The 71,335-nt window shown below is 41.7% G+C and overlaps 3 protein-coding genes and 1 pseudogene across 5 annotated transcripts in view; 2 read left to right on the forward strand and 2 right to left on the reverse strand.

Annotated features, from left to right (window-relative positions):
* Window positions 1–6,693, reverse strand: part of LOC104657515 (CUB and zona pellucida-like domain-containing protein 1) — a 14,327-nt gene extending 7,634 nt beyond the window's left edge. Inside the window, exons 1-2 of the mRNA XM_010357340.2 lie at window positions 6,275–6,693; window positions 1,699–1,849 (exon numbers count right to left, since the gene is read on the reverse strand). Coding sequence (XP_010355642.2) covers window positions 1,699–1,849; window positions 6,275–6,356 — 233 coding nt within the window. The 5' untranslated portion in view covers window positions 6,357–6,693. The remainder of the gene's footprint in view (window positions 1–1,698; window positions 1,850–6,274) is intronic.
* Window positions 6,694–9,604: 2,911 nt separating this feature from the next.
* Window positions 9,605–35,021, reverse strand: LOC104657524 (protein FAM24B). 2 transcript variants are annotated; one of them, XM_030940520.1, is made up of 5 exons: window positions 34,863–34,973; window positions 19,282–19,418; window positions 17,249–17,431; window positions 10,938–13,011; window positions 9,605–9,953 (listed from the first exon to the last, which is right to left on the reverse strand). In XM_030940520.1, exons 4-5 carry the CDS (start codon window positions 11,267–11,269, stop codon window positions 9,761–9,763), a joined length of 525 nt encoding a protein of 174 aa, XP_030796380.1. In that variant the 5' UTR covers window positions 11,270–13,011; window positions 17,249–17,431; window positions 19,282–19,418; window positions 34,863–34,973; the 3' UTR covers window positions 9,605–9,760. The 2 variants fall into 2 exon arrangements, 1 of the variants encoding a protein (XP_030796380.1); XR_004059998.1 differs by lacking the exons at window positions 10,938–13,011; window positions 19,282–19,418 and having other exon boundaries at window positions 9,828–9,953; window positions 34,863–35,021.
* An 82-nt stretch (window positions 35,022–35,103) lies between these two features.
* LOC104657546 lies at window positions 35,104–55,783 on the forward strand (annotated as a pseudogene). The gene is made up of 6 exons (XR_004059999.1): window positions 35,104–35,406; window positions 36,064–36,267; window positions 43,225–43,294; window positions 45,660–45,866; window positions 50,708–51,156; window positions 54,218–55,783. The product of XR_004059999.1 is annotated as an uncharacterized protein C10orf88-like (transcript).
* Window positions 55,784–59,755: 3,972 nt separating this feature from the next.
* Window positions 59,756–64,270, forward strand: LOC115900301 (protein FAM24A). The gene is made up of 3 exons (XM_030940143.1): window positions 59,756–59,821; window positions 62,754–62,932; window positions 63,920–64,270. The coding sequence occupies exons 1-3, from the start codon at window positions 59,756–59,758 to the stop codon at window positions 64,110–64,112; spliced, it is 438 nt and encodes a 145-aa protein (XP_030796003.1). The 3' UTR covers window positions 64,113–64,270.
* The last annotated feature ends 7,065 nt before the right edge of the window (window positions 64,271–71,335 follow it).

A 71,335-nucleotide genomic window follows, 5' to 3' on the forward strand; every position in this document is an offset into this window, starting at 1 on the left:
GATGAGGATGGGGCTTGAATCACTTTCCTTCTACCTATTTCTATCTCTCCTGTTCCCCATGTCCATGTAACTCATTGATGAACCTTCTTGTTTAGAATTGTTTCCCACTGACGCTGGATATTCAAGGCTGTTGAAAGGTGAAGCAACTCTTCTTCCACAGCCACCTTTCCCAAACCTTAACACCTCCCTAGTTGCTCCTTCCTTCCCTTATATCACCCCCACTTCCTCATTCTGAAGGACAGTCCCATGCCCTGCATTGGACAGGACAGCCCAGGGTTTTAGTTTGCTGCCCATTCTGACAGGGTCTCCCAAATATCCTCAGAGGACACATGTCCAAACTTATAGGAAATAATACAAGGGTAGAGAAATCTGGGTTCTCTTTCCACTTTAGTTACTTACCTGCTGTATAAATTTAGATGAGTGATTTAACCTTTCTTGGTTTCAGTTTTCTCATCTGTAAAATGGGGATATCACAGCCTACTTCTCATTATTGTGTGAGGTTTATAATATTCTGAATATGAAGTACCTGCCACAGGCCTGGCACACAGGTGTGCAATAGATGTTAAATGTTAATTTCTCACCTCCCTTGCTGTTCTCACACTTTCTCTTCCCCTCTCTCCTTACACAGCAAGAATAGCATATATGTTTCTCAGCAACCATTCCAGGAAATTTGAGGCCTCTTTTGCTTTTTGAAGGATAAGTTAAATTCCAGCTTCAGTGGTACAGGGCTATTATGGTTCTCCAAAGTGTGGTACTTGGAACTGTAGCCATCAGTATCATCTGGGCATTTGTCAGCTATGCAGATTCTCAGATCCCACACACTCCATCTGAATAAGATAATAGAGACTCCGGCAATGGGGCCCAGCATTTGTGTTTTAACAAGCCTTCCACATGCTTCTGATGTATGATCAAGTATAAGAACCACTGGGACAGGCATAAGAGTGGGGGCTCTGTAGCCGGGCTGCTTGGATTCAGTTTCTATCCCATTTTTATTATTTTTTAGTCTTGGACCTGGTAAGTGACTTCTCTGGGCTTTCTCATCTATAGAATGGGGATTAGACTGCATCTGGCTAGAGGGTTGTTGAGAGGATTAACTAGAGACAGATCTCAGGAAACACTAGTGTCTCTGCAGGGCAGAGTCATGTTCTCAGCCTCACACTGGGGTCACCTGGGCAATTATAAAAAGCACTTATAAATGTATAATTATTTCAAAATAAAAACTATAAAATAAAAAATATTGATGCCTGGAGTCTACCCCCAGAGATTATAATCTAATTATGTGGTGTACAGCCTGGGAGTCTGGATGTGTGAAAGCTCCCCCACATATTCAAATGCATAGCAAAATTTGGAACCAAAATTTAGTGTTTTAAGGCCAAGAAACTGGAACTAGACCAGCTAGGTTCTAACCGTGGTCATGCTATTCACTATTTGTGCGACCTCAGACAAGTTCTCAACCTTGCTGTGCTTGTAATACTATTATAGTGCTGACCTTGAAGGACCTCTGTGAGCCAGTGCCGGGCACACAGCCATTATCAGTGACTACCAGCCATCATCCCCATCACCATCATCATCATGATGGTTGTCAGTGTCACTACCAGCTCTAGCAGCAGCTGAATTCTTTCTCCAGAGAGACTCCTACCCAACCCAATGTGGTCAGAGTTTGATATCCCTTATTAGAAAACTAAAGCTTCTACTTACTGGACATAGGAAAAGATAATTCTGATGCTTTTGTTTTCTGGTCTTTCTATTGTCCAGGTGCAGTTCTCACTGGGATTGAGTTGCAGGATCATGGCTTTGTGGGTCTCTGCCATATTGGCACCCCCTAGAGTGACACTGCAGCTTGAATTGCCTGTTAGAGACCACAGATGGCACTGAGGAAAGTCAACAACAGACCCTTTCCCCTCCCTGAGAGATTAGGAATCTACCTCTCACATGTAATATACATACAAGCAGGCAGCTAATTGTGGATGGCACTTAGCTTACTCCAAAGTAAGTCAAAAGCAGTTGATTTCTCCATATTGAACCATTTGAGGAGAAGTATCTGTAACTTCTCTACATATAGTCCATAAAAGAGACTATATTAGGACCTGAAGAAGGATGGTTTGTATTTTTAATAGGTTTCCATATGAACATGTGTCTTTATTTCTCTAGCATAAATACCTAGCAGTGATATCACCAGGTCATATGTTAAGTGTATATTTAACTTCATAAGAAACTGCCAAACCATTGCCAGAGTGGCTGTTCTATTTCATAATCCAACCAACGATGTATGAGAGTTCCAGTTGCACCACATGCTAATCAACACACACTACTGTCAGGTTTTTGTATCGCTTTGTTTAGCCATTCTAACAGATATGTAGCAGCATCCCATCATGGTTTTTTAACTTGCATTTCCCTAATGACTAATGACATTGAACATCATTTCATGTTATTTTCCTTCTATGTATCCTTTTTAGTGAGTATCTCTAAGTCTTCTGCCCTTTTTTAACTTGGCTTTTTGTTTTTATTATTGGGTTTTGAGAGTTTTTTATATATGCTGAATACAAGTCCTTTGTTGCAGCTGCAATTTGAAAATATGTTCTCCCAATCTGTATCTTGTCTTTTCATTCTCTTAACAGTGTCTTTCCCAAAACAAAAGTTTTAAATTTTTTATAAAGTCCAATTTAGTAATAGTTTCTTTTATGGGTTGTGCTTTTGGTGTCTTGTCTAAGAACTCTTTGCTTAACCCCAGGTTACAAATATTTCTCCTGTTTTCTTTTTTAAAATACTATAGTTTTACATTTTACATTTAGAACTATGATCCATTTTAAGCTAATTTATGGATAAGAAATGAGGCTTAGGTTGAGTTTATTTTTTGCCTATGGGTGTCCAATTGTTCCAAGACCATTTGACGAAAAGGCTCTCCTTTCTCCATTAAATTGCCTTTGCACCTTTGTCAAAAATCAATGGACCATATTTGTGTGGATCTATTTCTGAACTCTCTATTCTGTTTCAATTTTCTGTGTCTATCCTTTTGGCAAACCACACCTTCTTGATTACTGTAGTTTATCAGAAGTCTTAAAATTAGGTAACATGAATGTTCCAACTTTACTGTTCTTTTGCAAAATTGTTTTGGTTATTCCAGTTCCTTTGCTTTTTCATGGAAATTTTAGAGTCAGCATGTCTTTATCTATTTAATATTCTTACTGGGATCTTTATTGGAATTGCACTGAATTTATAGATCAACCTGGGGGAAAAAAAGGATAGTTTTTAAAAGACACTTGATTGCTAGAATGTATAAATAATTCTTACAATTAAATAATTAAAAGGCAAATAATCCAATTTAAAAAGGACAAAGAACCAGAATAGACATTTTTCCAAAGAAGATCTATAAATGGCCAATATGCACATGAAGATATACTCAGCCTCATTAGTCATCAGGGAAATACAAATCAAAACCATGAGATATCACTTCATATGCATTAGGATGGCTAGAGTCAAACACGGGAAACAGCAAGCATTGACAAGGACGTGGAGAAACTGGAATGCTTATATACTGCTCATGGGATTGTAAAGTGGTACAGCTGCTATGGAAAACTGTCTGGCAGTTAGTTCCTCAAAAGATTAAACATACAGTTATCATAACCCAGCAATTCTACCACTAGGCATATCCCCAAAAGAAATAAAAACAAATGTCCACACGAAAGCTTGTACACTATATTTATTGCAACGTTAGTCCTAAGAAGCCAAATATTCATCAATTGATGAACAAATAAATAAAATGTGGTCTATCCATACATTGGAATATTATCCAGCATAAAAAGAAATGAGGTACAGTCATCCCTTGGTGTCCACTAATGATTGGTTCCAGGACCCCCTGTGGACACCAAAATCCATGGATGTTGGAGTCCCTTATGTAAAATGACTTAGTGTTTGCATGTGACCTACACACATCCTGTACACTTCAAAACATCTCTAGATTATTTATAATACAATGTAAATGATATGTAAATAGTTGTTGTACTATATTGTTTAGGAAATAATGACAAGGAAAAAAGTCTGTACATGTTCCCTAACCAACCATTTTTTTCAAATGTTTTCAATTCATGGTTGGTTGAATCCATGAATGCTGAACCCACAGGTACTGAGGGCTGATTGTACTGATACATGCTACAATATATATGAACCTTGAAAATATTATGCTAAGTGGAAGACCACATATTACATGATTTCATTTATGTGAAATCTCCAGAATAAGTAAATTTATAGAGACAGAAAGTAGAGTAGTGGTTTCCTTGTGCTGGAGACATCAGGAGAAATGGAGAGTGACTGGTAGTGAATACACAGTTTCTTTATACATATAAATACATACATACATATATATATATGTCCACACAAAAACTTGTACACTAATATTCATCGCAACATTAGTCTATATATAAAATATATAGTTATATATATATAAAACATTGGTCTATATATAGAGACTATAAATATAGACTATATAGAGAGAGACAATAGACTATATATAGAGACACTATATATATATAGAGAGAGAGAGAGACAGACAGACAGACAGAGAATCTCACTCTGTTACTTATACTGGATTGCGATGGCACAATCATAGCTCACTGAAGCCTCAAACTACTGGGCTCAAGTGATCCTCCCACCGCAGCCGCCAGAGTAGCTGGGACTTCAGTCATGTACCACCATGCCCGGCTAAAATTTTTTTCTTTAATTTTGTAGAGTCGAGGTCTCACTACGTTGTTCAGGGTGGTCTCAAACTCTCAGCATCAAGCAATGCTCCCATGTCAGCCCCCCCAAAGTGCTGGGATTGTAGGTTTGAGCCATCGTGCTGAGCCTGAGACCGTTTCTTTTGAGGGTGAAGAATATGTTCTGGAATTAGATAGTGGTGATTGTTGCACAATTCTGTGTATATACTAAAAAACACTAAATTGTATACTTTAAAATGGTGGATTTTATGGTATGTGAATCATATCTTAATAAAGCTGTTATTAAAAAGGAGAAAAAAGAGAAGAAAGAGAAAAGGGAAAAAGGAAAAATAACTGGATCCTAAAGATAAACTGTTAGCAGTGAAATTATCCAGTAAGGGGCTGGGCGTGGTGGCTCCCACCTGTAATCCCAGCACTTTGGGAGGCCAAAGCGGGTGGATCGCTTGAGCTCAGGAGTTCGAGACCAGCCTGGGCAACATAGTGAAAATTCTTTTCTATAAAATTTTTTTAAATTATTTGGTAAATTCTTATATTTTTATGTACATTGTCAGATGGGCACAAATAAAATTATTACTAATTCAAAATCCCACCAAGATTTTGACTAGTGGTCAAAAACCCCACCCACATAGGAAAAAAGGTTTATTTTTATTTATTCTCCCATATACTCCCATAACCCCATCCACCCAGAAACAATCATCACTAAAACCTTGGTGTAAATTCTTCCACACCTTTTCCTCTCCTCTTCTATTTCTAGACGTGTAAAATGCTTGAATGTATATATTTCAAACATAAGAACCATCATATGATACAAACTTCAGATCTTTCTTTTTCTCTTAATGTGGTCTATGGACACATTATAGATCAGAGTCTTTTTTTTTTTTTTTTTTTTTTTTGAGACAGAGTCTTGCTCTGTCACCCAGGCTGGAGTGCAGTGGCATGATCGCGGCTCACTGCAACCTCCATCTCCCGGGTTCAAGCGATTCTCCTGCCTCAGCCTCCTGAGTAGCTGGGACTACAGGTGCGTACCACCACACCTGGCTAATTTTTGTAATTTAGTAGAGACAAGGTTTCACCATGTTGGCCAGGCTGGTCTCGAACTCCTGATCTCGTGATCCACCCTCCTCAGCCTCCCAAAGTGCTGGGATTACAGGCGTGAGCCACCACCCCCAGCCATCATTTTTTTTTTTAAGTTGCAAAAACCGGTGTTCCATTGTATGGATTTACCATAACAAATAATGAAAATTCGTGTTGTAGTTTACAATTATCTAAGTCCACGTATTTATACATATATCTTTGGACACTTTTATGCTTATTTCCAAAACATAAACTCTTAGCAGTAAAATTACCCAGTAAAATTCTATACGCTTTTGATATGTTTATGGACATTGTCAGATGAGCCAAATAAAATTAGAACTAATTTAAAAGCCACCCCCCCGCCCCCGCCAGGAGCATTAGAGTACATTTTTCTCTGAACTGGGGCCACTTCAAAAAATTTTGAAAAAGCCCTTTTTAAGAGAAGAATTTCTCTGTTTTGGTGAATAAATCTGGTTCCATTTTCTTACCTTCAGCCTCTGCCATTGTCAACTCTGCCAAACAGGAGAGAATTAAGAGGGTCAGTGGCATCAGCCTTCTTACAAGCTCCATTTTGGCAAGGGGCTGAGCAGCCTTAAAGACTGGCAGCTTTTATAGCCTCTGTGTTACATCAGCTTTCTGGACACCTCCAGGGAAACGTCAGTTCCAGCCATGCAATGGGGTAGATTTGTGTGAGAATAGAGCAGCTGTGTGACTGGTTTCTTATCAGCAGTCCCCACAGTGAGGGTTCCCTCTCCTCAAATCCTTCCCGGAAGGGTTGACCCCCAGTGGAAGCTCTTTGTGGGGATATCCAGCAGCTGGTTCCCAGCAGGCACTGAGTTATTTTCCATGAAACGGATGGGGAGCTGTGCCTTTCTTCTGTGCCTGCACATCACAAACAGGTGGCCTCATTGACATCACTGAAGTCTTCAGGGCTCTGCTTTGTGAAGGGAGCCTGTGGCAGAACAAAGACCAGTGGGGCAAGGCAGGTGGTGCAGCACCTGGGCAAAATCTGGGTCCAGCTGGGACATTCAGATGCCCTGCCAGTTGGCTAACCCTGTGGGGGAGGGGAAGAGGGTAGGGATGAAGAGAAAAAGAGGACAGATCCAGATTCCCCTACAGGGATTTCTAACCAGTTATGTCTGGAGAGGCTGAAGCAGGTGAATTAGTCTCTCAGGCATGGTGTTTTGCAGCCGAGAGAAAGAAATCCTAGTGTCCACAGTGGGACTGGGAGGAGCAAGTGGTGGTGGGTGGGGGCTGCCCTCTTTTCATTCAATCAGTAAATATTACTTATTGATCTAGGGCCTAACCAATATAGAATTGAATGTGAGAGACGCAGTTCTGCCCTCATGAAACTTGTATTCTAAGTGGAGAGTTAGACAACAAAAATAAATGAAGAATTCAAATGGTGAGAGGAGCTATGGATACAATAAACAGGCTGACTGCATAGATGGTGGTTGCCTTGGGATGGGGAGGAAATCTGACAGTGAGAAGGAGGGCATCTTGAGAGATGAAATCAGAACAAAGGCAGAAAGATAAGAGGGAGGCATTCATGGGTGATCTGAGCTTGGGGGTTGCATCTTAGGCAAAAGAGAGGGCAAGTGCACAGGCCCTGAGGCAGGGACCAGGTGGGTACACCTGTAATAGTACGGAAGAAAGAACAGCCTGGCTAGACATGAGTGGGAGGAATGAGCTGGGAGGGGAGGATGGAGAGGAGCAGGTGAAGGTCAGATGGGGAACGACCCATAGGGCAAATGAGTCTGGGTTTCACTCTAAGTTCAGGTGGATCATATTGAGTGGACAATGCCAGGACTGGCTACTTTCTGAAGAACCTTTGTGCAGCCCTGGGGAGGTCTGACGCCCGTGTAGGCTGAGTCTCCTAGGGTGAAACCCTCTGGCAACTGTCAGCCCCTCTGTGTTGTTCTGATGGTGCTGAAGCCCAGGACACCTCCCTAGGGAGAGCACAGTCCTACACTGTGACCCGGGGGATCCATCCCTCATTGGGCCCTTGTAGGGGAAAGGCAGCATCTGGGATGCTCAGAAGGAGCTTGGACACTCCCCAAGGCCCCTGCCTGGCTCTGCTCCATTCCTGTCTGCCCGGGCTGATCGTGGATGAGGCAGGACTGGGTGTCCTGGGGTGAGTTAGCAGGGCACAGGTGTTTGAGACTGGGGACCCTTCTGGTTACTAATCGCTTGCAGCTTTGTCCATGAATACCCACCCCCCCACCCTGGGCTTTCCCTCTGAACCCCTCTTTGTCACCCATGGCTGGGATCTCCGACATCCCTAATCCATCTCCACAGAGTGCAAGAGTTTCGTGGCCACACTCTTCAGGTGGCCCTGGTAAAGGACCCAGGTTTCCAGGTCCAGTCAGGAGAGAAGCCACCTTGAGGCCTCTGGCAATTTCCTGGGGACCATGGGGTGCTGTGGGGTCACCCTGCATCATCTCACTGCTTTTTCCCTGTCATCTGTGCAAGTCCCCACTTCACATCAAGGACACAGCGGCTCAGATGAGTAAAGGGACTTCTCCTGGTGAAGGCCGAATTGGCATGGGAACTGGGTCCATAGGGCTCTAAAACCCATGTGTGGTGCTCTGTCCTCCTGCTAATGGGGGTACCCTGAAGACCTTTGTCCCACCTGCCTCCCTCACAGCCCCTGCAATACCTGCACCAGGAGTAATCACCCACATGGGGAGGCCCTGGCACAGGCGTCCTGGGTCCAGGCACTGGGCCACCCACTGTGTGGGGTAAGGGGATTTGTATGTGCTCCATCTGTCAGAGCTCGCTGGTGACAAGAGAAAATCAAAGGCAGGGGACAGAGACAGTGCCCAGAAACTTAAGGCGGACAGGTGACCTCTGGCTGGAGGATGCCCTGACTTGGCCTCTTCCCAAGCATGCTGGGGCTGAAGGCTCAGCCTCCAGGAAGTGCTTGGCCTCTACAGACAGCTCTTCCACCCACATCTGACCCATTTCTGTGCCTAGATGTCACAGCTGTTTCCTTCATTTGCGACTTCTGTTTTCCTTTTTACCCCCCTTTAGTAGATTACCACCTGTTACTAGCTAACAATTCTTCATATTCAGTATACATGTGATGGTCACAAGCAAGGGTTTAGTTCATGAGAGGAGTGGACATGCGGTTACGGATGGGGAATCATGCTTAGCAAGGGGTTCCAGGAGGCTCAAGCGCAGGAGTTGGAATAGAAGGCAGCTGGGAGTAGAAGTGGGGAGGGGTGCTTCCTGTCACCTGTTGTGGTCAGGGAGTCTGGGCTTTGGCCTTTGGCTGGTGGTTGGTGTTACAGTTGAAGATATTGATGGCTGGATCAACACACATCACTGTTACCGTGATCCACGAAGGAGCCACATGCTCTGGAGATTTGGGGATTGCAGTAGGAAGAAACTGGCTTTCAAAAGGTCCTTTTGAGGTCACTGAGCTCAGGCCTATCTTACACAGGTCAGACAACTTTAACACAGGGAGGTCCTGCCTGGCTTCTCTCACTGTCTTGGATAAATGGACAGGACAACAGGACAGGTGTCAGGACATGACACTATTTTCTGCGGTGGATGTCAACCATCCAAGCCCTCATGAGAGCTAAATGAGTGATTCCAGCTGGACAAGATCAGCTGGGCTGAAATTGGAAACGCTGTAAGAACAGTGTGCATTTTCCTTCTCGGGTGGGAGATGTGCTGGACACTTTTATTCCAATTCTCTTTCTTCTATTGCAATGCTACAAGCTAATTCCCCCACATTCCAAAGTGAGTAATAAATATATTTAAACAAAGAATATTTATAATTAACAATCAAAAAATATTGGCGGCAAAGAAGATTATTTTTAATAGTATATATTTATTCAAAAGTATATAAAACAACACTGTAAATTATATAATCTCACATAAAAACTCTAGAACTTGATTGAATAACAAAACAATCTACTAAGAAAGAAATATTGCTCATGAAGATTTTTGTGCCCACCTTTCCCAAGTCATAGGCCTTCATTTATGTCACAACAGCAAGGTGGCAGGGCATCAAAAGTGGCACACATTCTACATCCTTCACAGCACTGCAGGGCAGGACAAGACTCCGTGGCAATGGTGTCGGCCTGGCTGTTCTTGGCCCACCACACCTTGTCTGGGTTGTGATTTTTTACAGCCACAGCCTCAGGGTCCTTTGCAGCTCTTGAGAAAAGACACACACAAAGCACAGGCTTAGAATTTTTCTTCTCAGTCCTTTTGTTAGAACTGTTGGGGGTATTGGAAGTTTAGTGCTGAAGCCAGTCAAACATTAACACTAGTCCTACATTAAGGCTCTCTCCCCTGTCCCAAGTTCCTCTCCAATCCTTTCCTCTCCTATGATTGCTATAAATGTAAACTGAGGTTACAAAAGTAAGGGTGAGTGAATTCGCAAGCAAGGTCACCCAGCTGGTCACTGCAGGCCCCTGAGATGCAGGAATAATGGGAAGGTGCTGCATTCAGCTGTGTCCTGGGCTCTGGGATGTGCCACTGTGAACTCCTTAGAATGGGGACACAATTGCATATGACAACCAATCTTTCTGGTACTTAAAGGGTCTTCTCCCCAAAAATGCAATCTTCTCTTATCTGACCTACCCTCCTTTGTCCACTGTCCCCCAGGTTTTTCACACAGGTCAGCTGTCCCTGAGATCTAGAGCCCGTCATTTTCCCCAAGGCTGCCAGAAACAAATGGAGGAATACCCTGAGAGCTCCCAACTCAGGCAAGAAGAGATCAATCCAGCCCGTCCTCCACATGAGTACAAGGCAGAGCTCATTCACGCAGTCTCCCCTACAGAATCTGCAGCCTGCAGTGCCCAGGACAGAGGAAGGCTTGGCCAAGGTGCTGAATTAAACACCTGATGGTAAACTTAGTGAGATCCAGTGACAGCCAAGCAGTGCTGATACTCACAGGCCCAAGCTGAGAACATTCTAACAACCCCAGCCAGAAAGAAAAAACATAACTAGACCCAGCTGTCTTTTTGCCTTTACAAAGCTGCCTGTTCTTCTTGACCTCACCCAGGGGTATGGCCACAGCAGCAAGGAATGACCCTGCTCCAACAGGGAGCCCAGGTATCCCATTGAGGGAGTGTTATCCCCTTTCCTCTATATGACTCACTTTAGTGCATTGTTTATTTTGAACATGTGACTCACTTTAGTGCGTTGTATATTTTGAAGTAAAGACAGAGCACGGCAACTATCAGCAGGAGCAAGGCTGCCAGGATACCACCAGCAATGACAAGCATAATCACTGTACGGAGGTCAAAAGACTTTGATGTACCTAGGCAGAGTAGTACAAGCAAGCACTGAGCCCATGTGGCCTCCCTCCCCACACAACCACCAAGCAATGTCAATGTCAGGGGAGGAAGAAAAAACCCCAAACACAGATCCTTGTGTGTATAAAACACAGATGTCTTCCCAGGGCAGTCTAGGATCCCAAGCTGGCCCAGAGATGGAAAAAAAAAAAAAAAAAAAAAAAAGTACATTTGTCAATGAAAAGGAATGGAAATGCAAAGTCCAGAGAGAAGGTTATCAGAAGGACAAACAGTGGGAAGAATCTTTCCCTTTCACAGGTGTGATGTGCAGCTGGAAACAACAAGTAGGCCTGCAGTGGAGCTGATGGCATCACTCCCCAGCATCTGGGCCTCCTGAGCTAGACTCATTTTCAGAGTCAGAAATGACTCCTCACTGGATGTCAGGCTCAAAGCTCTTCTGTGGAAATGACTGTTTCCAAATGTTACTATCCCAACAATACTGAGAATATGCAAATCCATTCTGTAAATGATGCATGTTTTAGGAAAAGAACTTTACAATTCTTCCTCTGACAACTGACAGTTTTCCTCTTAAATCTTAAATTCTCCCAAGAAATCCAATTTGAGATAAAAAATTAGTTTAACTTTCTGAAACTGGGAAAAAGTGAGCCAGGGGAGAAGAATAAACAATCTGACTGCCAAAGCATACTTACCACGTTTTAACTCTTCATGGCTGGATGAAAGCCAACAGTAAAAAAAAATTACAATCAAAGTAAACTTTAGGGAACAGGACATCTTATCAAGAATTTCTCAAACTTAATTTGAGAAAGAAAATTCTAATGATTAACATCCAAAGTTGAAGACCTCGCTTTTAGAAGCAGTCTTCCAGCAGAGCTAGCAGAACGGATATCCACAATCTAGTTCCAACTTCTGTGCCAATCAGGACACAGGCTGTGTGACATCAACACTCTGGACACCAGCTCTCTTTCATGGAGTTCTGAATTCCATTCCACTTCCAGATATATTTTAGCACGAATGGAAGTAGATATGTCTAAATACTCTCTTAAGCCATGTAATATTCAATCTCCCCTTTTCAGGCTTTGTTTCCCTCAGAGAAAAGTTTTAGTTAAGAGTCTGATTCCCAGAGATGCCATGTTATATTATTTTAAATGTCCACTTTTCAAAAAAGCCTACAAGAAAGTATGGCCCATAAAGGAGTGGGGGAGCAATAAATAAAAACTTTTTCTGGAAGAAGCCCAGACATTGGCCCTACTAGAAAAGACTTTTAAAGTCTTTTAAATATGTTCAAAGGAATCCATGTCCAAAAAACTAAAGGAAAATATGAAAATAATGTCTCATCATAAAAAATATCAATAAAGATAAAAATTATTAAAAAGAACCAAACAGAAATTATGGCATTGGAAACTACAATAACTGAAATGAAAAATTCACTAGAAGGGCTTAGTAGCAGATGTGGATTGACAGAAGAAAGAATCAGTGAACTTGAATATAGTTGAGATTATCCAAACTGCAATACAGAAAGAAAAATAAATGGGTAAAAATGAACACAGGACTTCCAGTTTCTGCACCAGCATGTGAGGGGCTTAGAAGTCATCATTCCCATCTTCACAACAAGTAAAAAGCTGAATAAACTGACTGAATAAAAGCTGAATCAACAACTCTTAAGTCAACCAGAAAACTGGTCACAGGGCAAACAGCCACCCCCAAAACTAAAGAGAAAGGTGAATACAGAGAATCTCAGCTTAGGAGCAGAAGCCATTGCCAGAGCCAGCGACTGGTAAGAACACTTACATGGTAACTGATGTCTTCCTGGATGATGAATAGGGACTAGCATAATATTTTAAAACTCCTGAGGGCCAAATTTTGATTTTGTTTTGTTGGGTTGTGGCTCACTTTCATGAGTCATATCTCCAGGAGTCTCGCAGGAAGTCAGGGACCCCAAATGGAGGGACCAGCTGAATCCATGACAGAAGAACATAAATTGTGAAGATTTCATGGACATTTATTAGTTCCCCAAATTAATACTTTTATAATTTCTTACACCTGTCTTTACTACCATCTCTGAACATAAATTGTGAATATTTCATGGACACTTATCACTTCCCCAATCAACACCTTTGTGATTTCCTATGCCTGTCTTTACTTTAATCTCTTAATCCCATCATCTTCGTAAGCTGAGGAGGATGTATGTCGCCTCAGGACCCTGTGATGATTGCGTTAACTGCACAAATTGTTTGTAGAGCATGTGTGCTTGATCAATATGAAATCTGGACACCTTGGAAAAAGAACAGGATAACAGCAATGTTCAGGGAACAAGAGAGATAACCTTAAAATCTAACTGCCAGTGAGCCGGGCGGAACAGAGCCATATTTCTCTTCTTTCAAAAGCACATAGGAGAAATATCGCTGAATTCTTTTTCTCAGCAAGAAACATCCCTGAGAAAGAGAATGGCCCCTGAGGGTAGGCCTCTGAAATGGCTGCTTTGGGGGTGGCTGTCTTTTACGGTCGAAGGAGAAGGGATGAAATAAGCCGTGGTCTCCTGTAGTGCTCCCAGGCTTATTAGGATGAGGAAATTCCCGCCTAATAAATTTTGGTCAGACTGGTTGTCTGCTCTCAAACCCTGTCTCCTGATAAGATGTTATCAGTGACAATGTGTGCCTGAAACTTCATTAGCAATTTTAATTTCTCCTCATCCGGTGGTCCTGTTATCTCGCCGTGCCTCCATTTGCTTTGTGGTATTTTATTACCTTGTGAAACATGTGATCTCTGTGACCCACACCCTATTTGTACACTCCCTCCCCTTTTGAAAACCGCTAATAAAAACTTGCTGGTTTTACCGCTCGGGGAGCATCACGGAACCTTTCGACATGTGATGTCTCCCCTGGACACCCAGCTTTAAAATTTCTCTCTCTTGTACTCTTTCCCTTTATTTCTCAGACCAGCTGACGCTTAGGGAAATAGAAAAGAATCCATATTGAATATCGGGGTTTCCATATTGAATCCATATTCAATCCATATTGGGGGCTGGGGTTTCCCCCAATACAGGAGCTCACCCGGTTCTTATAATGAAGACTACAGGAAAATCCCTTTATGTTTTAGTCTCCACTGACACTGCAGTGGAGTTGGCCTTATTACCACTGTGAGATAATAAAAGTCATGAAATTTCACCAGGCCTCCTCTGGTGCCACCCAGAAGTTAAGTGGAAAGCTGTCTCATTACCTACTGGGTCAGAGAAGAAATCCAGACTCCCCAAGGGGTCTCCACTGATACCACAGGGGTCAGAGTTGAGTCTCTGCTCTTTATTCATCCTTCTCTGACACCACCCTGGTGGACGGGTGCTTTGGGATACTTCTTTACTGCTTGGTAATAGTAGACTTCTAGGCTGTCTACTCAGTCTTCGCTGGTGGAGTTGGGATAGGGCCATAGTTTTTTCTATGGTGTTTGCCTAGAATGCAGAAGTTATTGTCTAAAAGTTTTCTGTCTTGTTGAATTGCCCATTTCCTGGTCTTTTGGCCAGAAAAACTAGTTTCTTGTTGGGGCTCTTTTGTCTGAACCCATTGGTGTTTCCAAGTTACTCATTTCCTCAGCTCCAAGTTTAGGAATCTGAGACAAAAAACAAAACTTACGGAACTCACTACCATGCTATTACTTTGATCCCAAGGTCCCTAGCTAGCCCTCCTTCTTTTCTCCACCTGTTCAAGTCTTATGTTTGTTTCATATATAATATCCATGGATTTTAGTTGTACTTAGGAAGAATAAGAAAAAGTATCTCTTCCCCTAAGTGGAAGTCCCCCATATGGGAAATTTTTTAATCAGTCCTCTGCTTAAAAGCCACAGCCTCTGCACAAACCCTATGCTTGCTCAATCCTGAAAATGAGTGTCTCCTTAAATTGTGTATCCTGGGCCCTTCGCATGTGTTGTCCAGCCCATATCTCGACATAACATCTTTCCAGCCTCATCTCCCTCTGCGTTACCCCACACCCCATGTATTTTCATGCCTCTGACCTGGTTAGATGGCCCTCCCTGTCCCTCACCTCCTCTATCTGCTGAAATACAATCATGCAAGACTTCAATAAAATGCCACATTCTTATAAAACCTTCAATGATTTCCGTCTCTCTCCCTCTCGTGTTAATTGTCCTCTCCCTATGTATCCATGCCCTTTGTTTGTGCCTATATGGAAATTTGAATTGTTGACTAGGTGTAGTGGTTCATGCCTATAATCCCAGCACTTTGGGAGGGTGGGGCAAGAGGACTGAATTGAGCCCCGGAGTTTGAGATCAGCCTTGGCAATATGGTGAGACCCCATCTCTACAAAAAATTTTAAAAATGAAAATGAAAATAAATTAGCCAGGTGTGGTAGCAGATGTCTGTAGTCCCTACTTGGGTTCAGAGGGATATAACCCTAAATAAGCTTAGTCATCATTAAGGAGCTAGGGCCTGTGGACCTTCACCATGGGGATGACTACTTCATCTCTCGGTTTCCCTCTATTTCTGTGGTTACTTGATTGCTGTTTGATAGTCTGTGGGCTTGTGCATTAAAAGTTTGCTTTTTCAAGGTGTTTGTGAGCTCCATGGGGGCAGGAGCTCTGCAACCCTAGGTATCAGAGAACCTGCAACCTATTAGGTGCTGGCACATATTATGATCATTGACCGAAATCTGAATTTTGTCAATCTGGCACTCATCACTTTCTCCAACTGAACCTCTAAATTTAGACAGTGCAGTGACTCAGACATAGCAGTTAAACTCTGACTAATATTATTTCATTGATTAAAAAGAATGCATACTTTCTACATTGCTTATAAGTCACCAACATTTAACTACTTCCAATGTGTTTTAGTAATATCTTTCTGAGTTGTAATGAAGACAACCAGGAGGCAATAACTAAAACCTCTGTTTGAAGATGAGGAAACTGAAGCTCAGAGAGTGGAAGTGACTCTCTTGAGTCACTTACACAGCAAGTAACTGGCAGCAAAGAAACTAGGACCTGGTTCTATAATCCTTTCCTCCAACTCCTGCTTCCCAAGTCCAATGCTCTTCCACCCCCAGCCTTCCTGAACCTTCTGAAATGATGTGTTGTTCCCCATTCCCAGTCCCCCTAACTCTATTATTCAAAGGCTGTGATTTTGGCTGTCAGCTGAAAGATCTGCAAATAAATCTAGTTGCATTTCATCTAAGGAAGGGGCTGATTTTTGTGTTGATGTTTTCATTCAAAGCAATATCTCACTGATGATTCACATGTGGTGACTACTCAAGAGTACTGAGAGGAATGGGGCCATGTGTTCCAGATGGCAAAAGGTAGGCAGCAACTGTGCTAAGAATCAGTGAGTTCAACTTTGCAAAATGCAATTCCTGATACAGGGGCTGGCCTTTTCTCTATGGAAATTTTCTGTAATTCACATCCACAAGGACTTTCACCCAAGTCAGTTATTTGCAAACTGCCCATCCTGTGACTAACACCTGAGTCAAATGGTTGCAAACACCCTGAAGCATGCTAAATTGCATCTCTGGAGACAGAAGCAACCTGGATCCAAAACTACATAAGCCTGTGAGCTCCCTACTTGACCCAGTTCCCATCTCTGTGCCTCCTCCACAGCTCTTTCTGCTCTGCTCCCAGAAAACTCATCTTTACCTTCAGACTCTTGGTGCAGATGGGGACCTTGCTATGGCACTGGCAACTGCCATGAGAAGAGCTGGGTTTTGTCCCAGAGAGAGGATCTCCTTAACTGAATCCTTTATTCTCAGAGAAATAAAAATTGTGGTGAACAACATGCAATCGGATTTTATGAACTGCCAAGGTTTGAAGACAGTTTCTGTGTCTTTGTAAAATCCAAATGGCACATTTTACTATATGTCCCAGAACCAGATTACACCTCTCTTCCCATCTCCCAAATTCCCATCCAATCATTCCCTCCAAAACTTTATGACTGTAAAATCAGTTTTAAAAGAACCAAAGAGAAAAAATTGCAAACTTAGTGATGGATTACCATGTTCTACCTTATCAGTGCCTGTCTAGGTGATCCATGCAGATCCCCCAGAGGTGCAGGTGTGACAAGGAAGGTCACAGTCTGCCATGCACTGGGCTCTGGGATCTGCCCTCTAACTCGCAGGCTTAACTTCCGCAAAATGTGACAAGACTGAGTCTGTCAAACCAACCTCTCATTTCTTGGGAAGCATTCTTCTCCATACTCACATGATTCAAGAGAAGTAACAGTTCATCTTATTTCACCTACATACATAATGGCTCCTCTGCTCCAGGAAGGGCAAGAAACATTTCAAAAAGAGCTCCAACTTCATCATGTGTCAGACATCCTCTTGTCAGGCATCCTCCAGGGTCTTCCAAGTGCAGCTTCCCATCTCACCATCTCTTAGGCAACTGGAGAGGGGAAAAGAGAACAGCTCAAGAACTCTGTAGCTCAGGAAAGGGGAGATCATCGAGCTTGTCAGTTTTATCAGTCTATAGTGCCTCAGACAGAGGAAGAGCTCAGCTAATATGCTGAGTTAAACACCCAATGGGAAACTCAATTATTTAAAGGGACAACAAGGCAGTGCTGACACACAGAACCACCAGGCTGAGAACATTTTATTTACAAGCTCACAGCCCCAAGCCAGAAGGTAAAAAAGCCAAGAGTGTACACAAACATGCCTTTGCCTTTCAACCTCTCCTGCTGTTCTTGACCTGAACCATACGTGGCTGCCACAGCAAGGAATGCCCCTGTGGAAGCAGAGTGTCCAGGTATCCCATTTGAAGGGATGTCCCTCATTGTTAAGTGACTCACATCTTTGTCATGGCACATTAGAAACAGACACAATCAGCACAGGGGTAGCAACCAGGACGAGACCAAAACCAACTATAATCTCTGTCCCAAGACCAGCAGTCTCAACGTTTATATGGATAGACACCCAACTTGTGGTGGCTTACTTTGTGAAAAGCCAAATATCATCTATGAGGAGCTAAGCAGGCAGTGCCAACTATGTTCCCTGTGTAGCAAACAAGCAACCTCTCCTGCTCTTCTTGACTTGAACCATCTGTGGCTGCTGCAGCAAGGAATGACCCTGCTGAAGCAGAGAGTGTCAGTGTGGGGAGTCAGCAGTGCCTGCCTTCAAGGGGTCAGCCTAGGGGAGGTCCATAAAGCCCTGATTCTGCAGCTCAATCCCAATAAGAACGGCCTTTCACACTGGAAAGACCAGACAGCAAAAGTATCTGAGTATCTTTCCCACTTCCAGTGTGTTGAGGCCTCAGTCTCAGTCTAGCCATGCTGGGGAGTCTCCAGGGGTCTCTCCTTCTTTCCCTGGGCCTAAATCAGGACTGCAGAAGCATCCTTACTGGCCCCAAGGTTCCTTCTCCAGTCCCCTCTCCCCTGGACAGACCCACTGCATGTTGCAAAGAGATGTAGACAGTGATTACAGATCGATCTTCATTTCACCTGGACTGAGAAAAATCACCCTGGGCTACTGCTGCTTCCCTCAGCCACTATATCCCTCCCTCCACTTCCCCCCTCTAAACACCAGTGGTCTCATGATGTCCCCAAGCTGCCAGCCCCCACAGCCAGGCCCAGTCCTGCATTTACATTTCACTGGATGGACACAAACAGAATTTGGTTGCTTGTGACTGTAGGAATGAGGTTCCTATTTCTTGCTGGCTGATGGCCCAAAGCCACTCTTAGCTCCTACAGGCCACCTACTCACAGGCCCTCTCACTCCAAGGCCATTTACTTCTCCTTCCAGGCTGGGAGGAAAGCCTCTCTCTGATGCTCCATCTCTGATGCTCCACCTTCTGTAAAAGGGCTCACCTAATAAGGTCAGATCTACCCAGATAATCTCTATTTTGATTAGCTCAAAGTCAGCTGATTAGTAACCTAGACACAAGAGTGACATTCCATCATATTCCCTGGTCCAGCCTACCCTCTAGGGGATGGGAATATACAAGATATCTGCATGGGGGAGCTGGAACCTTGGGGGTCATCAGAGAACTTTGCCTACCATGAGGCTACTATGCTGCCACTTATAAAAGGGAACCATTTTGGTCCAAAACATGAAGCCAACAAGCTTTGTTGCAATTGAATTTTCACGATTCTTTCTTGCTATTACATACATCAGTCTTCAAAGCAATAAATATTGAATTGCTATCTAATCCATTTACACTTCACAACTGGTCATTTCTCTTACTACATCTAAATAAGTTTATAAAACTCAAATTATCAGTACAACGCTGAGAACCTTTACCTCTGCTCCACAAAGGCAGTTTTGCTGTACTTGTGTATTTATGGTATTTAAGTATCCGTCTCCTTGTATTTCTCTAGTTTTGTCATGCTCTCCAAAGCACTCATCATTCAGACTTGCCTCCAGTCAAGTTTTGAGGCCTTAATAACAAAAAGAATGTTATAAGCTCTTGAGGAAGTACAGACCCTTCAAACTCACATATCTAGGCCTTAAACTGTCAAACAGAAGCTTTAAAAAGGAACAAAAGAAAACATTATCAGTTTATTTTTATGTCCCCCAAATGGGCTGGAAGTGCATGTCAGTGCCTGCTGACCAGCTGACAACTACTCAGGCACTGGCAAGGCTGGCTCTGAATGCTCAGGATGGCTCCACTGTGCCCCTGTGCATCCCTCCCCATGCACGCCTGTGCCCACAGCAGATTACTCCTCCTGCATTCTTGAATGTGCACGTTTGGGTCCTGAAGCAGGAAAGTTCTAGGAACTGGGGGGGAAGATCACAGAGAGTGGTTACCCAGGTAGCCCTTACTGTCTGTGGGGCACACAGAGCCCTTGAATCCTTCTAAACATGGTGTCCCTGGTACCAGCGAGAAGTACCCCTTGGGCTGGTGCTCCCCAGAGACTACAGAGGGAGCGTACTAAGGCTTCAGGGCACCCCAGCCTCCCTGGCAGTTATGCAACAGACTTCTGTGAGCAAAATCTGAACATGGTTCCTCTAGGGATCTGGCAATATATTAAATTTCCTTAGGAAAGATGCTTTTTTCTTCCTGCAGACTTCAGGTTTCCATCAGCAGTTCCTCTTCCAGGACTCAGGAAACTAGGCTCCCACAGAATTGGCCATCCTTGGTCTCTCTGCATCTTTTGTATGAAAGTGGATAGCACACATAAGACAAGGCGGGCCTGACTGATTCTACTGGTAAAGACACAGTAATCCACTTCTTGATTCAGGCAGTTTGGTACTCAGACACCGAGAGAGAGATTAGCCAAAGACGTCCCAATCCCTGTTCCACACTCCAAATAGGATGACACCAAACAAAACAGGTTGGATGACTATGATGTGAGTTGTGGGATAATTTGTTGCTAAGGAGCCAATTACAGACTGAAGCTAAGTGGTTTAATATTCTGAAGCTGTATTCTGATGGAAGCATGGCAGAAAGCTTTATACCTTATCAGAACAGAGGCAGCCATTAGGAACTGACTCATGAAAGCCTCCCAGAGGAGAGAAGATGGTGAGTGAGAGATGGCCTTGTAGCAGCTCCTTACAAGCCTCTCAAATCCTTCTTGATCCTGGAGGATCAAAGGCATTCCACCAAGCTTCACATTAACTAGGGTTCAGACCTCATCTTGCATGGCCAGAAGGGTGGAAAGGTGCAAGGTTGCCAGGGTGCAATGGCAGAGCCATTCCCTTACATACTTTTGTACCAACTGTCATAGGTCAGGAACCTGGAAAACAAACTGACACAGAGGCTTGTGTACAGGAGGCTCTCTGGGGAGTGTATACAAAATCCACCCCTGTGAGGGCTGAGGGAAGCAGGACTGAAGAGTCAATGAACTATGAAGCAGGTGCAATAAAAGGTTCTCACCAATTCTCCAAGACTTTAAGGCTAGGCTGGCCCTTCCAAGATGCCCCATTGAGGCAGTGTGCTCAGAGCTTTATATGCCTATATCGACTAGTCCACTGGATGAGGAGTTGTTCAAGGAGGGTCTGTGAAGTTGTTCAAGACAACTGTCTTGAATTCCTGGAGAGCAGTGGCACCGAGAGCCATCAGCTGCCAACACTCCCGGTAGTTTGTATTTTGTCTGGGCACAGCCCCTTCCACCCAACATTTTGATCTGACTTTTTTTTTTAACTTGTGCACAGTAAAGTTCGCTCTTTGTGATATATAGTAGTATGGGTTTTAGACAAATGCACGGAATCAAGTATTTGTCCACAATCGTACCATAAAGAACAGTTCCATCACCTTAAAAAGTTCCCTTCTGTGGCCCCTACAGTCAACTTCTCCCCTATATGCCACCACTCGGCAACCACGGGTCAATTTTCCATCCTTTTGTTTTGGGTTTGCAGATTGTCATATAAACTAAATCATATTATACTTAGCCTTTTGGACCTGGTGTTGTGCACTTAGGAAAATGCATTTAATATTTGTGTATCAATAGTTTCTTTTTATGGTGAAGTAATATTCTGTTGTTTGAATGGACCACAGTTTATCCATTCATACACTGAAGGACATGTGGATTTATTTCCAGGTTTTGACAATTATAAAAAAGCTGTTATAATACATTCCCATACCAGTTTTTGTGTGAATGTAAGTTTTCAGTTCATTTGGTAAATACTTAAGGGTAGAACTGCTGGGTTGTGTATTCGGTGTATGTCTGACTTTATAAAAAACTGCTAAACTGTTTTACAGAATGGGTGTATCATTCTTCATTCTCACTAGCAATGAAATTGAATTCTAGCAGCTATGTTTACTCTTCAGCATTTGATAATGTCAGAGGATTTTTTGTTTGCTTGCTTGTCATTCTAACACATCTGAAGTGGTATCTGGCTGTTATTATTTGATTTATTTAATTACTAATAATTTTGAGCATCTTGTCATGTGCTTATTTGCCATCCATATGCTTATTGGTAGATACCTTCCTTGATAAAGTATCTTTTTAGCTCTTTTGCTTATTTCTTGAAATTAGGTATTTACTTTATTATTCAGTTTTTAGAGTTTCTTCTTTAATATGATATGGATATAAGTCCTTTATGAAATATGTGATTTGCAAATATTTTCTCCTAGTCTATGCCTTTTCTTTTTGTTCTTTTAAGTGTGTCTTCAATAAAGCAAGTTTTTAATTAGATAAACTCCAATTTATCCTTTTATTCACAGATTATATTTTTGTTGTCATATCTAAAATGTCATTGCCAAACCCACTGTCATACAGATTTTCTATTTTCTTCTATATGTTTTATAGTTTTATATTTTACATTTAGGTCTACAATTCATATTGCTTTAGTTTTTGTAAATGAGGCATATGTTGAGGTTCATCTTTTGGCACGTGGACATCCAATTGGTTTATAAAAACTTTGCCTTTGAAAATTTTAAAAAATCATCTTGTTTTTGTGGATCTATTTCTGGGCTCTCCATTCTGTTCCACTTATCTGTGTCAAACTGCACTGGTCACTGTAGCTTCAAAATAAGTCTTAATATTAATCGTGTGAGTCCTTAAACTTTGTTATTTTTCAGTTTCAGTTTGTTTTGGCTATTCTAATTCCTTTGCCTCTTCGTATACATTTTAGAATCAACTTGTAGCTATCTACAACAACTTTTTTACATTGAATCTGTAGACCAAATTGGGGAGAACTGACATCTTAATAGTGGATTTTCCTATCCACAAACATAGACTATCACTATTTATTTAGATATTCTTTGATTAATTTCCATCAATGTTTTATAATACTCAGAATACAGATCCTACACAAAGTTTATTAGATTTATACCTAAATGCTTCTTTAACTTTTAGTGCTATTGTAAACAGTATTATTTTCAAGTTTCAAATTCTAATTGTTCATTGCTGGTATACAGGAGCAGTGAATTTTTATATATTGACTTCATTGCTGAGCTCACATTCTGAGCCACTGGACATTCTTTGAAAACTAGTCAGCCGTATCATTTTTCTGCTCTAATAGTACCCATTGATCTTAGAGTAAAATCCAAACACCTTATCTGACCTACACAGACCTCATAATCTGACCATTTACCTGCCTCTCTTTCCTGTCACCTCCTCCTCCCATCTTGCTTCCTTTCACCGACATTCAAGCCACACTGGCCCTCCTCCCCTTATTGTGTAGACATGCCCAGTTGCTTCCTGCCTCAAGGTCTTAGCCTTTGTCTGTTTCTTTGCCTAACATGCACCAACCCCTCCCCAAGGCCATGTCACACCTGAGTGCATTCCTCTTTATGTCTTTGCTAAAATTTCCCCTTCTCAAAATGGCATTCCTTGGCCATATTATTGAACCCCCACCTACAAGACACCCTCTATCTCATCACCGTATTTAATTAGATTCTAAACAGCAATGATAATTTAACTTTGGTTTATTTACCGTGTGTCTCCTGTATTTAAAATATAAATGCCATGACAGCAGGGACTGTCTCTCATGTTCATTTCAATATTCACATTCCCTAGAATAAGACTCAGTAAGTATAAGCACTTTAGAAATCTGGAGGAGAAAGAAGAGAAAAAAGAAAAGTAAATACATGAAGTTATTAACAGTGATTGTAAGTGGTTGGGATTGTGAAATTTTATTATTTTTCTTTTCAGTGTATTTCTTATTTTTCTATAATAAACATGTACTGTTCTTCAAATGAGTTATTTTTAACTAAAAATAAGTGAATAAAAGGCCTTTGTTTTTAGGGACTTTTCAGCCAATAATAAGCAAAATGGTTGTTGCATTATATATGGAGATTATAAAGAATAAGTCAGGTTTCATTACAAACTGGGTTTTTTTTTTAACACAAATGCAAATAAGAATTCTTCTCGTACAACAATGTTCCTTCTGCCTTATATTTTCTTTGCTCTTTAAGGACTATACATAGAGACATCATTAACTACTTTTCTCTCCAGGTGTCCAAATGGGAGAAACCAACTGCTGATGGTATTTAGCTAAATGACTGTGTAAGAATCAACTGCGGAAGGTATATACCTCGGTACTAACTCTTCTTAGTACCAAGTGTGGTCTCTATCAGGCAAATCAAGCTGCAGGGCCAGCCTGGGAGGGGACAGCCTAAAGGAAGCCCATGAAGCACTGAACCTGAGCTCAATTTCAATGAGAACCATTACTGAACAGTCGAAAGACCAGAGACAAAGAACCATCTTTCCCACTTCCATTAAGCCAAGGCATTTGGTCTTATCACCAGGACATGTAGCTTTCTGGCCATGTTAAAGAATCTCTATGGAAAGAATTCAGCTGCTCCTACCTACAGGTAACAGTAACATCCACAATCACAAAGTAATAGCTGACAGTACACTGATTGATGATTTCATGCCTGGCACTAGCTCTTAGATATTTCATTCTCTTAAGAGACCCCATGAGGTAGGTAATACTATTATCATCCCCATTTTATTAATGGAGGCAATAACAAATGGGAAAACATGGACATATGGAGGTTGAGAACTTGTCCAAGGCCACACAGTTAGCAGGGAAAAGGGCCAGGAATTGAACTCAGCAAATCTGGTTCCAGAGGCAGGCTATAAACGACAAGACTAGTGGTTAGCAAACGGTATATGCATTCGAATCAGCTACAGAGCTTTCAAAAGCCTTTTTAGAACAGTTTTCTATTTATTTTTAAATTGAGTAGATAGGACAGAATTCCCATATGGCCCTCTCCCCTGCTCACATACACTGTTATTTTCTTCTATTCAGTCTGTCCTGTTTAGTTCTGTGTTTAATTCCTTAGCGAATACTTCATTTGCACTGATTCACTGAAGTAATAACCTCAAAACTTCATTACCATCCATAGGCATAGCCTTGGATGTTGTTGCCAGGGCTCTTAACCAACATCTCCTGACTGTTTTTCCGTTTCCTGGTTTCATTTTCAGGCTGGCCCCCTCCACATACTGGGCCAGTGTCAACTACAAGCCCACATCCTTAGAATCTATGATCTAAAAAGGAGAGAGATAATGTCCTTTTCCAGGGTCCACAAATCCTACAAAAGGAGTTTGTTCTTCCCTGGATCACCTGCCCTTCAATTGTACCAGTCCTTGTGGAAAAAGGGACACGGCCCATGATCTGGTTCAGGTCAGGGTCACATACACTGTCACTGATAACTCCTGCCACAATCACAGTGGATAAGTGGTGAAGCTCATCCCCAAGGGAAAGGGATTCCGAGCCAACTGAAACAACACATGTTCACTGTAGAAAGCAAGAGTGAAAAACATGAAGTTGTTGAAAAAGTTTAGCATTACAGTAATTTTATTCTGATCATTTAATGCAAGAAAGCCAAATAGGAATTCAAATTTTCAACTTTACTTTTGGTATTGATGAATAATGAAGAACCTTAGCTTCTTCATATTTCCACAGTTCATTGGAGTTAAAACAATCAGGTATTACATATTTCACTTGCTTTTTTCAAAGTTCTCCTAAAAAGCTGTGAGAATTCTACACCAGCATGGGTCACTGTTGCATAATATCACTGAGGTCTGTTGTGTGTACTACTTTTCACCAGCAAAGGAAAAACGAAGGATTTTTTGAGTAACTTTTGTATACATATTAGGTACTACACTTTTACTAATAAAAGTAACTTTGACAAGAAAAAACATCTTGTATTACTGTGGTGCATGTTACAATTAATGAGACAATATTAATATATTAACTAAGTTCGGTAATTTGTATTCAGTTTTCTCACTCTGTGTGTTGTACAGTTCTATAGGTTTTGATAAATGCATGTATCCACCATTATAGTATCACATACAGATTAATTTTGCCCCCAAAATCCCATGCTTCACTTATTCAACATTACCCTTCTCCCTTCCCCCTGCCAGACCCTGCCAACCATTCTTTTAATTGTTCCTGTAGTTTTGCCTTATCCAGAATGTCACATAGTTGGAACCATATAGTATGTAGCCTTTTAAGGCTAACTTGTTACAACTGGCAATGGTCACTTAAGGTTTCTCCATGTCATTTTGCTACTTGACAGCTCATTTATTTTTATCATGGAATAATATTCTATTATATGAAAATACCAGTTCTTTATTTACCTACTGAAGGACATCTTAGTTGCTTCCAGCTTTTGCCAGTTATGAATAAAGCTACTATACAAATTCATGTGCAGGTTTTTGTGTACCCACAGATTTTCAGCTCAGCAGAATAAATAACTAGGAGTCCAACTGCTGAGTCATATGTACCATTTAAAATTCCAACCAGCAGTGAATGAGAATTCCTGGTGCTATGCATACCCAGCAGCATCATTTGGTATTGTCAGGTTTTGTTTTTTTATTTTAGCCATTCTAATACATACTTGTTAAGTATGATGTTAGCTGTAGGTTGTTTGTACACGTTCTTTATTAACTTGAAGAAGTTCCCATCTATTCCTAGTTTCCTGAGTAATTTTTTATGATGAATGGGTGCTGAATTTTGTCAAATCCTCTTTTCTGCATCTATTGATATGATTTTTATTATTTTATTCTTTATGTGATAGGTTGCACTAATTGTTTTTCAATATTGAACAAGAAACATACAAGAATACCTTACACACCTGGAGTAACTCCCACTTGGTGTTGATATATAATACTTTTTCTACTTGTTGGATTCTATTTGATATTTTGTTGAGGATTTTTGCATCTGTATTCATGAGAGGTATTGCTCTGTATGTTTCCATTCTCCTAATGATTTTATTTTGCTTTGGTGTTAGGGTAATGCTGGCCTCATATAATGAATTAGGAAGTGTTTTCTGTGCTTCTATTTTCTGGATAAAACTGCAGAAAATTTGTATTATTTCTGCCACAAATGTTTGGGAAAATTCACAAGTGAACTCATGTGGTCCTGGTGCTTTATTTTTTGGAAGGGTAATTATTAATTTTTTTTTTTTTTACTAGATATAGGCCTATTTAGATTATATATTTCTCCTTTCTAAGTTTGGGTACATTGCGTCTTTTAAGAAATTGATCCATTTCATCTGTCATCAAATTCAGAGACAGCTGTTTGTATATTATTCCTTTTTTACCCTTTTTTTTTTTTTTTTTTGAGATGGAGTCTCACTCGTCGCCCAGGCTGAAGTGCAGTAGTGCAATCTCGGCTCACTGCAACCTCTGCCTCCCGGGTTCAAGCGATTCTCCTGCCTCAGCCTCCTGAGTAGCTGGGACTACAGGCGCGTGCCACCACACCTGACTAGTTTTTTATTTTTAGTAGAGATGGGGTTTCACCATATTGGCCACGCTGGTCTCTTAACTCCTGACCTCAGGGGATCTGCCCAGCTCAGCCTCCCAAAGTGCTGGTATTACAGGCATGAGCCACCACGCCCGACCTCCCTTTTTATCCTTTTAATGCCTGTGGAATCAGTACTAATGGTCCCGCTTTCATTTCTAATATTAATAATTTGTGTCTTCTTTCTTTGTTAGCCTTCCCAGAGGCTTATCAACTTTATCTATCTTTTCAAAGAACCAGTTTTTTATTTCATTGATTTTTTCGGTCAATTTCGTTGATTTTTGCTGATTTTTACTATGTCTTCTCTTCTGCTTGCTTTACGTATACAAGCATACCTTGTTTTACTGTGCTTCACTGTACTGTGCCTCATAGATACTGCACGTTTTGCGAACTGAAGATTTCTGGCAATTCTGTATTAAGGTCTATCGGCACCATTTTTCAAACAGCATGTTCTTACTTGTGTCTCTGCTGTAACATTTTGGTAATTCTTATAATATTTCAAACTTTTGCTTTATTATTATATATGTTATGGTTATCTGTGATCAGCAATCTTTGATGTTACTATTGCCCTTGTTTTGGTCCACCATAAATCATGACCCTATAACATGGCAGACTTAATCAACAAATTGTGTTCTGAGTATTCCACTGACTGCCATTCCCTCATCTCTCTCCCACTTCTCAGGCCTCCCTATTCCCTGAGACACAAAAATATCAAAATGATAACAATTAATAACCCTACAATAGTCTCTAAGTGTTCAAATGAAAGGAAGAGTCACGTACGTCATACTTTAAATCCAAAGCTAGAAATGATTAAGCTTAGTAAGTAAGGCATGTTGAAAACCCAGATAGGCTGAAAACTAGGCCTCTTGCATGAAACAGTTACCAAGTTGGAATGCAAAGGAAAAGTTCTCAAAGGAAATTAAAAGTGCTACTCCAGTGAACACACAGATAAGAATGCAAAATAGCTTTATTGCTGATATGAATAAAGTTTTAGTGGTCTGGATAGAAGATCAAACCAGCCACAACATTCCCTTAAGCCAAAACCTAATCCACAACAATGCCCTAACTCTCTTCAATTCTGTGAAAGCTAAGAAAGGTAAGGAAACTGCATAAGAACAGATTGAAGCTAATAGAGGTCAGTTCATGAGGTTTAAAAAAATAAACCATCTCTATAACATAAAAGTGCAGGGTGAAACAGGAAGTGTTGATGTAGAAGGTACAGCAAGTTATCCAGAAGCTCTAGCTAGGATAATTCTTGAAGGTGGCCACATTTAACAATGGATTTTCAGTATAGATGAACACAGACTTCTATAGGACAAAGATGCCCTTTAGGACTTGCATAGCTAGAGAGGTCAATGCCTGGCTTCAAAACTGATTCTGACTCAAAAGGCAGGCTGACTTTGTCACTGATATATAGCTGATGACTTCAAGTTTAAGCCAACACTCATTTACCATTCTGAAAATCCTAGGACTCTTAAGAATTATGCTAAATCTGCTCTGTCTTTGCTTTATACATGGAACAACTAAACCAGGATGACAACACATTGGTTTACTGAATATTTTAAGCTCCCTGCTTTGACCTCCTGCTCAGAAAAAAAGTTTCTTTCAATACATTAGTGCTAACTAATGCCCAAGAGTTTGGATGGCAATGTACAAGGAGATTAATGTTTTCATGTCTACCAATACAACATCCATTCCACAGCCCATGGATCAAGGAGTAATTTCAACTTTCAAGTCTTATTGTAGAAGAAATACATTTCATAAGGCTTTAGTTGCCACAGATAGCAACTTCTCACGGTTTCTCTTAGGTATGCCTATATATGGCTCTTCTTTCTCTCGTTTCTTAAGGTGAAAGCTCACATAATTGATTTTAGATCATTCTTTTCCAACATGTACTCAGTACTCTCCGTTTCCCTCTAAGCACTGCTCTTGTTGAATTCTACAAATTCTGATGAGTTGTATTTTCACTTTCATTTAGTTCGAAATACTTTTAAATTTCTCTTGAAACTTCTTTGAGCCAAGTGTTATTTTAGAAGCATGTCTGTTAATCTCCAAATATTTTAGGATTTTTCAAGTATTTTTGTTATGAATTTCTAATTAAATACCATTGTGATCTGGGAACATACTTTGCATAATTTCTATTCTTTTAAATTTGTTAAGGGGTGTTTTATAGCCTGGAATGTGCTCTATCTTGGTAAATGCTCCAGGAGTGTTTCAGAAAAATGTGTATTCTGCTATTGCTGAAGTGTCCTATTAATATCAATTAGATCCAGTGGACACATGGTACTATTTAGTTCAACTATATTCTTACTGATTTGCTGCATGCTGAAACTGTCAACTACTGATTCAGGGTTGTTGAAGTCTCCAACATTAATAGTGAATTTGCCTATTTCTCTTTGCAGTTCTATCAATTTTTGCTTCACATAGTTGATGCTCTGTTGTTAGGTACCTATACATTAAGGAATTAATTTTGCCTTCATTTATTCCTTCTCTGATGCTCTTCCTTTATGTAGATCCAAGTTCATGACCTTGGATCATTTTCCTTCCCTCTGAAGAACTTATTTTAATATTTCTTGCAACACAGGTTTATCATTGACAAATTCCCTCAGCTTTTGTTTGAGAAAATCTTTAAAGTATCCTTCATTTCTGAAAGATAATTCTTGTGGATACACTCTAGTTTGGTGGGGTTTCTCTTTCAACATTGTAAATATTTCACTCCAGTCCCTTCTTGCTTGGTTTCTAATCAGAAATGTAATTCTTATTCTTGTTCCTCCATAGCATGTATTTTTTCCTCTGGCTTCTTTCAGTGACTTTCTCTTTGACTTTGGTTTTCCACATCTTGAATATAATATGCCTAGGTACAGACTAAGCTTGAAAAACCTACGGCCCGCGGGCTGTATATAGCCCTGGACAGCTTTGAATGCAACTCAACACAAATTTGTAAACTTTCTTAAAACAGCATGAGGGTTTTTTTTGCAATTTTTAAGCTCATCAGCCATTGTTAGCATTAGTGCCTTTTATGTGTGGCCCAAGACAATTCTTCTCCTTCCAGAGTGGCCCAGGAACACCCCTGGTATAGACCTTTCGGTATTTATCTTGCTTGGTGTTCTCTGAGCTTCCTGCTCTAAGAGCAGGTTTGGTGTCATTAATTTTGGATAATTCCCAACCATTACTGTCTCACATATTTCTTCTACTCTATTCTCTTTCTTCTCCTTCTGGTATTACCATTATACATGTTATTACAAGTTTTGTAGCTGTCCAACAGTTCTTGGAGAGTCTACTTTTTCATTCTCTATTTTCTTTGCTTTTCAGTTGAAGAAGTTTTTATTACCAGTTCTTCAAGCTCATTTATTCTTTGGCCTGTCCAGTCTCCTGATAAACCCATCAAAGGCATTCATTTGTCACACTGTTTTTTGACTTGTATCATTTCCTTTTAAATCTTCCTTAGCGTTTCCATATCTCTGCTTACATTACATTACCCTTTTACTCTTGCATGCTATCTGCTTTTCCATTAGAGCCCTTAATATATCAATCATAGCTACCTTAAATTCCCTACTTGAGAATTACAAAATCCGCATCATATGTAAAAATGGTTCTGATATCTCCTTTGTCTCTTGTTCTTTCTTGCCTTTTAGCATGCTTTGTAAATTTTTGTTGAAAGCTAGCCATAATATATCTGGAAGAATGTATAGAAACTGAGGTAATCAGGCTACTTGATTCATGTCAATCTGGCTAGAAGTTAGGCTGTGTTTAATGTTTGCTGTACTTATCGGTGTCAGAGGCTTCAATCTACTATTCTTGCTTTGAGTTTTCACATTGTCATTGTCTTTGGGTTTCCCCCGAAACTCCTTTTAAATAAAATGTAGTCTGATAATTATGGGTCACAGTTGGCACTAGGGAAAGGCAGTCTCCTGATTTAACAAAACCCTGAAACTGGCGATCAACAGCTTGCCGATAAGATCTCAGGAGTTGGGCAAGTGGGTTCAAACATGTGCACTAAGAGGCAAAATGGCAGAGTTTAACTGGTATATGACCTTCTAAGAACATTTAATGGGTAAGAGAAGAATGCTTCAAGTAAGCATGCATACAACTCCAGTAAACACACTACGCATATGGCCCTGCCCTAGTGCTGGCACTGCCACTGAGCATGCGGACCGCTCACCCTGAGGGAAGAATCAGGCAAGAAGTAATGCAACCCCGGAAGCCTGTCAACATACAAGACCCAAAGTCAAATGTCCAACCACGCACTTGATCTCTCAAGGCACTTGCTTGGCCCTCTTCCAAGTGTACTTTTACTTGCTTTTGTTCCATTTATAAAGCTTATAAATAAATTTTTCCTCCTGCCCTAAAACTTGCCTTGGTCTCTCACTCTGCCTTATGACCCTTGATTGAATTCTTTCTTCTGACAAGAATTAAGGTTGCTGCAGCCCCCTGCAGATTCACCACCACTAAGAACGGGAAAGCTAGAGGGGGCTGGAGTCTTCTAATTGCCCTTTCCCTAGAACAGATGAGGCTCTGGTAAAGTAGTTTCCTTTGAGAGAAGGCTTTTGTTAGGGAAAATGCTGAGGGCAGTTTTCAAAATGGTTACTTTGCCCCCTCCTTCTGCATGAAGCAAGAGGGAGTTTTAATCCAATCCTTGTCCTAAGAATCTGCTGCAGCTCTGAAAGGTAAAACTCCCAAAAGTGTAAGGGCACTATATGAGTGGTCTCCCAGGAGTTTCTAACTCTCAAGCTAATTCACACTCAGTCTCCAGCAAGTCATCAATGACCATTTTAAGTGTTCCTACTATTTACTGCCTCATGAGGATTTCTGTTCCTAGCATGCTGATCTCAGTTGCGATTTTCTGCATTTGCCTATCCAGTTTTGGGGTGGCCATTTGCTTTGTGACCTCCATTATCTGATGGATATTTTAAAGGCTGTTAATGTTCCATTTGTTCAGCTTTTTTCTTGTGAGGACAGTTGTGATTGACTTCTAAGCTGTTTACATGTCACAGATGAAACCAGAAGTGTTAAAAAATAAGAAATAGCACACAAAAACAAAACCTTTCTGGAATATTCAATATTTTGAGGGTAAAAGGTCCTGGGACTAAAGTGTTTGATTGCCACTATATAAAGGAACTCTGTTAGCAACAGTAGATACATATATGATTCTACTCTAAATTCTACAACAAGTTATATGTAATAAATTTCTCTTTAAAACAGTCAAGCAAAAAAAATACATTGTGATATTGGTGGAAAGATTTCAAAGATATGCCTTATTCTTTATTTCAAGTGAAAAAATAAAAATAAAGCAAAAAATACCATTTGTCATTCATGACAAGAGTAATTTATTACATTAAAATTGAGGTCACCTAGGCACCAGCACAACACCCTGGCTTTGTAACCATTTGAAGGGTTCTTTCTGCCTGCAACACAAAGACCATGGCATTGTAGTAAAGGAAGAGATTAATAGACATGAGGCCAGCCACACCATGAGGGAGACAGATTTAGTACTCAAATCATTCTCGTCCAAAATTTATAGGTTAGGGATTTTTCAGAGGCAGTTTGGGGGAAGTGGTGGAGGTGGCTAGGCTTGCTGCTGATTAGTTGGGGCAGAGATGAAATCATAAGGGGTGAAGCTGTCCTCTTGCACATTGAATCACTTCCGGGTGGGGCTGTAGGAATGGTGGGTGTCAGACATGCAAAAAAACCTGAAAAGATATCTCAAAAGGTCAATCTACAATAGAGGTGTTATCTGCAGGAATAATTGGGGAAGTTGCATATCTTATAACCTTCTGAATAATGACTGATAATAGCTCATGTCTGCACCTTAGCAGGACCCAGGCTCCTATCCTCCTGCCAGCCTGATGCAAAAGCAGTTGAGTTTGGGGGAAGGCCTATTATAATTTAAACTACAGCCTAAATGTCCCAAAAGCCCAAGAATAATCAAGGCAAGATTGGGGGTGGGTTAGCTCAGATCTCTTTCACTGTCATAATTTTCTCACTAACTTTTGCAAAGTTTTTTCAGCTTTGAAAATAAGATTGAATTTGCCAGTTTCACCACTTCCTACTCCTCTTATACTGTGATAGAGTTCCCAAACAACCTCTATTTGCTCTCTCTATCAATTCCATACAACAAACCTATACTCGATCTCTACTAGGCACAAAACAATTCCTAATTTCAACAACTGTACAGATGGTTGGGAAAACAAACGTGAGAATTATTTGGTAAAGCTCCATAACACAAGAGAATTATAGTATCTAAAAACTCTAAGTGTAGCAAAGAGAAATTACTGACAAATTCTCAAACAGTGTGGAGGGCTGTGCTTGGCACTAAATGATGAACAGGATTTTTCTTGCTATCCAAAAGGAGGGGCATTCTAGGTAGAGGGAAAAGCATGTACAAAAGCAGGGGGGTCTAGGAAGCAAGCATAAGTCAAGGATAAAGGGCTTTGTATGCCTGTTAAGAAGTAATGGTGGCCAGGTGCGGTGGCTCATGTTTGTAATCCCAGCATTTTGGGGGGCTGAGGCGGGTAGACCACTTGAAGCCAGGAGTTTGAGACCAGCCTGGTCAACATGGCAAAACCCTGTCTCTCCTAAAAATACAAAAATCATCTGGGCCTGGTGGTGCACGCCTGTAGTCCCAGATACTCGGGAGGCTGAGGCAGGAGAATCGCTTGAACCCAAGAGGTGTAGGTTGCAGGAGCCGAGATCACACCACTGCACTCCAGCCTGGGTGACAGAGTGAAACTCCATCTCAAAAAAACAGTAATGGTGATGGCGATTCAGTCAGAAAGCATCAAGCACCAGGACAATTGATAAAAGAGTAGAGGGCAGTGCAGAAAATGAAATGCTGGTGAGGAGATAATGGCTATCGACCAGTAAAGAAACTCCTGGAATTGTTCCGATGAAAGCTAGTATTTCAAAACAGAGGAAGAGATGGAGAAAGACAGGAAAGTTTTTCTTTAAAAACCAAAAGTAAAACAAGACTGGGTGATATATTGAACATACGAGATTGAAAGAAAGGGGAGACGACAAGATGCTCTAGGTTTTCCGCCTTATTCAAGGAAGTCAAAATCCAGCTTATAGTATTGATCTTGCTCATGAAGTTTCAGATAGGTAATTCTAAAAAGCCTATTTTCCTTTAGACTGTCCAGTTATGATAACATGTATCAAAGCTAACTTATGACTACAATGGGCAGGGCATAAAGAACAGAAAGTCTGGTGTACACAACTTAGAATGTATCTAGAGTACAAAAGGAAAAAAGAGGCAAGATCTACTTCCAATCCCATGGGGCATCTGGAAAACTCCCTCAGGTGACCGCTCCATCCAAACACCTGGGATCTTTCTCAACCTTCTGATTTCTGTTACGAGGGCATCCAGCACAGTCCTGGCAGTGCCGTAGGATCAGGGAGCATCAGCTGAGACAGCAACTGGCAAAGGCCCGTGTGGCCCAACGCCCACCACTAACGCCGTTCAATATCTACCTCAACTCCCCTCTAACGCGAGAATGTGTGTGAGGGAGGCAGGGAGAGTTCGGAGTAAAATTAACCTGAATCGACAGCGCGTCTGCCGCGCTAGCTGCCACAAATGCTGCAGACCCGACGGAGTGGAGGCAGAAAAGGCCCTGGCGTCCACTCGGGAGAGAATGAGGTCAGGAGTCCGTCCGGCACATCGCGTAGAGCGAAGAGACCACACCTACCTGACCACAGATGCTCCATCCGCCCAGCAACCGTGGTCCATGTTGCCTGCTATTTGTCCAGCGCCAGCGTCGAAAAACCACCCTTGCGCCCGCTCGCTGTGCACCGCGCCTGCGCATAGTCTCCAGAGGCTGAGCGCGGGGCTGCCAGTGCGCATGCTCGGCTCTTTCGCGCTTCCTGGGCACCTTTTGAACTCCGTTGAGTCCAGTTGGTTTATGCGCATGCGTGTCTCTGGTGTCTTTTCTCACCAAAGCCGGAAGCGGCTGGCGTTTGAAATGGTATGAGCTGGGAGTCGCTCTGCCTGCCCGTTTCTACGCTACACTGGCCGACACTCAAGCACTGGCAGAGAGGTTCTGGGGGTGGCCTGGCAGGAGGCGGCGCAATGGACACGCGGTCCGAGGACGGGGGCCTCAACCTCCAACCCACGCTTGCCTCTTCCTGGGATGCCATCTGCAGGCGGGGCCCTGACTCACAGCCTCCTCACCGGGCCGGTCTCGGCGCCCGCGACTTCGACTGGGAGGAGCTGCTGGCGCCACCTGCTCCAGGGTGCGCCGGGCCGCCGGGGACCCGGTCGCTGCGCTCTGCGACTGCCGCACTCCTCGGGGAGCCTTGAGGGTCTGAGCCCGGAATCCAGGAGAGCAGTTGGTGTCAGGTCTCTGCGGAGAAGCGGGGCTGCGAGGTAGGGGCGAGGACGGGGTGGGCGGAGGCGGGGTAGGTCTGGCCAGGAAGTACCCGAGGCCCCGGGGCATGAGCGGGGGAAGGTGACCAAGACTCGGAATTTCATAAACGTCCCCGTCAGGTGTGACAGGTCGTCAGGGCTGCTGTCTAAGTCAGTCCGCCCATCTACCCTGAAACAAGCCACCTCGTCTTCACCACCCCAGGCTGTGTAAAAAGCCCAGCTATCAACGACCGCCGTCGACTTAATTTCGAGAAAAGATACACTTTGTCTTTTATTGTGTTCTGCTCCTACTGCTATGCACACATTAGGGGTCCAGTAATTTATCCGAGAATCAATTGCAGGGGACTGAGTAGAAGGTTGATGATTGAGGAAAAAATAGAGGGGGAAGCCCTGATGTGTGATGTCTCCATTTCCTTATGAATTCTGTGTTGAGCATTTGTTAGAGTAAACCCCATGGCCTAACGAGTGGGTTATGAGCCATGTTCAAAAACTATACTGTGTGATGTTTTCACCTGTTTTCCTAGCCAGGATCTGGTGATTTAGAAGAGAAGCTTGAACAACCAAGATGAAAACCCCTGCTTCCTTTACCTGAGGTGTGGCCCCGATGGAGGTGAAGAAATCGCTTCTATTGGCATTTTAAGTTCAGCAAGAAATATGGAAGTGTACTTAGGAGAGGAGTACTGTGGAACCAGTAGGGGCAAGAATGTTTGTACTGTCCTGGATGACAGGTGTGTGGCTTGTACACGGGAAAAAAGTGTTCTTCTGAATTGGTGTTTTTATTCTCTTCACCTTTTGCAATATTGATTGATTCTCTGACATTGATGCTTACATTAGAAAAGAGAAGATAAAAAGCTACTATGGGCATAGAAAGTTAGACCATTAAAGCATATTCTAGGCAATCTAGTTCAGCTTCCTCATTTTTAGGAATGCGGAAATTTAGAGCTAATAAAGGGCAGGTGAGCCCGGAGAGGGTCATACTAGTTAAAAGTGTCCAGGCAAGAGTGCAGCCCTTATTTCTGCCTCTTGACTCTCTCCATAAACTCACGATGGTCGGTTTTCCAGAAATTAATTTGACAGTCAGTCTGGAACTTGGATCACGTATTTTGTAAGGAACCTACAAGCCCAAGGTTGTGCCACACCAGCCTATTTAGTCCATATTCAATGTGTTATAGTTTGATCTTTTCTCTAGTCCCTTATAGGAATCATCTACACTAATATCGCCTTAATATAAATCAAAACGTCAATTATTTTATATATTATGCATATTAGAAATAATAAATACATGACACAGTGTTATTAATGAGGTCACTAGAGAAGGGATCTCAACTGTTTGTCCCCTAGCAGGCAAACTGAATCTCAGGATTTAAGTAATGACCTGGAAACAATTTATTTTTATTTATTTATTTTTTTTTTATATATATATATATTTTTTATTATACTTTAAGTTCTAGGGTACATGTGCATAACGTGCAGGTTTGTTACATATGTATACTTATGCCATGTTGGTGTGTTGCACCCATCAACTCCTCAGCACCCATCAATTCATCATTTATATCATGTATAACTCCCCAATGCAATCCCTCCCTCCTCCCCCCTCCCCCCTCCCCATGATAGGCCCCAGTGCGTGATGTTCCCCTTCCCGAGTCCAAGTGATCTCATTGTTCAGTTCCCACCTATGAGTGAGAACATGCGGTGTTTGGTTTTCTGTTCTTGTGATAGTTTGCTAAGAATGATGGTTTCCAGCTGCATCCATGTCCCTACAAAGGACTCAAACTCATCCTTTTTTATGGCTGCATAGTATTCCATGGTGTATATGTGCCACATTTTCTTAATCCAGTCTGTCACAGATGGACATTTGGGTTGATTCCAAGTCTTTGCTATTGTGAATAGTGCCGCAATAAACATACGTGTGCATGTGTCTTTGTAGTAGAATAATTTATAAACCTTTGGGTATATACCCAGTAGTGGGATGGCTGGGTCATATGGTACATCTAGTTCTAGATCCTTGAGGAATTGCCATACTGTTTTCCATAATGGTTGAACTAGTTTACAATCCCACCAACAGTGTAAAAGTGTTCCTATTTCTCCACATCCTCTCCAACACCTGTTGTTTCCTGACTTCTTAATGATTGCCATTCTAACTGGTGTGAGATGGTATCTCATTGTGGTTTTGATTTGCATTTCTCTGATGGCGAGTGACGATGAGCATTTTTTCATGTGTCTGTTGGCTGTATGAATATCTTCTTTTGAGAAATGTCTGTTCATATCCTTTCCCCACTTTTTGATGGGGTTGTTTGTTTTTTTCTCGTATATTTGTTTGAGTTCTTTGTAGATTCTGGATATTAGCCCTTTGTCAGATGAGTAGGTTGCAAAAATTTTCTCCCATTCTGTAGGTTGCCTGTTCACTCTGATGGTAGTTTCTTTTGCTGTGCAAAAGCTCTTTAGTTTAATTAGATCCCATTTGTCAATTTTTGCTTTTGCTGCCGTTGCTTTTGGTGTTTTAGACATGAAGTCCTTGCCCATGCCTATGTCCTGAATGGTACTACCTAGATTTTCTTCTAGGGTTTTTATGGTATTAGGTCTAACATTTAAGTCTCTAATCCATCTTGAATTAATCTTCGTATAAGGGGTAAGGAAAGGATCCAGTTTCAGCTTTCTACTTATGGCTAGCCAATTTTCCCAGCACCATTTATTAAATAGGGAATCCTTTCCCCATTTCTTGTTTCTCTCAGGTTTGTCAAAGATCAGATGGCTGTAGATGTGCGGTATTATTTCTGAGGACTCTGTTCTGTTCCATTGGTCTATAGCTCTGTTTTGGTACCAGTACCATGCTGTTTTGGTTACTGTAGCCTTGTAGTATAGTTTGAAGTCAGGTAGCGTGACGCCTCCAGCTTTGTCCTTTTGACTTAGGATTGTCTTGGCAATGCGGGCTCTTTTTTGGTTCCATATGAACTTTAAAGCAGTTTTTTCCAATTCTGTGAAGAAACTCATTGGTAGCTTGATGGGGATGGCATTGAATCTATAAATAACCTTGGGCAGTATGGCCATTTTCACGATATTGATTCTTCCTATCCATGAGCATGGTATGTTCTTCCATTTGTTTGTGTCCTCTTTGATTTCACTAAGCAGTGGTTTGTAGTTCTCCTTGAAGAGGTCCTTTACATCCCTTGTAAGCTGGATTCCTAGGTATTTTATTCTCTTTGAAGCAATTGTGAATGGAAGTTCATTCCTGATTTGGCTCTCTGCTTCTCTGTTACTGGTGTATAAGAATGCTTGTGATTTTTGCACATTAATTTTGTATCCTGAGACTTTGCTGAAGTTGCTTATCAGCTTAAGGAGATTTTGGGCTGAGACGATGGGGTTTTCTAAATATACAATCATGTCATCTGCAAACAGGGACAATTTGACTTCTTCTTTTCCTAACTGGATACCCTTGATTTCTTTCTCTTGCCTGATTGCCCTAGCCAGAACTTCCAACACTATGTTGAATAGGAGTGGTGAGAGAGGGCATCCCTGTCTTGTGCCAGTTTTCAAAGGGAATTTTTCCAGTTTTTGCCCATTCAGTATGATATTAGCTGTGGGTTTGTCATAAATGGCTCTTATTATTTTGAGATACGTTCCATCAATACCGAATTTATTGAGCGTTTTTAGCATGAAGGGCTGTTGAATTTTGTCAAAAGCCTTTTCTGCATCTATTGAGACAATCATGTGGTTCTTGTCTTTGGTTCTGTTTATATGCTGGATTACGTTTATTGATTTGCGAATGTTGAACCAGCCTTGCATCCCAGGGATGAAGCCCACTTGATCATGGTGGATAAGCTTTTTGATGTGCTGCTGAATCCGGTTTGCCAGTATTTTATTGAGAATTTTTGCATCAATGTTCATCAGGGATATTGGTCTAAAATTCTCTTTTTTTGTTGTGTCTCTGCCAGGCTTTGGTATCAGGATGATGTTGGCCTCATAAAATGAGTTAGGGAGGATTCCCTCTTTTTCTATTGATTGGAATAGTTTCAGAAGGAATGGTACCAGCTCCTCCTTGTACCTCTGGTAGAATTCAGCTGTGAATCCATCTGGTCCTGGACTTTTTTTGGTTGGTAGGCTATTAATTGTTGCCTCAATTTCAGAGCCTGCTATTGGTCTATTCAGGGATTCAACTTCTTCCTGGTTTAGCCTTGGGAGAGTGTAAGTGTCCAGGAAATTATCCATTTCTTCTAGATTTTCTAGTTGATTTGCGTAGAGGCGTTTATAGTATTCTCTGATGGTAGTTTGTATTTCTGTGGGGTCAGTGGTGATATCCCCTTTATCATTTTTTATTGCATCTATTTGATTCCTCTCTCTTTTCTTCTTTATTAGCCTTGCTAGCGGTCTGTCAATTTTGTTGATCTTTTCAAAAAACCAACTCCTGGATTCATTGATTTTTTGGAGGGTTTTTTGTGTCTCTATCTCCTTCAGTTCGGCTCTGATCTTAGTTATTTCTTGCCTTCTGCTAGCTTTTGAATGTGTTTGCTCTTGCCTCTCTAGTTCTTTTAATTGTGATGTTAGAGTGTCAATTTTAGATCTTTCCTGCTTTCTCTTGTGGGCATTTAGTGCTATAAATTTCCCTCTACACACTGCTTTAAATGTGTCCCAGAGATTCTGGTATGTTGTATCTTTGTTCTCATTGGTTTCAAAGAACATCTTTATTTCCGCTTTCATTTCGTTATGTACCCAGTAGTCATTCAGGAGCAGGTTGTTCAGTTTCCATGTAGTTGAGCGGTTTTGATTGAGTTTCTTAGTCCTGAGTTCTAGTTTGATTGCACTGTGGTCTGAGAGACAGTTTGTTATAATTTCTCTTCTTTTACATTTGCTGAGGAGTGCTTTACTTCCAATTATGTGGTCAATTTTGGAATAAGTGCGATGTGGTGCTGAGAAGAATGTATATTCTGTTGATTTGGGGTGGAGGGTTCTATAGATGTCTATTAGGTCCGCTTGGTGCAGAGATGAGTTCAATTCCTGGATATCCTTGTTAACTTTCTGTCTCGTTGATCTGTCTAATGTTGACAGCGGAGTGTTGAAGTCTCCCATTATTATTGTATGGGAGTCTAAGTCTCTTTGTAAGTCCCTAAGGACTTGCTTTATGAATCTGGGTGCTCCTGTATTGGGTGCATATATATTTAGGAGCGTTAGCTCTTCCTGTTGAATTGATCCCTTTACCATTATGTAATGGCCTTCTTTGTCTCTTTTGATCTTTGATGGTTTAAAGTCTGTTTTATCAGAGACTAGGATTGCAACCCCTGCTTTTTTGTGTTCTCCATTTGCTTGGTAGATCTTCCTCCATCCCTTTATTTTGAGCCTATGTATGTCTCTGCATGTGAGATGGGTCTCCTGAATACAGCAGACTGATGGGTCTTGACTCTTTATCCAGTTTGCCAGTCTGTGTCTTTTAATTGGAGCATTTAGTCCATTAACATTTAAGGTTAATATTGTTATGTGTGAACTTGATCCTGCCATTAGATATTAACTGGTTATTTTGCTCGTTAGTTGATGCAGTTTCTTCCTAGCCTCGATGGTCTTTACATTTTGGCATGTTTTTGCGATGGCTGGTACCGGTTGTTCCTTTCCATGTTTAGGGCTTCCTTCAGGATCTCTTGTAAGGCAGGCCTGGTGGTGACAAAATCTCTAAGCATTTGCTTATCTGTAAAGGATTTTATTTCTCCTTCACTTATGAAACTTAGTTTGGCTGGATATGAAATTCTGGGTTGAAAATTCTTTTCTTTAAGAATGTTGAATATTGGCCCCCACTCTCTTCTGGCTTGTAGAGTTTCTGCCGAGAGATCTGCTGTTAGTCTGATGGGCTTCCCTTTGTGGGTAACCCGACCTTTCTCTCTGGCTGCCCTTAAGATTTTTTCCTTCATTTCAACTTTGGTGAATCTGGCAATTATGTGTCTTGGAGTTGCTCTTCTGGAGGAGTATCTTTGTGGCGTTCTCTGTATTTCCTGAATTTGAATGTTGGCCTGCCCTACTAGGTTGGGGAAGTTCTCCTGGATGATTTCCTGAAGAGTGTTTTCCAACTTGGTTCCATTTTCCCCCTCACTTTCAGGCACCCCAATCAGGCGTAGATTTGGTCTTTTTACGTAATCCCATACTTCTTGCAGGCTTTGCTCATTTCTTTTTCTTCTTTTTTCTTTTGGTTTCTCTTCTCGCTTCATTTCATTCATTTGATCTTCAATCGCTGATACTCTTTCTTCCAGTTGATCGAGTCGGTTACTGAAGCTTGTGCATTTGTCACGTATTTCTCGTGTCATGGTTTTCATCTCTGTCATTTCGTTTATGATCTTCTCTGCATTAATTAGTCTAGCTGTCAATTCTTCCACTCTTTTTTCAAGATTTTTAGTTTCTTTGCGCTGGGTACGTAATTCCTCCTTTAGCTCTGATAAGTTTGATGGACTGAAGCCTTCTTCTCTCCTCTCGTCCAAGTCATTCTCTGACCAGCTTTGATCCGTTGCTGGCGATGGGCTGCGCTCCTTTGCAGGGGGAGATGCGCTCTTATTTTTTGAATTTCCAGCTTTTCTGCCCTGCTTCTTCCCCATCTTTGTGGTTTTATCTGTCTCTGGTCTTTGATGGTGGTGACGTACTGATGCGGTTTTGGTATAGGTGTCCTTCCTGTTTGATAGTTTTCCTTCTGACAGTCAGAAGGACTGTCTGTTGGTCTGTTGGAGATTGCTTGAGGTCCACTCCAGACCCTGTTTGCCTGGGTATCAGCAGCAGAGGTTGCCGAAGATAGAATATTGCTGAACAGCGATTGTACCTGTCTGATTCTTCCTTTGGAAGTTTCCTCTCAGGGGTGTACTCCACCCTGTGAGGTGTGGGGTGTCAGACTGCCCCTAGTGGGGGATTTCTCCCAGCTAGGCTACTCAGGGGTCAGGGACACACCTGAGCAGGCAGTCTGTCCGTTCTCAGATCTCAACCTCCGCGTTGGGAGATCCACGGCTCTCCCCAAAGCTGTCAGACAGAGTCGTTCGCGTCTGCACCGGCTCCTGCTACTTCCCCTGTTGGTCTTCAGCTGTGCGCTGTCCCCAGAGGTGGAGACTACAGAGACAGGCAGGCTTCCTTGAGCTGCTGTGAGCTCCACCCAGTTCGAGCTTCCCAGCGGCTTTGTTTACCTACTTAAGCCTCAGCAATGGCGGGCGCCCCTCCCCCAGCCTCGCTGCTGCCTTGCGGATAGATCGCGGCAGACTGCTGTGTTAGCAGTGAGGGAGGCTTCGTGGGCGTGGGACCCTCCCGGCCAGGTGTGGGATATATTCTGGTGTGCCTGTATGCTTACAGCGCAGTATTGGGGTGGGAGTTACCCGATTTTCCAGGTGTTGTGTGTCTCAGTTCCCCTGGCTAGGAAAACGGATCCCCTTCCCCCTTGCGCTTCCAGGTGAGGCGATGCCTCGCCCTGCTTCAGCTCTCGCTGGTCAGGCTGCAGCAGCTGACCAGCACCGATTGTCCGGCACTCCCTAGTGAGATGACCCCAGTACCTCAGTTGAAAATGCAGAAATCACCGGTCTTCTGTGTCGCTCGCGCTGGGAGTTGGAGACTGGAGCTGTTCCTATTCGGCCATCTTGCTCCGCCCCCTCGAAACAATTTATTTTTTACTGCAGCTGTTTAAAATGATAATTTATACAAGTGAAAAAATAATTTTTATTCTATTTTATTTTTAGTAAGCACGAAATTATTTTCTACAAAAATTACTTAATAGTGGCGTCCTCCACTCATGCCTGTAAAATAAAGGTAGGTCATCATTAAATTTTAACTAATTTGACAATTGTAAATGTTTATATATAATATACTTATGTACTGTTGGTTTGTTCATACAGTGAGTCCAACTTGGTCCCTGTTTATCTTTATATGAAACTATGGTGCCAAGAAAACCACGTTTTGGCTCCATGATATTTAAAAAGACAAGAATTAGAGAAGTTGCAGAGAAAAGCACCTAAAAGCTATTTGGACTGGTACCTTGAATATGAAAAATATTGTTGAGGTGAACTTTAGTAATGTCATCAGAGTCTAAGATTTACTGAGCTACAAATAGCCCAAAGTAGTAATGCAATTCTGTTACTCACTGGCTGAGTGGCCTTGGGAAAATCTCTACATTTCCTTGGACCTACCTCATGGGTAAATTAGAGGACTAAAGAAAATAAAGCATTGTATTCTCTTTGTCTCCACATTACTTTATAGAGGGTTGTGAGACTCACTTTAAGGAAAAAGTTGGCCGGGCATGGTGGCTCACGCCTGTAATCCTAGCACTTTGGGAGGCCAAGGCAGGGTGATCCCTCGAGCCCAGGAGTTTGAGACCACCCTGTCTCAAAAAAGAAAAAATGAATAAAAAGAATAAGGAAAAAGTTAATGATTTTTATAGCAGGCAGGTAACAAACTTACAGATCAGATTGTTCCAAGACATTGGTTGAGGTAGTATATATTAATAGCTTCCAAAGTCATTTAAATAAAGTGATTTATTCAACAAATATTTGAGTGCCTACTGATACCAGATACAGACAGTAGCAGGCATTTAGGAAGCAGCAGTAATAAAATAAATGGAGCGACTACCCTTGTGTTGCTCATATTCAAATGGAATGAGACAGGTAATGAGCACACTCTGAATAAAAGTGTGTTTTATTTGGTGGTGAGAAAGGCTATAAGGATTAAGAAGCACAAAGGGGATAATAGGGAGGATGAGAGGCGAATGTTTAAATTTAACAGTGTTTCCTTAATTGTGAAGGACGGTCACGTCTTTGGTGCCATGGGTCGGGATTGACCTGTGTCTTTGGGTTACATATAGTTCTGTGTGTCTCTCTGAAGATGAATATTTTTTGTAACTATTCTATGGAAGTATGTGTGAGTACAAAGGGTCATTTCATTTAGGAAAATCCCAAGCCGGCTAAAGCTTATTCTGAGGCAGCAGAATATGAAAGTTAAAAAAATAGTTACTGGCTGGGCACGGTGGCTCAAGCCTGTAATCCCAGCACTTTGGGAGGCTGAGACGGGTGGATCACAAGGTCAGGAGATCAAGACCATCCTGGCCTATACGGTGAAACCCCGTCTCTACTAAAAAATACAAAAAACTAGCCGGGCGAGGTGGCTGGCGCCTGTAGTCCCAGCTACTTGGGAGGCTGAGGCAGGAGAATGGCGTAAACCAGAGAGGCGGAGGTTGCAGCGAGCTGAGATCTGGCCACTGCACTCCAGCCTGGGCGACAGAGACTCCGTCTCAAAAGAAAAAAAAGAAAAAAGTTACTGATGCATATTTTCACATACTTACTCAGTGGTAGGTACTGGAAATTTTAGCACATAATCACAGCCACCATGTGAAATCATTGATATTATCCTCTCTCATATTAATTCTGATTCGTGTTTCGGCATTTGCCCAGGATCATACAGGCTATACAGAGCAAACTCGTAATTGAACTCTGGTTTATCTCATTCTAAATCGTGTTTCCTTTCCACTTTGATACTGTTTTCGGTGCCACACATGGAATGTGTTTTGGTTCATAAACATGGATGAAGAGAGGCAGCATAAAGCATTGGAGAGGGCACTGTTGTAACAGCCAGAAGAACTAGGTTCTAAGCCAGACTTTCACTAATTGGGTAATCCTTTGACAAAGTAGAAAGTTACCTCTAACTTCATGTTTTTAAATTGTGTAAACCAGTGGGTTACGTGAGACCATCTTGACTCTGCTTATAATTCTAAATGGCTCATTTATATTTAGTAATTCAGTAAACACTTTGAATAGGCTTCTAAACACCCTTATTTTGTGTTCAAGAATATTACAGTAAGCTGCTGTGCGTTAAAGTCTCAGATTGACATAGTTTATTTTGAGTTGCTTAAATAAATGCAACTTTAATTTTACCTTCTTTCATGTATTGAGTAATTTTTTTTAGTTTGAAAATGATGTTCTCTTATATAAATTGTTCTTCTGAGTTTCATAATAAATTGAAACCTCTGACCATTACTGTATTAGGGAAAACTTGAAAATATATTTAAAGTTTATATTTGTTTTCCTGAATACTTGACTCTTGCTGATAATACAAAGAAGTGACCTTAAATGGTGAATATTGTTTAATATTATTATTTATTTTTCTGAAGTTTGTATTGTAATAGTTGCTCTCATTTGGTGAAAGGCAGTGTGTGTTCATCAGTAAAGCTGTGATACACATGAGAGGAGTTTCAGCAAATTCTTCAACAAGCTCTCTGGCTCTAAAATCAAGAGTAGACCTAGACAGGATCCAAACCATAATGGAGTCCATGGGGTCAAAGTTATTTCCTGGAGCTCAGCAATTGATGAATATGGTTAGTTCTCATCAGTGGGTAAGTAGAAATAGATGACTTTCCAGATACCATTAAAAATTTGAAAGTAATGGCTTTTTATAAGTACATGTAGTGATGTAAATTTTTTCTTTGAAATTTTGTAATTGATTTAACTTATCCTTATTTACTTGTGTAAAAAATAACATTTCATAGACTTACCCTCCTACAAAATACTTTGACTACCAATCTTCACACTTTTTCATGAATTCACACATTCATTCAGCAAGTATTTATTAAGCACCTTAGTGAACAAGGCACTAGTTTGAGTACATTTCAGGATGCAAAGATGATCAGTTTATAATTTGTCTTGAAGGATTTACATTCTAGAACATATAAATGGGGAAGGATGAAGAAGATTAGGAAAGGCTTACTAAAGGAAGTGGTATTTTTATCTAGGCCTTTAAAGGACAGGATTAGGCAAGTAAATTTGGAAGAAGGCCAATTCAGACAAAAAAATGGGTGAATAAAATCTTCAGTGCCAGAAGAATTGGATGTAGCTGAGAAATGAGTAGTAGTTCATTTCTCTGAAAAAGAAGGGTAATAGGGGAAGTTTAAAGTAGATTTCAGCTAGGTCATAGAGCTTTGAATGCTACTTCATTTATTTTTTGGGATGGAATCTCGCTCTGTTGCTCAGGCTGGAGTGCAGTGGCACGACCGCGGCTCACTGAAACCTCTGCCTCCCAAGTTCAAGCGATTCTCCCACCTCAGCCTCCCTAGTAGCTGGGATGACAAGTGCCTGCCACCACACCTGGCTAATTTTTTTTTTTTTTTTTTTTTGTATTTTTATTAGAGACGGGGTTTCACCATGTTGGCCAGGCTGGTCTCAAACTCCTAACCTCAAGTGATCCACCTGCATTGGCCTCCCAAAGTGCTGGGATTACAGCCATAAGCCACCACACCCTGTCTGAATGCTACTTTAAATTTGTAAGTATTTCCACTGTCATGTGTAAGGTGAACCAAAAGAAAGTGAGTCTACAGGGAGAAGACCAGCTACACGTTAGTCCCCTCATCCAGATGAGCGAGAATGAGGGTCTAAGATTGAACATAGTAACATGATGCTGGATGGTGAAATGCTAAAACAATGGAACTGTTGGGACTTTACAACTAACTTAATATTGGTGTTGTGGGAGAAAAATAGAATCAGATGTGAAATTGAGGCTTTAAGGATGGCAACACCAATAATCTAAATTCAACCCAAGGAAGGAGGATGCCTGGGGGGAAGAAAAGTTTAGTTTTGAGAATATTGAGTTTTAGCTGTGAATAAAACATTCCCTGGAAGGATGTTGCAAACATCTGGAAACAGAGGATTAGGAGAAATGGAATGAACCTTCAGTGGCTGGAAGGGAAGTTTAGTGGTGTTCCCATAGTAGCTGACAGAGTGTGGTGAAGGGAGGAACTGAAGCAAGGAAGAGAGACCATTGGAGAGTAGCTGCATTTGTGCAGATACAGGGAGAGGAGAAAAGGAACCAGAAATGTAGAAGGCAGCAGTGTTATAGAGTAGCAAGAGAAAGAATTTGATGTCAGGTAAAATTACCTCAAGCTCTTGTCCTGTCTCCTCTTAATTCTGCATCCTTTGGGCAAGTTGATTCATTTTTTTTTAACATGAATTCTTCATGTACAAAATCTAAATCTAAGTGGTAACACTATCAATCACAGGATTGATGTAAAAATTTAAATAATGCAAGGAAAGAACTTGTAGATGTGTGGCCTACAGATATTAATATAGTACCACTACCACCATATGGGCTGAGTTAAGAGAACCAGGAGAGCTGAAGATTATGGAAATGACGGAAGAGTTTCAGAAAAGATGGAAATGTGTACTTTTCTTCCTCCCATACCGTGATCTTACCTGGATACCTCAGGAGGTTCCTAACTGGTCCTCCAGCTCTGCTAAAATCCATTCTCCACAGTACACTCAGAACGGCCTCAAAGTTCTCATCCTGTGTACGACTTTCTCACTGCTTCCCATCACACTTAGAATTCATCTTGATTCCTGACCCTGATCTCTAAGATGTAAGCCCTGCTTTCCTCCTCAACCTCATCTCCTGCCATGTTTCCTTGGGCAGCTTGCTCCATACATTCTGATGTGTGTATTCTATAAATATCCAAATGTGTTTCTGCCTCAGGACCTTTACACTTATAACTGTTTTCTTTCCCTAGATCTTGGCATAACTGACTTTGTCCTATCAGATTTTGGCTTAAATGTTACAGCCTTAATGAGATCTTCCCTAATCACCCGGTTTTAAGTAGCCTTTCCCTCCAAATCTGTATCACGTTTTCTTCAGAGCCCTCTTGACTGTTTTTACTGTTGTTTATGTTTTGGTCTGTTTCTCTCATTAAAATGTAAGCTTTACGCAGTAGATACCTGGTCTTTCTTATTTATGGCATGGAATATATGTACAATAAATGTGCCCTTTGAATTATCAATTAAGGACTCCTTGGAGATCTTCAGGGGGTCAGTTTGAATAGTGATGAGGTGGAAATCAGATTTTCAGAGATTTGATAGTAAATGGGTTTTTGGAATGTGGAGGTACCCAGGGTAACATGGGTTTATTTCAAGAAAGAGATAAGGAACTTCAAGAATCCATTGAAATGTTTATAAAATGCAAATTCCTGGCCTTCACCAATCCCCTGAATCCTAGGGAGTGGGATCCAGGAATCAGTATTTTAAGCAAGCATCTCCAGATGAGTTTTATGCATAGTGTATTATGAACATAAACTCTTATCTGTCTAGAGTTTTCTATGCATGTAGAAGCATATTCCTTCCAGTCAGTACTTTGTGTTGTAACCAATTCCCACCCCCTAGCCCCCGCAAGACACACTCCAAATCATTACATTTGGAGACATTTGGGGAACACCCTGGAGAAGAAAGAATGTTAAATCTTCCTTTAAACATGCTAATAAAAGACTTACTTCCTGGTAAGAAAGTTCTTATTTATGGAGTTAACAAACCAGACATCTATATATTGTCTCCCTAGAAAATGTCATGTAAGCTTTGTAACTCTCTGAGCATAAAATGGGGATGTTTCATGACTAAAACAACTCCTGTGTAATGGTGTAAACACACACATTGTCTAGGCAGGGTCTGTCCTGGAGAAAGAAAGCGCCTGGGGACCTGTGTTGGAAGTCTCAGCCCCTCAGCTTTACTTCTGAATTGAGATTACTTGCTTTCTTGAAAGTTGTACTAAAGTTTGGTACTCTGAGTCATGTGAGTCTGAAATGGTCATCTGTGTGATATCTTGATAAAGGTTATCTCTTATTTTCTGGTGTTTGAAGTTTAGATTGCTGGCTTTGTTTTTGCTTCACAATTTAGAATATTAAGTAGGAATTCCATATCAAAGTGTGTAGTATACTGTTGTCATTTAATGTTACCTGAATGAAAGAATGGTGTACCCCATTTTCTCAAAGAAAATATATTCCATTATTCATGATTTATACTGTTTACTTTTTCCCCTTCCAAGTAAAAATAACTTTATTGATTTTCTTTTTTTCAAAATGATGTGTGAAATTTTTATAATAAAAAAGTAAAACTCATTTCATAAATCCTGTAAGATATTCAGAGATAAAACACTTGGTTTTTCAGAAATGTCACATATATGAAATTATGTGTATGCACATATATGAAATGATGTATACACACATATATAGTTCTTTACATATTCATATATATATTCACACAATTCTACATAAATATTTTTCATGTTCCTTTATGCTGCTCTATAGTTATTTTCCTCTAACATATGAGATAGGCCACATTCTAAGGAAGAAATATATTCCTGTGTCATTTTTAATAACTGTATACTATGTCACTTTATGAATATTTTGTACTTATTTAATCACTGCTAGATTAGTGAGTAGGCTCCTCAAATTTTTTGGTATTATGATTAGCACTGCTAAGCAGAAACTTCTAAGAAAATTGTTAGTTCTTATGACTCAGTTGAGAGTACTACATTTTATTACTGCAAATTAAAGAGGCCTTTGTAGTGGAAACATTGAAATATGCCAATGCCATTTTACTAAGCATTCTATATGTATTTTATATATTTTTAGAGAAAACTGTTTGGACGAACGGAGGCAAGATGGCGCAGTTCCGGGTTCTTCACCGTCAACTTTCCCGCGTCCGGGAAAGACACGGGTCGACTGCCCAGGCGCAACCCGACCTCCGACGGAGAAGAACCGGAACCCCGCCTAGCCACGCCTACCGACCCGCCCCCCGACCCGCCTATGTCCCACCTGCTGCCCTCCCACTTCCGGGCCCAGGACATAAAAGCCGCTCCCCGCGGGCGCGCGGTGCAAACTTCCTCGGCCCGTCCTCCTGCGCGGGACCCAGGAACCTCGCCGGAGAGCGCCGGAGCGAACTTCCTCGGCCCCTCCTCGTGCGCGGGACCCGGGAACCTCGCCCGAGAACGCCGGAGCGACTTCGTCGGCCTCCACCGCCGGAGACCTGTGAACCTCACTCCCTCTTTCACATTGGCTTGTAAATAAAGATTTTTTGCCTTGCCTACTTGCCTTTTCTCTGGCATTTGCTCTGGGGGTCGCATTAAAGCAAATCAAAAAGTACAGTTAAATGATTAAAAGCCCCAACTGTGGGGTTTAGTGGCCTGAGTTCATGTTGCAGTTCTGCCATTTATGACTGTGTTACTTTGGCCAGGCCACCTTTAGCCTTGGTCTCCTCAATTTAATATAAAGTGATAGTAATATTACCCTACTTCATAAGGATGTTTTGTGGATTAGATGAAATAGTGCACAGTGCCTGAGTCATACTCCAAAAGTTAGCTGTTACTCTAAAAGGTAGCTGTCAAGATTACTAATATTAACATTTACTTGTTTACCTTGTTTAGAATTGTATTCCCATTGGAGAGCAGCTTCAGTTTGGTGTTGGGCAATTCTGGATACAAGCATATGGACTACAATCCTCATCTACCTTAGGAGCCTTAGACGAGTCATCCACACGGTTCCCTTTGGGAACTGGATTGACATCTGGAAACGTGACTGAAAACTTACAAGCTTACATTGATAAAAGTACACAGGCATCTAGTGAAGAGAATTCTGCAAAGCTTGATGAGTATAAAATTGTGCCACAAAACCATTCCCTTCTTGAAAATGATCTTAAAAATGCAATGTCCTGTTTCTTACCAAAGAAAGCAAATGACAACTCAAATATACTTAACTCTGAGTTGCTGCCGTGTCTCCAGAATTTATATAATCAAGTTAGCTATCTCCATGTGGGACATAAGGATAAGTGGCAGGAAAACATCATCAAGCCTGATGAAGCCATTCTTGGTGTTGGGTAAGTATTGTTTTAACACGGATGTAATTTTGATTTGGTAGATAGGAGAATTAGATGAAGAGAAAGAGAAGCAGATTTGTCTCAATGAGTACTGCCTAAAACCTGTTTCAATAGAAAATTCTAGCAGCTTTTTTTTTTACAACTTACAATTAATATACTTGTAGGGAATAACTATTCTACAGAGAATAGATTGTTTTGAAAGAAGTGCCTGTAACTGGAGGTGGTGTCCATTTTGTCAGGCATTTTGTGAGTTACAAGCTTAGCTAATGGTTGAAGTTGAAAGTGATTCATATGAATGGAGAGCAACTGTGGGAACCATAATATGTGTATTTTTTTCCTGATTGTACCAAATGAGCCATCACAACAGATTTTCTTTGTAAATCACATTTGACGTAGGCTAATTTTGAAGTCATCAAAAAATGTATTAACGTTGGAATTACTTATAGCATATAGGCCCTCATATGCTGGTCTCATAATTCCAAGTTTGTGACAGTCTTGATTTGATTAAGGAATGGCTGAGTATTTAGTATGTTCCCATTCTTTACATAGATATAGCGTGCTGAAATACTGCACTAGGCTAGAATTCAGGACTCCAGAGACCTGGCTTAACTATTTTGCCTTACTGATTAAATCTTTTAATGTTTTTTTTCAATGTGTAAAGTTATATATTTGTATTGGTTGAGATTTGTTTAAGATTTTCAACAGTGTTAAAATTTTAGGAATTTAATTTATTTAAATGAAGGTGGGTCTTAAGATATAGAAAGATAACATTAGTGTTCAATAATTGGCAGTCTACATCAATGATAATTACTTGTTATATGAAATGGCATAGTCTTCAATTGTTGATAGTCTGTATCAATGATAACTGGTTATGTGTAATGGCAAAAAATCGAAAGACTATATAGTATACAGGGATTCAAAAACTGCTTGGGACACTTCTGGGTCCAGCTGAGATAGAACATTGCCATTCCTCTCAGATCCTCATTTTACAAATAAAAATCCTTGGACGTAACACAACAAAGAAACATACAAGGACTGTGAAAGGTAGAAAGAAGTCAGACTGCTTAGGGACTGTGGGATTTGAGGAGCAATGCAATGTTGAGGTTTTTTGCCTCCCATATATCTTGTATGGGGTGCCAGAGAAGTCTGCAACCTGGGACAACCAATGGGAACAAAAATAAGAGCTTCAAGAAAAGCCTATTCCTTCTAACCAAAGGACCAGGAAAAGGGAGTCCTAACAAAACAAAACCTTTCAATAGTACTTGTCCTACTCCAGTCAAACACCAATGAAAATACTGCCCTCCTGCCTGCCCTGTTGAATGAGGCAGTTGTACTCTGGTTTCTCTACTGCGGTGGTATCAGCAAGCTAAATGGTGAGCTGTTCTTCCATCTTTTAGTCAGAGGAAGTGGGCAGCATTCCAATTCTGTTACTGGGTGTTATCAACAGAACTGAGTAGAAGCTGAACTTCCAGCCCCTGCTCAGCTGAAACAAGCAGTACTTCAGTTCTAGCAGGGTGATATCACATGCTTATTGGTCATGAATCTGTCTTCTTTTGTGAAGTAGCTGTTCAAATCTGTTGCCCAGATGTTTATCTTCTTGTTATTAAGTTGTAGATTTTTTTTTAACACTTTAGATTTTGGATATTTTCTCCCAGTCATTGGTTTGCCTTTCTGTTTTCTTAATAAAATCATTCTAAGAGCAGAAGTTTTACATTTTTGTCAGTTCCTAGTTTTAATATTGTACCATAGCTATGTAAAGATGTAACCATTGAGATCATTGGTGAAGGGTACAGGATAACTCTCCATAGTATCTTTGCAACTTTTTGTGAATCTATAACTTTGTATTTCAGTTTTTTTAATTTAATAATTTTTAACCTGCTTGGCAATTTCTAGAGTGGTAGTTCTCAAATGTTTTCATCTCAGGATCTATAATCTCAAAAATGAAGAACTCAAAGAATATCTGTTTATATAGACTATATTAAAATTTGTATTTATTTTTAAATAGTAATTACTTGCATATAAATAGAAACAATAGTTTTTATTAAAAACAATCTTGTTTTCAAAAAATCAGTGAAAAGAATGACATTGTTTTAGATTTACACAAATCTGTATTAACTTGCTCATGTCTGCTTCTGCATTATAGTACTTATAGTCTAATATAGCATAAAAGCACAATATAACTACTCAAAACAAACTGAATTGATCTCTTAAAAAGCAAATATTTATACCCTAAACCTAGTACCTTAGGAAATTCTAGAAAACACAAAAATATACTATCACACATTCGATTAATCGCTATATCAATAACAGATTGTTTAGCCTCTGGAAAATATCACTGTGCATTCATGAGAGAATGAGGCTGAAAAAGGCATGTATTACCTCCGTGTTACTAAAGGTTCCTCCTGGAACCTTTAAAAGGATCCTATAGTGTTCTATGAACCATACTCTAAGAATCACTGCCCTAGAGTGCAACATGAGTTTTAGAAACTGGTGTGCTTTTTTTTTTAATCTTTAATTTGCCCATTCTAGTTAAATTCTTCCTCAGTTTCATAGTTAAATTCTTCTAGTTAAATTCTTCCTCAGTTTCATATTAGGTTAGCAAAGAACTTTCTAGTACTTAGACTTTCTAGAACTTTCTAGTACTTTAGTAAGGTTTGTATGAAAGAAAGAAGACAAAACTATTTAAATTGTAGGGTTGTTTGGGGAAGTACTTGGAAAATATACATGTTGACCTTAAAATAAATTCAGCAAGATCAGTTTTGATTTGGAGCTCCATATCAGAAAGACCCTTTCTAAGGACTTGGTCTTTAAGGAATCATCTTCACTTTTATATTCCCATTTCAATTGTATATTTAGTAAATGTTTAAAGAAATAAGTATGTGTTCATGACTGCGGTCATCTGTTGTGGATGTATATTAGAACCTGAAAATACCCTGCAAGAAGACAGCACAGTTTATAGAGACAAATTTCAGCAATATATGTTGGCTGCTTGTTGTATAGTTCAGTTGTTTTGTTAAAATATTAAAGAAAATTGATATATTTTTAAAATATGTATTTCCAGAATGGAAGAGCAGCCTGTTTGCTCCTATTTGGAAAATATTCTTTCTAAAAATATGGAACTGATAGAAAAGAAACTTATAGACTACATTGATGAGCGAATATATAAACTCCAGGAGCACATTGATGATAAGATTGCTTTGTGAATGGATGTGCTGCAAAATCCTAACTCCCTGCCCACTGGGCTACCTCTAAGACATTATGACTCTGGAGAAAGACTTTCAAATGGAGAAAGATAAGCTCTCAACATAAACAGTGTACTGCAGATGTTTATTACCTATTTATTACAAACCCAAAACCCAAAAATATTTATAAAAAGCAAGGATTTAATGTGCTTTTAAGGATCATCATCTTTCTTACTGAAGTGACCTCAGTGTTCATTATTACTACACTTGTACTGTATACTAAGGGTTAACACGATAACAGTCTTAAATTATTTTTGCTAGTAATATTTTTCATGAATAAGTGTATATATACTTCTGTGTTGTATGTTCTAAATGTTTAAGGATTTCTAATATAATTCATTAGTATATGTAATATATGTTTGATTGAAGTACTATTTTAATTTATATGAAGACCTTATTTTATAGTTTCAGGGATATAAAAGGAATGCTTAGAGTATTTGATTGTTTTTTCTAATTGACTGTTCTTGGAGAACCGGGTAGTTAACCTGAAACCTTTATTTTAGATCACTAACTTAAATTTTATACTGTTTATTTCAGGTAAAAAACTAGATGTGATATTTGGCATGTGTAAAATCAGTTCACATTGGGGCCATTAATTTTACATTCTGTCACATTGTAACAGTAGATAAGAAAGCGAATATCAGAACTGGTCTATTCCTTGTTAGGATTATTATTTTGGATTTAGTGTATGATGTAAAACGGGAGAATTTATCTCATTTTATCTCAGTAAACCCAGAAAGTGTAAGGAAGTCTGTTTTGTTTGTTGTTGGGTTTTTTTAAACATTTTTTGAGCTGATATAGATTCTTCTTTCCAAACCCTTTCCTGATACATTTAAAGTGTGAAATGCTGAGGTTCCCCACTGAAGGATTAAGGTATATAAATCAAGGAGATTGCAGTTATCTCTGGCAGACTTAATTTTCAGAGATTGTAACTGTTGTGTGTGTGTGTTGAAGAGTGATATATTTGCATCCTAAAAATAAATGCATCTTCCCTGGAAACTACATCTGAAATAAATAGAAATATTGTCTTTTTACTAATATTTGTTAAGTTTTTTGGTTTTTTAGATTCAGGGGGTACATATGCAGGTTTGTTATGTGGGTGTGTTACATGATACTGAGACTGGCTTCTAGTGATCCCATCACCCAAGTAGTGAACATAGGACCTGATAGGTAGTTTTTCAACCCTCCCCCCCTCCCATCCTCCCCCTTTTGGAATCCTGAGTGTTTATTCACATTTTTGTGAAGATGTTTGTTTTTGTGTAAAAGGATGTCTTACACTCCTTTAATATTTTGGTGAATTTACATGAGAACTAACTTATATAAGTTTGTTCATTTATGACTCGGACCTCAGAGACATGAGAACGTGTATGTTATTTTTATCAGACTCATCCTAATTTTTTTTTTTTTTTTTTTTTTTGAGACTGAGTCTCGCTCTGTTGTCCAGGCTGGAATGCAGTAGCGCAATCTTGGCTCACTGCAGCCTCCGCCTCCTGGGTTCAAGCAATTCTCCTGCCTCAGCCTCCCGAGTAGCTGGGACTACAGGCACATGCCACCACACCTGCCTAATTTTTTGTATTTTTAGTACAGATGTGGTTTTCACTGTGTTAGGATAGCATCCTAATTCTTTTTTATAACATACGTAGCCATGAGGAAGCATTTCCTTCAGCATTTGGGAGAAATGTGTCTTAGTTAAAGGCTGAATGAACTCTTTAGTGTCTGATAGTCGCAGTCTGTTTTTTGATTCACAAAATGCTCCAGTATAGTTATAACTAGAACACATAAGCTATATTTTATAAAATAATTAAATAGTCCTGTTTGTAGTACTAAAAATAATTCCAGTGAGTTTTAATTCCTGATCTTCAATTTCTTCATTTTTACAGGTTAATGAAGACCTAAATTATATTTTATTTATATTAGAAATTCATAGGTATTGATTTTCTTGTGTTATTATATAAGTGCTATATGTATTTATATGTGTATAATTGCTTTGCCAAAATTGTTAGTCCTAAGAAAATTCTGCCTGAATTTGCTCAACTAGGCAAAGTAAAGCACAGCACTTACAAAATCTCTATTCAGTCTTTTTCTCTTATAACTTTTCTCTATTTGTATGTGCTACACCCAGTAAGCCAAGTCTGGATGCTGGGAAGTTAGGGCTGACAAATGCACCTTCAAAAGTGTCAAGGTAACCACTGCAGTTTGAAATAGCTGAAAAGGATGTGTGGGTGATCAATACATTAAATCAAGATACAGTGTATGATTTTAATTTCTGCATTGCCTTCCCCTTGAGTGTGATTCCATCTTCCTCTTCCCTGTAAGTGGCATACTGAGGCTTTCACCACTAGATTTTCAGTCTACCTGATATAGGGCAGAGATTGAGTTTGCATGCTGCTGCCCTAGAACTCATCTTAAAGTATGACTGATAAGATCTGTCCCAGCTGTTGAGACTATAATTTGAGGCTCTTGTAAGGACACCCTATTCAACAAATGATGCTGGGATCATTGGCAAGCCACATGTAGAAGAATGAAACTGGATTCTTATCTCTCTATACAAAAATCAAGTGATCAACTCAAGATGGATCAAAAACTTAAGTCTAAGATTTGAAACCATAAAAACTCTAGAAGATAATATCGGAAAAACCCTTCTAGACATTAGCTTAGGCCAAGACTTCAACACCAAGAACCCAAAAGCAAATGTAACAAAAACAAAAATAAATAGATGGGACTTAATTAAACTAAAAAGGTGCTGCACAGCAAAAGAAATTATCAGGAGAGTAAACACACAACCCACAGAGTGGGAAAAAGTATTTGCAAACTATGCATCCATGAAAGCACTAATATCCAGAATCTACAAGGAACTGAAACAAAAGAAAAAAAAAAAAAACATAATCCCATCAAAAAGTGGGCTAAGGACATGAATAGACAGTTCTCAAAAAAAGATATACAAATGGCCAACAAACATGAAAAAATGCTCAAAATCACTACTTATCAGGAAAATGCAAATCAAAATCACAATGTGGTAACACTTTACTCCTACAAGAATGACCATAAAGAAAAATTGAAAAATAATCGATGTTGGCATGGATATGGTGAAAAGGGGAATACTTCTACCCTGTTGGTGGGCTGGAAAACAGTATAGAGATTCCTTAAATAATGGAAAGCAGATCCACCATTTGATCCAGCAATTCTACTACTGAGTATCTATCCAGAGGAAAAGAAGTCATATGAAAAAGACACTTGCACATGCGTGTTTACGGTACGCAATTCACAATTGCAAAAATATGGAACCAGCCCAAATGCCCTTCAGTCAACTAGTGGATAAAGAAAATGTGGTTTATTCATACTACTCACCCATAAAAAGGAACAAAATAATGGCATTGGCAGCAACCTGGATGGAGTTGGAGACCGTAATTCTTAGTGAAGTAACCCAGGAATGGAAAACCAAACATCTTATATCCTCACTTATAAGCGGGAGCTAAGCCATGAGGGCACCAAGGCATAAGAATGATACAGTGGAGTTTGGGGACTCAGGGAGAAGGGTGGGAGGGGTGTGAGGGATAAAAGACTACACACTGAGTACAGTGTACACTGCTTGGGTGATGGCTGCACCAAAATTTCAGAAATCACCACTAAAGAACTTACCCAACCAACGAAACACCACCTGTTCCCCAAAAACCTATTGAAAAAAGAAAAACTTTGTTAATAAAAAGATAAACTATGTGATGAAAGACTTTTGAGAAATTAGAAAATAATAAACGTTAAAGGAAAAAAAAACAGATTGGAGCTCTCCTCATGAACCCACTTGCGGAAGTCATTGGTCATAATGGAATGTAGGCGCTGTGAATGCAAAACCCTGTACATGTAGCCTGTGACCAACTGCCTGACAGCCTTAAATTTCAGAGATGAGGCCAGAGATTCCCAGCACGTACTCCGCAAACAGTCTGCTTTGTCAGAATCACCTGGGGGACTTGTTAAACATGAAGGTTCCACAGCCCTAACGCAGATCTAAGGAATCAGAGCAGAATGAGATGTGGTCCCTGAAGAGCCATTGCAGGAGATTCCAGGGTTATTATTAAACAGACTGAACACGGAGTCCCTGTTTTGGGCTCTGTGATGGTTAATATTGAGTGTCAACTTTATTGGACTAAAGTACGCAAAATATTGTTCCTGGACATGTCTTTGAGGGTGTTGCCAAAAGAGATTAATATTTGAGTCAGTGGACTGGGAGAAGCAGACCCACCCTCAATCTGAATGTGCACCATGTAATCAGCTGCCATAGCGTCCAGAATAAAAGCAGGCAGAGGAACTTGGAAGGACTAGACTGGCTGAGTCTTCCAGCCTACGTCTTTTTCCCGTGTGGGATGCTTTCTGTCCTTCAACATCAGACTCCAAGTTCTTCAGCTTTTGGACGCTTGGACCTTCGATACAGACTGAAATCTGAAGTCTGCACTACTGGCTTCCCTACATTTGAGGTTTTGGGACTCAGACTGGCTTTCTGGCTCCTCACCTAGCAGACCGCCTATTATGGGACTTCACATTGTGATTGTGTGAGTCAATTCTCCTAATGAACTCCCCTTTATGTATTCATCTATCCTATTCTGTCCCTTTAGAGAACCCTGACCAGTACAGGTGCTCTAACACACTCAACCTGTGCCTCCGCCTCCGCTGGGGAGATGCTTAGAAAGGCAAGTTCATGGACTCCCCCCACCAAACCAATGAATCAGATCTCTATGGTTAGGCCCCGAATCTGTGATTTAACAAGCTCTCTAGATGATTCTATGCACACATAAGTTAGAGAAACCCTGCTTCAATAAATGGATAAGTCTCAGAAGAGACAGACTCAAGATTCCAAAAACTCCAAGTAGGTGACTGTGCAACCTGTGTGTGCAGGAGATGCTCCTGAAAGTTGCTGTTTAAATGAGAACTGTGGGATCTAGAAGAGAAGTCGGAAAGCTCTTTGATTTGTTGAGGAGTCAGAAATCTTGAAACATGATGAAACCAAGTGATGATTCCAATTGAACAGTCATTTGACTGCAGACTTTTTCTAGCAGAGACCCATTGGTAAAGATTCCCTCAAAATCTTGTCCTCACTTTCACACCTTCTGCCTGGATCCAGCCTGTGGGCAGAACACACCTGTGACTGGAGAAGAGCCACAGCAGAAGAGTTAATTACTCACACTGGCGTCACAGTTTTCCAAACTGTGACACATCTGTCCTTGTAGAAACCTCTGAGACTAACAGCTGCCACCACCATCATTGTCAAACCTCACACCATTCATTATCCCTTCACTTTAGAAAAGAAGCAGCAGGCTCCGGGAGGTGAACTGCTTTATTAGTCTTGGTATCAATAGATGGTGAGGATGGACTTGAAATCCAGGACCCCTTTCCTTCTCCCTATTTCCATCTATCCTGTTCCCCATGCCCATGTAGAACCTTCTTATTTAGAATTGATTCTCTTTCACATTTGAAATCAATGGAAAGGTGAAGCAACTCTTCTGCCATAGCAGCCTCTCAAGGTAAAGCAAATGCTAGCATCTTCCCAGTTGTCCCATCCTTTTCCCATGTCCCTACTTCCTCATACTGAAAGACAGTCCCGTGCCTGAATTGAGCAAGGAAGCCTAGGATTTTAGTTTTCTGCCTATTCTGACATAATCTCTTCAAATCCCCTCAGAAGATATATGCTCAAGATGGGTTCCAGGAAAAAACACTAGGAAAAGAAACGCGAATTCTCCTTCCACCTTAGTCAGTTACTTGCTATGTAACTTTGGAGGAGTTATTTGACCTTACTTGACCTCAGTTTTCTCTTCTGTAACCACTGGTCTATGTTTAAAAGCACAGGCTCCCCAGCCAGATTGCACGAATTTCTTCCTAAAATCCCAATAAACATCTTCCAAGGGTGTTCCGTAACAGGCAGAAAAAAAAAAAAAAAAAAAAAATCTAAGCTTATACTAGAGCTCTAAGCCCTGCATGTTTGTATCCTTGGCCATTTTTTTCCAAGTCCTCTCCTGCCATCTCCCCTTTCATGCATCTCCAGTCAAATGGCCTTTTTCTTGTTCCTTGAACACACCAAACTTATTTCATGTTCAGGGCATCAGTTCATTGTCTCTTCTCATTCGGGCGTGACTTTTCTGGTTATTGGTGTTATGGGCGATTTTTCATTGAATCGTGGACATTTTGACTGTTATGCTAGGAGACTCTAGGTCCTATTTAAATATTTTATTTTATTACGTAGTCACTGCCTAGGTTTAGCATGCAGGTCCTGGCTTACTTTTGTGGGATTAGATGCCAATGACAATTTAATTTTCAGAGGTTTTGTGGTGCTATTTTGGTCTACTTCATTTATCTGGTGCTACTGGGGCTTCTAGGTCCCCAAAAGTGCTGCCTGAGGGACAGAAGGAGGGCCCCCAAGCTGGAGTCCAGGGGGGTCTCTAGCACATGGGAACAGAGTGCTTTCTGGGCTAGGTCACTGAATGTGGTCAGATCCCCCTTTAGGGTCTGAGGAGGGGAGTCTCAGGACTAGCAAGGAAGATGAGCACTGCCCCTGCAGACCTATTGCCAGTGGGATTCGCAATCCACCCAACTTGCTACTGCTGCTGGGAAAGCCTGGGGTTGTCAGCAGGACTCACATTAAATCCGGGAGTGGAATAAGCTAGCTTGAGCATTGGAAAACACCAGGTGTGCCCACCTCCCCTGTTCTACTGCTGTGGAGCTTACCCAGGCCTGGGGTCCCTAGTAGTTTGCTTTCTTCTTTCCAATTTCATAGTTCTCCTTTGTTTGATTCGTGTTATTTCCAGGGATAATAAGTATGCTTAGCGGGGAGAAACATGTCCACACAGTCTTCCTTGAACCTGGTGTCTCTTCATTTAATTTTACTACGCTGGCTGGATATGAGTACCTTAAAATCATACAAACCTGACTAGAACAGATGCCCTGTTCGACTTTCATTTTTGTACTTCTTTTAACTATAAAGCATTAAAATCGTTCCATGTCAATGGAAGTGTGCTTGAATCCTAGTAAATGACTCTATATTATTTCACTGTGCAATGAAAATCTAAAGTCTAACCAGTCCTCTATCACTGAACTTTTAAATGTAAGATTATTTTACCCTTCCCATATTTCTTTTTTTTTTTTTTTTATTTGCTAAATTAAGATCTCAAACTTGCTTTTGATTAGCAGTCAAACTCCAAAAATTAATGGAAGGGAAATAAGACCTGAAAAGTTAAAAGACTTAGAATTAAGTGATTCAAAATAGTATTTATATTTCACAAGAGCGAAACTATACCTATGGAATAGAATTCAGAACTCCATGAAAGAGAGCTGGTGTCCAGAGAGCTGATGTCACACAGCCTGTGGCATGAAGGTTGGAGTAGGCCCATTCTACCAGCTCCGGCTGAACCTGAGCTTCCAAAAGTGAGCTGAGCTGTTCAACCTTGGATCTTAATTACTCCTAGCAGGGATAATTAGATCCCTCTTTCTCAGATTACAGGTTGGAGAAGTTCCAAATATCCCATGCCCTAAAGTTTTGGGGTTTTTTTCCTTAATTTTATTGTTACAATTCGCCTCTATCTAGCTCTGGATGGTTGAACTGTAGTAAGTATGCTTAGCTCTCAGAATGGTTATTCTTCTCTCCTGGCTCACTGTTCCCCAATTCCAGAGTGTTAGATTAAGCAAATTACTTATTCCAAACAAACTGCGTTTCCTGGGAGAATTGAGTATTTACTAAATAGGCAGAGGCAGGCCTATGGTCTACTAGGAAGACAGAATGAAGGACAGGGGCTCCTGGATAAGCTGGCTCCTGGTCTCTGCAGACCACCTCCCATCTCTGAGCCCTGGCAGGGGTTTGGCTGGAAGTGTCAGGAATCTCCTTAAAGCCTGAGATAACCCAGTTGTCGGTGGGAAAATTGAAAACTGTTTTTCCCAAAATACTTATCACTTACAAAATAGATTTTCATATTCTCACTATTGTTGGACAATACTTTTGAACTAATTGTCTTAGCTTCATAAAATAATTTTAAACCTAATGTACAGTGAGGGGTGACTTCTGACCCTTGGAGTGAACGTATTTCAGGGCCCAGGTGATGAGGAGTGAAGCCATTAGCTCCAGGGCAGGCCTGTGGTCATTTCCAGCTGCACATCATGCCTGTGAGAGGGAAAGATTCTTCCCACTGTCTGTCATTATGATTTCCTTCCCTCTGGAGTTTGCATTTAAGTCCATTTTTATCCATAAATAAACCCTTTTGTCTACCCCTGGGCCAGCTTAGGATCCTAGGTGTCTCTGGAAAGATTTGCTTGCAGTTTACATGCATAAAGATCTGTGTTTGGGGTTCACTCTTCCTCTACTAACGGAAGGTTGCTTAGTGGCTGTGTGGGGAGGGAGGCCATGTTCTGCTTCCCTGCACTTTCTCCCTAGGCGTGACAAAGATGTTTGATCTCAGGACGAAGATCATGATCGGCATTGGAAGCAGCTTACTGGTTGCCACGATGGTGCTCCTAATTGTTGTGCTCTGTCTTTATGTCAAAGTAGCCAAGGCACTAAAGTGAGTCTTGTGAGGAAAAGTGAATCACACCTCCTCAAATGGGATACCTGGACTCCCTATTTGAGCAAGGTCATTCCTTGCTGCTGTGGCCATACCCCTGAGTGAGTGAGGTCAAGAAGAACAAGCAGTTTTGAAAAGGCAGAAATGGCAGCTGAGTGTAAAATATTTTTCCCTTCTGCCTAGGGTTTGTAGAATGTTCTCAGTTTAAGGCTGTGAGAGTCAGTGGTGCTTGGCTGTCACTGGACCTCAATGAGTTTACCGTCAGGTGTTTAATTCAGCACCTTGGCCAAACTTCCCTTTGTTCAGCACCGTGGCCAGTGCCTCCCTCTGTTCAGCACCTTGGCCAGTGCCACCCTGGGCACTGTGGGCTGAAGACTGCAGGGGAGGCTGCATGAGTGAGCCTCTGCCTTGTGCTCATGCGGAGGACGGGCTGGATTGATCTCCTCTTGCCTGAGTTGGGAGCTCTCAGAGTGTTCCTTCATTTCTGGTGGCTTTGAGGACAAAGAGGTGAACCTTTAGGACTCTGGGACAGCTGACGTATGTGAATATCCTGAGAAAAGAGAATGTAGGTTGAACAAAAGACAATTACAGTTTGGGGAGAAGACCCTTCAAGTACCAGAGAGGTTGGTTGTCAGACACAGTCCATTCTAAGGAGTTCACAGTGACACATCCCGGAGCCTGGGGCACAGCTGAATGCAGCACCTTCCCATCGTTCCTGCATCTCGGGGGCCTGCAGTGACCAGCTGGGTGACCTTGCTTGCAATTCACTTACCCTTACTTTTGTAACCTGAGTTTACATTTATAGCAATCGTAGGAGAGGAAGGGATTTAAGAGGAATTTGATACAGGGGAGAGAGCCTTAATGTAGGGTTGGTGTTCGTGTTTGATTGGCTTCAGCACTAAACTTCCCAGATACCCCCAACAGTTCTAACAAAAGGACTGAGAAGAAAAATTCTAAGCCTGTGATTTGTGTGTGTCTTTTCTTAAGAGCTGCAAAGGACCCTGATGCTGTGGCTGTAAAACATCACAACCCAGACAAGGTGTGTTGGGCCAAGAACAGCCAGGCCAAAGCCACCACCATGGAGTCATGTCCGTCTCTCCAATGCTGTGAAGGATGTAGAATGTATGGCAGTTTTGATGCCCTGCCACCTTGCTGTTGTGACATAAATGAGGGCCTCTGACTTGGGAAAGGTGGGCACAAAAATCTTCATGAGCAATATTTCTTTCTTAGTAGAACGTTTTATTATTCAAGTTCTAGAGTGTTTACATGCTATTATATAATGTACAGTGTTATTTTCTGTACTTTTGCATAAATATGCAATATTGGAAATAATCCTCTGCCTCCAGTATGTTTGTTAGTTATAAACATCGCTTATTTAAATATGTATATTACCCACTTTGGGATTTGGGGTCACTAGCTGGTAATATTACATTGCGGTAAAAGAAAGTTAGAAAATGAAAGTGTCCAGCACATCTCCCACCTTACAAGGAAAATGCACATTGATATTAGGACATTCCAATGTCAGTCCCAACTGATCTCCCCCAGCTGGAGTAGCTCTTTTGGCTCTCCTGAGAGCTTTGATCGCTGGCACCCCGCTCCTCCACCACAGATAATGGTCCATTCATCCAAGACAGTGAGAGGAGCCAGGCAGGGCCTCCCTTGCATTAAAGTCATCTGATTTGTGTAAAAGAAGGCCTGAGCTCAGTGGCCTCAAAGGGCACATTTGAAAACCAGATTCCTCCTGCTGCCACCCCCAGATCGTCAGAGCAGGTGCCTCCTTTGTGGATCACGGTAACACTGATGTGCGTTGATCCAGCCATCAGCATCTTCAACTATAATAGGGACTCCCACCAAAGCCCAGACTTTCTGGACCACAGTGAGAAAGCAAAGAAACTTTATCTGAGGATAACAGGTAAATATGATGAGGAATATGAGCCCCCTTTAATTATCAGGCCCAGAGAGGAATTGAAATGAAACAGCAGTCATGTCTCACTGCCCCCTTGAGCTAAATAATAATTACATCCTGAAGCCACTTGCTATATGGGCTCTGGACTGATGCCAGGAAGCCATAAAAAGCCATACACTGGACACCAAAACTCACACCCCATAATCCAACCCTTTAGAACCAATCACTAACCAATGTCATCTCTGTAAACCAGTGAGAATTCCTGTTAAACAACCCTGTATTAGCCATTCCTAATCACTTTTGCCTTTTTTTTTCTTTTTTTCTTTCTTTTCTTTCTTTTTTTTTTTTTTTTTTTTTTTTTTTTGAGATGGAGTCTTGCTCTGTCCCCCAGGCTGGAGTGCAGTGGCATGACCTTGGCTCACTGCAACCTCCACCTCCTGGGTTCAAGCTATTCTCCTGTTTCAGCCTCCTGAGTAGCTGGGGTTATAGGCATGCGCCACCATGCCTGGCTAATTTCTGTATTTTCACTAGAGACAGGGTTTCACCATGTTGGCCAGCCTGTCTCAGACTCCTCACCTCAAATGATCCACCCACCTCGGCCTCCCAAAGTACTGGGATTACAGGTGTGAACCACCGTGCCTGGCCCCCTTTGCCTTTAAGAACCTGCTAGTAACAGGCCAAGCAGAGCACTTCCCAAAGCACTCTTGAAGTGCGTCCCGGCCACGGTCCTCAACCTTGGACCAAATAACCTCTCTATGTTAATTTTGCTTCAGTTTCTTTCCTTATGTCAAGGACAGCAACACGTAGCAGGAAGCCCCCCTTCACTTCTTCTGCTCCCAGCTGCCTTCTGTTCCGGATCCTTCCCCTGAGCCTCCTGGAACTGCTTTCAAGCACGAGAAAGGCATAACCACCATGTACACTCCTCTCATGAACTAAACCCTTGCTTGTGAACATCACATGTAGAAAATATAAAGAATTATTCTAGCCTGGGTAACATAGTGAGGCCCTATCTCTACCAAAAATAAAAATAAAAAAATTAGCCTTGGTGTGGTGTCCCACACCTATAGTCCCAGCTCCGCAGGCATTGAGGTCGATCATCTGAGCCCTGGGGTGGAGGCTTCAGTGAGCCGTGGTCACACCACTGCACTCCAGTCTGAGTAACAGAGTAAGACTCTGTCTCCAAAAAAAATAAAAAATAAAAACTAAGAATTATTAACTAGTAACAGTTGGTTACCTACTACAGGAGTAAACAGGAAAACAGGAATAGCAAATGAAAGAAACAGCTGTGACTTCCAGGTGATGGAGTGAACAAGGGTGGAACTAAGCATCTGGGGGGCTGCCTGCTGGCTGAACTCCAGGGATCTGGGCAGAGTGTGTGGGAGTCTTGGGAATCTTCAGGACCTTAGTGCTGGGGATACAGGCCAGAGGCGGGCAGGCCCAGCAGCTCTGGAGGAGCCACCCTTGGAGCTGAGCAACTCCCTGGAGGCTGCCCTGAGACCCTCGTCCTGGAAGTGATCTCTCACCCTTAAGTTTCTGGGCACTGTTTCCATCCTTTGACACTGATTTACTCTTGTCACCAGCTAGCTCTGAGCCAACAGAGCACCCATGAGTCCCCTCTTACCCCACCCAGTGGGCAGCCCAGTGCCTGGACCCAGAAGGCATGTACCGGGGCCTCCCTACATGGGCAACTCTGCCTGGTGCAGGTATTCCAGGGACCGTGAGGGAGGCAGGTGAGACAAAGGGTCTTCAGGATGCCCCCATGAGCAGGAGGGCAGAAGACCACACATGGGCTTTGGAGCCCTATGGACTTGGTTCCCATCCCAATTCGACCTTCACCAGGGGAAGTCCCTTGACCCATCTGAGCCTCTGTGTTCTTGATGTGAAGTGGGGACTAGCACAGGTGACAAGGAAGAGGCAGTGAGATGAGGCCAGGTGACCCTACAGCACTCCATGATCCACAGAAAGTTGTCAAGGGCCTGAAGGTGGCCTCCCTCCTCACTGGACCCAGAAGCCTGGATCATTTACCAGGCACCCCACCCCCTGACAGATTGTGGCCACGAACCTCTCCCACTCAGTGGGGATGGATCAGGGATGTTTGAGATCCTGGCCACGGGAGGGGGAAGAGGGTTCAGAGGGAGAGCCCAGGGCAGAGGTGGGTATTCATGGACACAGCTGCAACTGAGCAGCGCTTAGTAATCAGAAGGTTCCCCTCTCAAATGCCTGCGCCCTGCTCACTCACCCCAGGACACCCAGTCCCACCTCATCCACAGCCAGCCCGGGCAGACAGGAATGGAGCAGAGCTGGGCAGGGGCCTTGGGGAGTGTCCAAGCTCCTCCTGAGCAACACATCCCAGCATCTCAGGTGCTGCCCTTCCCCTGCAGCATCAGGTGTGGGCCCAATTAGGAATGGATCCTCTGGGTCACAGCATAGGCCTGTGTTCTCCCTAGGAAGGCATCCTGGGCTGCAGCACCGTCAGAACAATACAGAGGAGTTGGCAGTAGCCAGAGGGTTTCACCCCAGGAGACGCAGCCTACATCAGCATCAGCCCTCCACAGAGCTGCACAGAGTTTCTTCAAAAAGTTACCAGTCCTGGCATTGTCCACTCAAAATATTCCACCTGAACTTAGAGTGAAATTCAGACTCCTCATTTGCCCTACAGATCCTTTCCCCATCTGACCTTCACCTGCTCCTCTCCATCCTCCCCTCCCAGCTCACTCCTCCCACTCACGTTCAGCCAGGTTGTTCTTTCATCTCTACTATTGTAGGTGTGCCCATCCGGTCCCTGCCTCAGGGCCTTTGCACTTGCCCTCTCTTTTGCGTAAAATGCAACCTCCAAGCTCAGATCACACATGAATGCCTCCTTCTTATCTTTCTGTCTTTGCTCAGATTTCATCTCTCAAGACGCCTTCCCTCCCGCCCTATTTCCTCCCCACCCCAAGGCAGCCACTCCCTATTAATAAAACAGGTCACCCTGTTTTATTGCAGTCAGAGCTCCTCTCACTATTTGAAGTCTTCATTTATTTTTGTTTAATTCTCCACTTACAATGCAAGTTCCATGAGGGCAGGACTGTGTCTCTCATGTTCAATTCTGTATTGCTCAGGACCTAGAACATTACATAATATATGCTAAATAAATGAATAAATGAATGAAAATGAAAAGGGGACAGCCCCCACCCTCCCTAGTACACACACATTTGCCCTTCCTAGTCTCATCATGAACACCAGGATTTCCTTCTCTTGGCCACAAAACACAGTGCCCAAGGGACTAAGCTAACTGCTCCAGCCTCTCCAGACATAACCTATTAGAAATCCTTGCAGGGGAACCTGGATCTGCTCTCCCTTTTCCTCACAATGCTCTGCCCCTCTCTCCACCCCTCAGCTCTCTGGCAGGGCATCTGAGTGACTGTAAGGTAAACACACCTGATATCAATAATTTAAGCATTCTCTGAGAATGACTCAGTGTGTGGCAGATGGAACCGAATGTGTGTTCAGAGGTGGTGAATCCAGGAGTGGTCAGCCCTGAGATTCATTTCCTGTCTGTCAGGAACATCTGAGCCCCCATCCCATCCCATGGAATTGCAGGCCAACCAGGAGACCAAGGCCCTGAGTTTTGGGTTAAGTAAAAGTTGCCAAGTGGAGACTGTTAGGGGGAGGGTGCTAAGTGAAAATGCCATATAAACTGCATGCTCTTTGTCAGCAGCTGCGATTTTCCTTCCCAGCCCATCTCCACTGGGCCTTACAATTATTCTGTCCAGCCCATGCTGAACTCTGTCCCCTGTATGTATCCCCTAATAAAATCCCATGTCTCATTTTCTGGCTCTGAGTCTCTTCTTTGGCCTCTTGAACCTGGTGTCATCTCCATTGGAGTTGATAGGCATTTGGCAGTACAGTGACCCAGCTGGACCCAGAGTTTGCCCAGGTGCCATGCCCCCACCTTGCCCTACTGATCCTCTGGCCTCCCACAGGCTTCCCTTCCCAGGCCAGAGCTCCTAAGGCCTCAGATGTCACTGAGGCCTCAAATGTCAAAGGCCTCAAATGTCAGTTCATGATTTGCAGGAACAGTGCAAAGGTCCAGCTTCCTGTCATTTCCACAGCAAATTTCTCAATGCCTCCTGGGTGGCAGCTGCTAGAGATCCCCACAAAGATCTTCCACTGGGGGTAACCCTTCCAGAAAGGATTTGGGGAGAGAGAACCCTTGCTGTGGGGACTGCTGATAAGAAACCAGTGACACAGCTGATCTATTCTCACACAAATCTAACCCTTATATGGATGGAACTGACATTTCCCTGGAGGTGTCCAGACAACTGATGAAACACAGAGCCTATAAAAGCTGTCGGTCCTTAAGGCTGCCCAGCCCCTGGTGAAGAAGGAGCTTGTAAGGAGGCTTATGCCTCTGGCCCTTTTCATTGTCTCCTGTTTGGCAGAGTTGTTGAAAAACATTTTTTTTTTTTTTTTTTTAGTCAAAATACTGCCATTCAAAAGGTCCCTACCAGATATTTTAGAACTTCTTGATCCTCTGCTGGCCCCTGTGTGGAAAAAAAATTACTCTTAAATATTATTAGTAGGAGATTAAGTTAGTATCAGATTCATTCATGGTGATACTGCAATACATATAAAATATAAAACGCACATGGAATTTAACCAGGTAATTTTACTTCTAAACACTTAGCTTTAGAAAACAACTACAATAGTGTCCAAAGATATATGTACAAGCATGTTCATTATACTATATTAATACATGTAAGAAACAACAAAAATCTCCATTTATTATGAATCGTATGGTAAATACATACAAAGAACACCGCATGAATTTTAGTTTTTAAAGGACAGTGATCCAGGAGGAGGAAACAGAGAAATATGGCAGAATAGAGGCCTCCACCAATCATCCTCCCCACAGGAACCACCAAATTGAACAACTATCTACACCAAAAAAGCACCTTAGTAAAACCCAAAAATCAGGTGAGTGATTACAGTACCTGTTCTTAACTTCATATCACTGAAAGAGGCACTGAAGAGGATGGGAAAGACAGTCTTGAATTACCAACACCACTCCCTCCCCATCCCCTGGCAGTGGCTACATGGTATGGAGAAAAAAATCTGTGCACTTGGTGGGAGGGAGAGTGCAGTGATTATGGGATTTTGCAATGAAACTCAGTGCTTCTCTGTCACAGCAGGAAGCAACACCAGGCAGAGCTCAGCCAGTGCCCAAGGAGGGAACATTTAGACCAGCCACAGCCATAGGGGAGTCACCCCTCCCAGTGGTTGGAACCTGAGTTCTGGCAAGCCTGGACACTGCAGGCTAAAGTGCTCTGGGTACAAATAAGCTTGAAAGGGTGTCTAAAACCACAAGGACTTGCAATTCCTGGGCAAGTCGTGGTGTTGTGCTGTGCTTGCAGCCAGTGGACTTGGGGGGCATGTGACCCAGTGAGATACCAGCTGGGGTGATCAGCTTGCACCATGCCTCCCCCAGCCCCAGGCAGTACAGCTCACAGCTCTGGGAGAGACCCCTTCCCCTTGTTTGAGGAAGGAGAAGGAAGAGTATAGAGGACTTTGTCTTGCATCTTGGATACTAGCTCAGCCGCAGTAGGATAGGGTACCAGGGAGAGTCCTGAGGCACCCAATCCAGACTCCACAAGGGGAGTCTGCTGCTTTGAAGGGTAGGACCTAGTCCTAGAAGAATTCTTCACCTATTGACTAAAAAGCCCATGGTACCCAAGCAGTACTTGCCATGGGCCTTGGGTGAGACTCAGAGACAAGCTGGCTTCAGATGTGACCCAGCACATTCCCAGCTGTGGCAGCTATGGGGATGGACTCCTTCTGCTTGAGAAAAGGAGAAAGAAGAGTAGGGGGACTTTGTCTTGCAGCTTAGGTACGAACTTGGCCACAGCAGGGTAGAGCAATTAAGTGGGATCTTCGGGTCCCCAGTTCCAGGGTTTGGCTCATTTCTGTGCCTACCCTGGGTCAGAGGGGAGCCTGCTGCCCTGTAGAGAGAGTCTCAGGCCTAGCAGCATTCACCACAAGATGATTGAGGAGCCCTTGGGCCTTGAATGAACATTGGCAGTAGCCTGCCTTACTACCTTGGGCCTAGGGCAGTGGTGGCCATAAAGAGAGACTCCTCTGCTTATGAAAAGAAGAGATATTTGTTTTGGGGCTTGGGTGCCAGATCAGCTGCAGTAGAATAGAACACCAAGTAAATTCCTAAGATTTCTGACTCTAGGCCCTGGCTCCCAGACAGCATCTCTGAACCTGCTGAGGACTTGGGGAAGTTGTTGCTCTGAAAAGAAGGATGCCATCCTGGCTGGCTTTACCACCTGCTGGTTGTAGAGCCCTAGGGTCTTAAGCAAACATGGGCAGTAACCAGGCAGTGGCTACTATGGGCCTTGGGTGAGATCCAGTACTATGCTGACTTTAGTTCTGATGGAGCACAGTCCCATTGCTGGTGGCCACAGGGGTGCTTGTGTCACTTCATCCCAACTCCAGACAGCTCAGCAGACAGA

Source organism: Rhinopithecus roxellana, chromosome 11 (assembly GCF_007565055.1).
Source record: "Rhinopithecus roxellana isolate Shanxi Qingling chromosome 11, ASM756505v1, whole genome shotgun sequence".
Classification (NCBI taxonomy): Eukaryota; Metazoa; Chordata; class Mammalia; order Primates; family Cercopithecidae; genus Rhinopithecus; species Rhinopithecus roxellana.

Bases quoted from the DNA above. Each gene is read 5' to 3' on its own strand.
- LOC104657524 (XM_030940520.1), bottom strand. From the start codon at position 11,269: ATGTACTTTTTTTTTTTTTTTTTTTTTTTTCCATCTCTGGGCCAGCTT. The intron at 9,954-10,937 runs GTGAGTCACATG...TCTTTTCTCAAG, and splicing joins AAAATATACAACGCACTAAA to AGCTGCAAAGGACCCTGAGG.
- LOC115900301 (XM_030940143.1), top strand. From the start codon at position 59,756: ATGGACTTGAAATCCAGGACCCCTTTCCTTCTCCCTATTTCCATCTAT. The intron at 59,822-62,753 runs GTAGAACCTTCT...AAGGTTGCTTAG, and splicing joins ATCCTGTTCCCCATGCCCAT to TGGCTGTGTGGGGAGGGAGG. The intron at 62,933-63,919 runs GTGAGTCTTGTG...TCTTTTCTTAAG, and splicing joins AAAGTAGCCAAGGCACTAAA to AGCTGCAAAGGACCCTGATG.